Source organism: Lottia gigantea (genome assembly GCF_000327385.1).
Source record: "Lottia gigantea unplaced genomic scaffold LOTGIsca_125, whole genome shotgun sequence".
NCBI lineage: Eukaryota > Metazoa > Mollusca > Gastropoda > Lottiidae > Lottia > Lottia gigantea.
In genome coordinates, this window is record NW_008707332.1 from 513,340 (window position 1) to 585,428 (window position 72,089).

At 31.3% G+C, this 72,089-nt stretch overlaps 8 protein-coding genes across 8 annotated transcripts in view; 5 read left to right on the plus strand and 3 right to left on the minus strand.

The window, feature by feature from the left end:
• Window positions 1-4,445: 4,445 nt before the first annotated feature.
• LOTGIDRAFT_237969 (hypothetical protein) lies at window positions 4,446-12,913 on the plus strand (the record flags this gene model as incomplete). The annotated part of the gene is made up of 21 exons (XM_009048610.1): window positions 4,446-4,466; window positions 4,875-4,967; window positions 5,152-5,294; window positions 5,664-5,909; window positions 6,174-6,282; window positions 6,807-6,870; window positions 7,020-7,128; window positions 7,802-7,871; window positions 8,394-8,441; window positions 8,576-8,647; window positions 8,915-8,981; window positions 9,111-9,172; window positions 9,591-9,697; window positions 9,924-9,977; window positions 10,185-10,271; window positions 10,621-10,736; window positions 11,153-11,319; window positions 11,558-11,647; window positions 11,938-12,033; window positions 12,476-12,600; window positions 12,633-12,913. The coding sequence occupies 20 exons, from the start codon at window positions 4,446-4,448 to the stop codon at window positions 12,539-12,541; spliced, it is 1,887 nt and encodes a 628-aa protein (XP_009046858.1). The 3' UTR covers window positions 12,542-12,600; window positions 12,633-12,913.
• Window positions 12,914-16,026: 3,113 nt separating this feature from the next.
• Window positions 16,027-21,815, minus strand: LOTGIDRAFT_138363 (hypothetical protein; the record flags this gene model as incomplete). Its single annotated transcript, XM_009048611.1, has 13 exons — window positions 16,027-16,207; window positions 16,490-16,573; window positions 16,846-16,974; window positions 17,296-17,408; window positions 17,704-17,821; window positions 18,163-18,263; window positions 18,558-18,689; window positions 19,180-19,288; window positions 19,974-20,038; window positions 20,559-20,644; window positions 20,909-21,004; window positions 21,143-21,191; window positions 21,681-21,815. 13 exons carry the CDS (start codon window positions 21,813-21,815, stop codon window positions 16,027-16,029), a joined length of 1,398 nt encoding a protein of 465 aa, XP_009046859.1.
• Window positions 21,816-24,076: 2,261 nt separating this feature from the next.
• Window positions 24,077-27,568, plus strand: LOTGIDRAFT_138397 (hypothetical protein; the record flags this gene model as incomplete). The annotated part of the gene is made up of 8 exons (XM_009048612.1): window positions 24,077-24,268; window positions 24,564-24,685; window positions 25,040-25,194; window positions 25,529-25,734; window positions 26,229-26,321; window positions 26,572-26,683; window positions 26,904-26,973; window positions 27,412-27,568. The coding sequence occupies 8 exons, from the start codon at window positions 24,077-24,079 to the stop codon at window positions 27,566-27,568; spliced, it is 1,107 nt and encodes a 368-aa protein (XP_009046860.1).
• Window positions 27,569-33,196: 5,628 nt separating this feature from the next.
• LOTGIDRAFT_138416 (hypothetical protein) lies at window positions 33,197-40,410 on the minus strand (the record flags this gene model as incomplete). Its single annotated transcript, XM_009048613.1, has 16 exons — window positions 33,197-33,344; window positions 33,708-33,824; window positions 34,169-34,286; window positions 34,510-34,621; window positions 34,974-35,091; window positions 35,384-35,542; window positions 35,835-35,926; window positions 36,303-36,362; window positions 36,644-36,711; window positions 37,751-37,862; window positions 38,168-38,233; window positions 38,336-38,435; window positions 38,785-38,917; window positions 39,327-39,459; window positions 40,093-40,168; window positions 40,316-40,410. The coding sequence occupies 16 exons, from the start codon at window positions 40,408-40,410 to the stop codon at window positions 33,197-33,199; spliced, it is 1,707 nt and encodes a 568-aa protein (XP_009046861.1).
• A 1,962-nt stretch (window positions 40,411-42,372) lies between these two features.
• Window positions 42,373-43,845, plus strand: LOTGIDRAFT_224840 (hypothetical protein). The gene is made up of 4 exons (XM_009048614.1): window positions 42,373-42,508; window positions 42,684-42,783; window positions 43,161-43,258; window positions 43,533-43,845. Exons 1-4 carry the CDS (start codon window positions 42,450-42,452, stop codon window positions 43,597-43,599), a joined length of 324 nt encoding a protein of 107 aa, XP_009046862.1. The 5' UTR covers window positions 42,373-42,449; the 3' UTR covers window positions 43,600-43,845.
• A 10,584-nt stretch (window positions 43,846-54,429) lies between these two features.
• LOTGIDRAFT_237974 (hypothetical protein) lies at window positions 54,430-56,756 on the plus strand. The gene is made up of 4 exons (XM_009048615.1): window positions 54,430-54,681; window positions 54,901-55,057; window positions 55,578-55,709; window positions 56,214-56,756. The coding sequence occupies exons 1-4, from the start codon at window positions 54,475-54,477 to the stop codon at window positions 56,429-56,431; spliced, it is 714 nt and encodes a 237-aa protein (XP_009046863.1). The 5' UTR covers window positions 54,430-54,474; the 3' UTR covers window positions 56,432-56,756.
• A 6,515-nt stretch (window positions 56,757-63,271) lies between these two features.
• Window positions 63,272-69,239, plus strand: LOTGIDRAFT_138365 (hypothetical protein; the record flags this gene model as incomplete). The annotated part of the gene is made up of 8 exons (XM_009048616.1): window positions 63,272-63,372; window positions 65,492-65,583; window positions 65,959-66,111; window positions 66,400-66,549; window positions 67,118-67,377; window positions 67,707-67,857; window positions 68,535-68,663; window positions 69,043-69,239. Coding segments are annotated over 8 exons (1,233 nt in total), but the record flags the coding sequence as incomplete, so codon positions are not given.
• Window positions 69,240-71,760: 2,521 nt separating this feature from the next.
• LOTGIDRAFT_172040 (hypothetical protein) overlaps window positions 71,761-72,089 on the minus strand; it is a gene marked incomplete at both ends in the record, with an annotated part of 1,229 nt that continues 900 nt past the window's right edge. Inside the window, one exon of the mRNA XM_009048617.1 lies at window positions 71,761-72,089. This exon is cut by the window's right edge and continues 141 nt beyond it. Within this exon, the coding sequence (XP_009046865.1) occupies window positions 71,761-72,089 (329 nt within the window).

The following is a 72,089-nucleotide window of genomic DNA, read 5'->3' on the forward strand; positions in this document are numbered from 1 at the left end:
GGACATGTAAGACAAACTGGTATTTTTCCAAGTCATTAGAACACCTCTACTCTCTATTCATTTTGATTTTTATAAATGAAAATGAGGGAACCCATCTTAAAGAAACTTTGAGAGTAAAAACTTAGCCTATCTGTTCAAGACAGATTTGGTACTAAATTGGTAGACGAGTTCTATTATCGTATACCAGTGGTCCGTGATGGAGCCAAAACATTCTGTATGGTGTGTGGTAAGTCGTTGGTTTCCAGGTATACTCTGTCAGTGGCTTTCAGCGGGGTGCAGTCCACTGTATTGAATGAGGACATGCGAACTAGTGGCGACGTGGTAGCAGCGACCATCAATAGTGTTGAACTGATGGTCTCCTAGTACGTTGTTGGTTACAGCTTGGAGATGGCTACAGATGGATGATTTCGTTTGGTTTCGTTTGGTATCTTCGGATCAATCTGGTATCTAGCGGTGTCGAGGTTCCATAGCATGTCAGCCCATTTCTGGTTGATCCTAGAAGATAGTTTACGATACTGCAGAATTCCGAATAGGAATATTCTACAAAAATAACCAAAATGTTTCTGACTGCTGCTCTTATACGGACGACATAATATCCTCTGTTGGCTGTATTGGAATTAAGAAGGTCTAAGCCTGTTTGACCACACAGCTGATGTAAAGCTGTTTTTGAAGTATTGACTATTACTGTTTTCAATATTCTTGTTTGACCACCGGTCAATTCAACCTTTGAACTAGTTCGACCAATATTTGGTTAAAGTCTTATTTTCAATATCAGACCAATAAAATTCATTCAATTGAATTACTAGTACTATCATTGCATTGAGGTTGTGTCCTTGGTCTATATACAACCTTAATATTTCCATAAGTATTGTTCAGCAAAATATGATTTTCCAAAAAACTAAAATATTAATTTTGCAGAAATACCAAATCTCCTCTCAGAATCGTAATCGCATATTTCTGTTAAATGAATAATGCTTAAATGTAAGGATCACTTGACACCGGCCCTGTTCCTTGTACATGTATGGCGTTTTCCGTTTCTTTAACATTAAAATGGCACATGGCTAATTTACTCGTGAAGATCATGCGAAGATTTCAGTCAGGATGATAAAGACTACGCCTATTTAGAACCCAAGCTGTACCCTTGTTGATAGTGACAATCGCGTCTTTTAGGAAATAATGGTACAAATGTTAACTTTCATACAGCAAGGGGGCAGAATGCAACATTTTAGCTCATAAATTACTAACTAAAGAACCTTTTACTTTCAGAATTTTGGAAGGAGAAAACAATCCTAATACAAAAGAATCTCCCAAATTTCGATTTTCAAATTTAATTTTTTTTGTGACAAAATTGTTGATTTTTGTATAGTTAGGTACGAGTAATTCCGAACAAACCACGACTCTAACGTTTACATTGTGCCGCATGATTAGACAAATTATCACTAATCAGTGTCATTGGTATTGAAATTTAACTGAGAAGATAAATACTAATACTCGATTGGATAGTGAAAGTTTTAAACCAATGATAGCTCAGTGTTGATATTCCGATTCAGGTTTAGAAAAGTATTCAGCCAAGCATTCGCTGAAAAGATTGTGGTGCAGAAATGATAATGGGGAACTTACTACCGCTGTGAATTTTGAATTGAAATTTGCCTTCCACTACACAATATTCAAATTAATACTTTAACAAATTCCATTACTTTAAAATATCATAGGTCATATAGAAACATGAAATTATATTATAAAAAAGATTATATTCCATCAAAACCATTCATGGAACACTTATCAATGGAAATATCAAAAAAAATATTTTGAAAAAAATTGAAGGGTAGACAGCATTGGATTTTGACTATTCGTTCGAAGAGATAACCATTTTTGTAACAATTAGAGCGACAATAAAACCATATTGTTGAATCACTTGATGCCTTGTGCCCTTTCGTAAAAGTGTGGTCGATTTGCCATTGACAATGACACACTTTAGACTGGAAATCCATTCCAATTGCAGTAAAATATAATACGTTTAACAGTTAAAGGTAAATAACTCTGAAAAAGCATGTCAAAACGATTTTAACTGTGTTCTGTATTCTTTAATACCAGAAGAACATCAGATGAAACTATCTGAAGAATCTCACTATTGTATAATCGTAATTTTGTGGTATACTGTGTATTCTGTTGATGGGAACAATAAATTTGACACATTATTCAATGTCGAGGTCATGAAGCTACCGAAATTTGTCGGTATTGTTATCGGGATTTCCGATATTTTCCGCAAATACAAAGAACTCTAATTCAATTCAGAGGTCTATGCAGCATACACAGCCTTTCAAGGAATCCCAAATGTTGCATTCGGGACTAAATTTTTGAAATTTATAAAACCCATGATATTATTGTTATGTAAAAAATGGTTAAAATAAAAATACCCTTTACGTTTTTTAATTCTGAACAAGTTTAATGTAATTTTTTCCCGAATAAAAGACATTGGAATCGAAATATGTTCTACCTTTTGACTGACATTAATATTTTACGACAATTTAGATGTACGTTTGGGAAATATATTAAAATATGAACGCTTGTAAATGTCGACATTCCTTGAAATATCTGTATTAATACAAAGTTATCAGTGAGTGTGTGTAACTTATGTTGGTCAACTATCTTCTAAATTCTGGAAGGTATGAAAATGTTTCCATTTCCAGCTTTGACTGAAATGAGCGCACGATATATTAGAAGTTGATGCTTTATCATGTAAAACATGCTACTCCATGCACTTGACTCTCTTTTACATCAGATTGAAAACAGTGAAAACTGTCTTTGATTTAGCAAACCCGGTATACCTGTAAATCTGTAGAATTTGGCTAGAGGTATAATTGTTGTCCCCGAAAATTTAAAATGCTGACATATTTTAAGACTGCACTATCTGCCTACACCTGTTATTGATTTTTTAATACATTGCGTGTGTATGTAATCTTATATTATCATCTGATAAGGGACACTTAACCTGTAAAAACTCATTGTTTCTAGGTAACACAATCAATCAATAATAAAACGTGCTATTTGTTTCTCTTAATGTCTTTATTCTCTACATCAAGCTGAAATAATGAATTTTTGATGTGTAATCAGGAATGTATGTCGGTAAACTCAAGGAATTAAATATCCAGATTCGACGGCTTGGGTGATTGAATTTGTATCATACTTGTTCCTGTTTTTGTGATAAGCTTTTGTGGATTTATGATTCAAGGTCCGAAGATGTCGGAATCTAATTAATAAGGAACACACAGATGTAGTTTCGATCTAAAGACAAAATTCTTAATGGTAAAATTTTGTTTTTCTCTATGGGTTAACTTGTCTTTGCGTTATAATTGCTATTCGATAATGCTATAATGGAAAAGCTAGATTAAGGTCCTCTTTTAAGTTGGAAGTATTTTAACATGGAAACACGAATGCAAAATGGTGCTCTAATTATCTACCGTAGAATGGTTACCAATTGCTGATTTCTTGGAATATATCTATAAACACAGGCCTATAGTAGATTGGGTCGTTTATCGGCACGTAACAAGGGTCGTTTTGCGACGCAAAATCCTACATGCCAAACGCAAGGACCTCCTAAGGTAAACACATTTTCATATTATGTTTTAAACAAAATTTTCTTTTTTATTTATTTATATATTATTGTCAAATTCGCCATGACGCATTAGACTTAAGAAAGTTTACCCCTATTTTTAAAAAAAACAACAACCCAGCTGTCCAGATGAGGATTATGTTTCAATCAAAGCAAACAAAACAGTGTTTTATGCCCTTTTTGGGGTAATGCTATTCTTCAGACCCTATACGGATCTGCTTAACCCCCTTTTGACAGCCTTGTACGCCGTGTTCTATTACAATATATACTTACTGTGAGATAACATTTATTGTCTTATATGATAATATGATAGAGGAGTTTCGCTTGATCAGTTTATCTATGTCTGTTATAACTAGTATATTGTAATAGTTCAGTAAACTAGTCAATATAATTAATGGTATTAAGATATATTGTTAAGACATGCGATTCGTTAGCTCGAAACATACCTCGTTCAAATATTTTCATTGATGACGTTCAATAACTATCGTAAACCTTATAAAAGTTCGCTATTCCCGGACTATGGATTTAAGTAATTCAATATGATGGTCGTAATAGATATTGTAAGATTGCTATGCTATATATTATACAGTTTTTAAAATATGCTTCCCGTTAGTTGTGAGGTAAGATCAGCTTGTATGCAAACCTTGCAAAAATCAAAATATAGTAAAACAATCAAACATAGTCTATTAAGCATAGCATTTATACTGTCTTAGTCCAACAGTTATAGTTGTTCAAGTAAATGTTAGTTTCAGAAGGCGACAGTGCTTTAAGAAGTGATAATTGTATGTTATGAACGTTTATATTTTTCAGGTTAACTTAGATCTCTTGGAATATGCAGGTCCATCCAGAAGAGGTAAGTCTCTATCAAATAATATCCAACACATTTTTCAGGGGTTTTCAGCTATTATTGCACGTTTTAAAGTTAAAATGAACTTAAATTTCAATTATGGATGATTTGAATATTGCGTTTTCTCTGAAAATGACTCCACTTACAAAATTGTTACGCATCTCTAGTTCCGAGTCCTTAAATATTCAGCCAAATTTTCTCTAATAATACACAATCTCCTTAACTCTGGGTTATTCATTGTTTGGTATTGGCTTGTATTGTCCTACAATATTTAAAGGTGTTTTGATTGGATGCTATTTGATTTGAATACGATTTAAAGATGAATCTCGTCATATCATGGAAGTGCAGTAACCTGTTAAAAAATACAATCCAGATCTCCATTTCAATCAAATTGTCTTATGTGAATCTTTGCAGGCTAATTCAGACCCTTTGAGTGGTCCAAATGAAAACCGTACAGTTCGTGATGTTCTCTTCATTGTTCTTATGCTTGGCTATATGGCGGGAATGGTAAGTATCTTTTAAGTCAAGGCAAATCAAAATCTAACCCGCTACTTTCAAAATTTTTACCAATTTTTTTTTTACCCTGACTAATTTTAATTCCACGGCCTCCACCATCAATTTGCTTGCTTGGAGGTCCATATCACCTGGATTAACAGATTAAAATACTATAACAATTTACTTGCTATTACAGGGCTACGTTTCGTATATAGGAATAACAAATGGTAATCCTTACAGCCTGTTTTATGGAACGGATAGCTGGGGTAATATCTGTTCCCAACAAAATGAAGCTATCAAAGGATCCAATCTATCCGGTCTAGATATGAGAACAAAGCCGTAAGTTATTGTAACCTATTCAATCCAATAGGTGCTTACGGACAGTTCTTACCCATGCCATTATGATATCGCCTATCTGGACAATGTTGATGGCCCAGTGGAAGTGACAGCCGACTGGACTTGTCTTCCGAGATGGCTGTTTGTTGTCAAGAGATGCATCAATAATTAACTTCCATAAATCGAGATCATGGTGCAAACTTAGTTTGTAGTTGTAGTTTTGTTGTTAAGATGCATCAACTACACATCAAGAATATGATGCAGCCTTATTTTCTTAGGCTTTTCTGCATTACTTTGAACGCAAAATTAAGTCATATTTTACTTTTATCTTGTTCTGACATTGTCATCAAATTGCTTCTCTTTCTATTTCAGCTATATATTTTATTTTGATAAAGATATATTAAAAGATGTTGCTTCTGGTCATTATCTTGATTCTACATCTAAAGCGATATGTGTATCGGAATGTCCTAATGAAACTTTATCAAGTGTTGAAGAGATGCAGGAATTTGCCAATGGAACCAACAGTATGTTATGTCAATATGATGTTCCTGTTAGTCAGTATTACTCTGCAGATCCAAACTCTACAGATACCTGTCCTACTTTACCAATTGAAGAAACGTAATTTGTTTAAACATTTCCTAATTTAAAAGGAATTTCCTATTCTGACCTAAAAACTGTCATTCTGCTTTTCTGCTAGCCAGCTGGGCATATGGTTTTATTTTTATCACCAACTTGATAGCATTTATGAACACGTAGAACAAAAAGTAAAACCAAATGTGAACAAAATGTGTCCTTTGCGTCTGAAATTGACATAGGACAGATATCTTAAGCACAAAGCACATATCTAGGTTCTGTAAATATTGCTTTTCCTATCAATTTCAGCACGGAGATCTTTTTTAGATGTATACCACAAAGCTTAACATCAGTATTGGACAAGTTTGGTGACGTAGTAAACAGTGTATTTAACCTTTTTGATAACGATTTTACTGAGGTAAAACAACCATTGAGCACTTTGAGTACACTGTGGCGGGTGACATTAACAAGTCATGGGATTCATTCTCTTTCTTTCATTAGGAATATTGAATGATTCTCCTCAACCTATTAGCTTAGGGAGTTGCGGCTGTCAATAGTGAGGGATACTCATTCTTCCGAAACATAAGATGGCAATCTAAAACCAGGCTTGTCAACTTACGGACTGGACTAGTCTGATTTATAATTTATGCCTTTATAGATACTTGCTTAGGAGTTATATCCAGTTGCGGCGCCAGCCTTCCGAAACTGGGGGTACAAATAGGGGGCAGACTGACTCAATGGGGGGACAACTGCTGCGGTTGAATTTTTTTTAGAAAAATGAATTGATTTTGTGCATTCTGACACATATTTTGGAGAAAAAAGGTAGACATTTGGATTTGTTGAAAATATAGTGGGGGATGCAAACCACTTTTCTAGGGGGAAAATGTGTTAAACCACGACGCCTGTAGTCTTAAATCCAATGCATCAAAATTTGAATTTCAGAAAAGTTATGCGGATCTTCAAACTTATTGGAAGGAAATTTTATATATTTCTTCAGCTTCTCTTGGTATGTAACCTACACACATTTTTTTATGCAGATACATGTTCGTTTGATTGTATTCGACATCTTGAAGTAAAAACCAATGGAACTAACCAAAGTTTTTTTTAATTTAGCACACCCGACTTAGTTTTATAACACATGTTAATCTTTTTCAGTGATTTCATTTATTATAATTCAATTATTAACCTACACGGCTGGTATAGCAGTATGGACTGTCTATATTCTAATGATATTAGGATCAATTGGTGGTATAGCTTTCTGCTGGTGAGTTTTCTTTGGACAACGTAATCTAGTTCATCTTGAACTTAGTTTGAATTCTGTTACTCAACTACCATAGGAACTGTTTGAACCACGTCCCTTAGGGGACCCGCTTCTTAATCAGGGGTGTTTTCACCCCTACGGTTGTGGTCAACTGATGTAGGAGAAGAATTTATTTTGAAAGAGCACCTCATATCATCACATGCTGGTCATTGGTCATTGCTCCAGGGGGTGAGGACTGAAAAAGGTTGGGAACCACTGTTTTAGAGAGACCTCTCCCCAGACAAAATAGCAAAATGAGTATCTAAAGAGCAGTAACAGGCATTGAATTGAGAGAGCAGAATGCAGAAGGGTAAAAGTATATAAAGTCAACGAGCCACACTCATCTCGTTGAGCCACTGTTTGAATTCCAATGCACAAGTTTATATCTGAAATCGGTTCACACTACGTGGCTTTACGGTTATCAAATATTTAATTTTATTATTTTACTTACCTCCTATTGTGTCAAGTACGCTATAATGGTTCTCGCAGATTCACTTTTTAAATAGCCTCAAATTCAATTAATGATCTCAGGTTGGCTCATTTCAACTTTCCCAAATAAAATTTATACCAAGCTTTTAATTATATATCTCACGTATTTACTGATATTATTTTTTATTATTATTCATTATTTTTTCAGGTACACATACTTTACCCAATCCAAAACACAGACCTGGCTTATTATTTCAATCGTTGTCTCAGTTGTCGGGGTGAGTATGGATACTACATTTTATCTAGATATGTCTTACCAACAAACACCTATAACACCAGTTAAAGGGAAGAAGATTATAGGGTAGACAGGGCAGAAGAAGAAGAAGATTCTGTAGTAATGGGGATTATGATAAGTTAGGATGGAAGAAGTCTCAGTGGTCAAATAAAATTGTAGAGAATTTTCTCCCTTGATGTAAAACGTATATAAAACGTTACTGTATAAATTAATAAAATTGATTTGTATTTCATATAAATTCGGTAGCAATTAAAAATGTTCCGGTTGTTGAAATTGTCACGCGTTGCATGTACCTGCATTCATATTGGCATTACATTTTGAGCAATGGAATACGATTTTACATGAGATTTGAACAATGCATAATGAATAATTGAACCTGTAAATAAATTGTTTGCCACGATCTCGTGTCTGCATGTAATATAATTTAATTAATGGAATAGATTAGTAGAGAATTCTTGAAGGTCTAATGACTACATGCATGATATTTATTTCTCTTGTATTACAGGTATTGTTACTGTTGATTTTATTGTTTATGCGGAAACAAATAGCTTTGGTAAGTACAAAATAATTATCCTGTACTTATGGTATATTATGTAGTTGATAAATTTAGACTTTTTACGACTGGTGACTGATTTTTTTCTTTATTTATTATAAAATATTTTTCACAATACATTTCTTCATTATCAGGCTGTACAGTTATTTAAAGAATCTGGTAAAGCAATAAGGAAAATGCCTATTTTACATATTCAACCATTTATAGTAAGTATGCTTTTATACTTTTTTATTTTTTATTTTTCCCCAGAGGTTGCTTAAAAATTAGATGAAAGTAAATGGACAAGCTCGGGAAGCAACAAATTATTAATTTCTTTAAGTCCTGATAGTAACGTCAATTTGGTCAAGTGGAAATACAGAACCCAAGGTCGTCTGATGGTTATTAACAAGATGCTCTAAGTGTTAACGATTCCCTTATAAAAGCCAGAAACCTTCTTCCATAATCCATGTAATTCTACCCATTGTTTATTTCAGACATTTATAGTACGAAGTGGAACTGCTGCTGGTTTAGTTTATATTTTCTTATATCTTTTAACATCCAGTAAGTAACTTGTTATTGTTATTAGTAATGAGATAGATTATCACTATAGCCTGCATGATATATTGTGTCAAACTATATTGGTATAGATTGTTAATGATGATTTTCCAATTGATTTCTGTATAATTTCAGAAGAAACAGCTTTAAATGAAAACAACGGACACGTAACCAAAATTGAAGATCCCAAAATGAACGTACGTTGGTCCTTAACTGTAAAATGTCTTAAAGGGACGGTTAATTTGAGTCTTGATTATAATATGTAAATGCTCTTCAAAAGTACTAGAAATAAACGAAAATCGCATAAACTATAGGAAATTATGTTCCTATTTCTATACATGTCTTCCTATACTTTGGCAGTGTCTAAAATAAGACGACTCATCTTTTTTAACTTCCAAACGCGGATAATTCTGGACAAAGTGGATTTGAAGGCTCAAATTTCGACGGTGAGCTTTGAACAATATTACTTATTAGCTCAGCAAAAGAATTCTCGACTCAGGGACTAAAAAATGATTGGTCACAAAAAATGGCGTATCCTTCCGTTTAATACAAGATTCCGTTTTCGCTATGGAGTAGCAAATGAACAATTGATATCGAATGACTTTTTCTTTCCAGTATTTGTTAGCTTATTATGTATTGGGATTTCTGTGGATGATGGAATTTATATTGGGTTGTGAAAGAATGTTGATATCTGGAGCTGTCGTTCGGTGGTATTTTTTAAGGTCGGTATGATACCAATTATATTTCTATTTAATTGCTCACTAAATCGTAAAGAATTCCTGACAACTAGCATTATGGTTCTAAGTAAATCCACTTTTCTAACCATTGATTTATTTTCTGTCAATAATTCTTCAACCCTCATGTTTCTAACCCTAATGAGATATACCAAATGAATTAACTGAATGAAAAAACGGTTATATCTTAAACATGTTGAATTTTTTTTTTCAGAAATAAAGATGACGTAAAATCACCCATCCTGAAATCATATAAAACTATGATAAGGTAAATGTGTAAAAAATTCTTTTGACATAATTTATAATGTTTCACATTGTTACCTACATGACTGTAAAGAAAAATTCCAAATAGCGACAATTGAGAATCTCTATAAATCGTGGTCAATCGTGGAACAAAATGTATAAAGCTTACAAATAAAACAATACTTGATAATAATGTTGTGGACCTTGTCAAATTCTATATTCTCTATTTTAGATATCATCTGGGATCTATTGCTTTTGGGTCACTACTGATTGCTATAGTCCAGTTAATAAGAATTATTGTTGCCTTTATTGATGCAAGGTAAGATTTAGATCTAAAGTGAACTCGACTGACGAATGAAGGCAACTCATGGATCCACTGAAACACTAGCATGACGAGAAATTAACTGACTTCAACTTACAACTGCGATCAAGTGGATGGTCGCAAACTTTGACCGCTCGGGTTCAATTATTTTAAGAATGGAGAACGTAAGCATGGGCCAACTAAGATTTATCAGTTGTAAATGAGTTCAGGTCGATAAAATCCTGAGATTTATCAGATTCACGCGTACCGTAAGTTGCGAGCAGGAAGTAAGTTGCTTCCAGAATCAGTTATAAGGTCAACCGAAACATCTCGTATTTCCAAATATGTATGAATCCCTCTTTTCCAGATTGCGAGGAGCAAAAAATGTAGTTGCCCAGGTTCTTTTGAAAATTCTTGGTTGTTGTTTGTGGTTGTTTGAAAAGTTTTTAAAATTTTTGAATGCAAATGCATATATCGAAATAGGTAATTAATATGCTTTTATTTTGCTGGATCTCCACGTTTTGAATTTTCCTAACTTTTCCCCTAGCCTTTATAAGTTAATTCAAGATAAGATTCAAGATTCATAAGCCCAGTGAAGAAAGTTTTACAGTGAACAGTTTGCAGTGGGTACAGAAATCGACCAAAGAACAAGAAATTCAGGCAATTGTTCAATATACCCTCTTATTATACAATTGAATTTTAATGTTGTTTCTGGAGATCTTGAGATCTCTATCGTGCCAAATAATCAAGAACAATTCAACGCTGATTATTCAACACCATTATTTAGGTTACTGGAAGGAAATGAATTGCAGTTAGTTTTTGCACCTGAAAATAATCTAAACTCAATTTGTGAAACGGGACAATGGGCTGTGAGAATGATGAGATATTCTTGATTTCAGCGATACATGGTTATGGGTTTTGTAAAGCTGCTAAATCAGCAATGTCTGTGATAATAAGAAATGTTTTACGTGTAGCTGCTGTCAACAGCGTTGCTAGCTTTCTCTTGTTCATTGGTAAACTTGCTACAGTTGCTGTTGTAGCTGTCATTGGTTTGGAAGTATTTAAGGTATGACATCTTGCAATATCCAGAAATGAGTACATCCTTGCATGATTTGAAGTTTTGCTTGGACGGTGGAATAGATCCCCTCCTCTACGATTCCTCTTCGTCGAAGAATCTTTAACGATATTGAGTTGTAGATTATCAAATTCTTGAATCCTTGACCAACGGGTGAGTAAGGAAGTCTCAAACCATAGCTAAGTCATTTTATGATGTACCTTATTGTTTGTTTTTTTTGTCGTTTCAGAATAAGGAACTGAATTATCTATGGTTACCAATAACATTAGCATGTATTATTTCATATATAATTGCCTCCAGTTTTCTTTCTCTGTATGAAGTAAGTCTCATAACTCAATCTAATAGCAATTGGTTTATAATCTGAATTCTTCACTTCTTACTTTAGTGAATTTAGCATCCAATTTCCACCTTTCCAATTTTCAGTTAGACATTCATGGCTTTTGCCATTCTATAAATTCAACACTTTGATTAAAAATTGGGATGTTGCAAATCGATGCTATCAGTCCCAACGATACACATGAAAAGCTTAGAAAAGCCTCAACACAGTCCAGATACGGCCATACTGTGTTTGAAATAAGGTAATAAAAAGACAGTTTATGTTTGTTTCAGATGGCAATCGATGCTTTATTTATATGTTTTATAGAAGATTGTGATATGAATGATGGTTCTGCTAAGAAACCATATTTTATGAGTGCTCAATTAATGGTAAGTTCACAGTGGCCCTAGAGCTATTTATTTAGTTGTATTGGTAGGTTATCTTAAATATTTAATATTTTAAGACCTAATATTAATCATTTTCTATATTAACGAACACATGAAAATAAGACAATTAGTCAAATGCAATGAAGATAAAGAGCTAAAGCTTCAATATCACATTCGATCACTAGTAATCATTTACATAATAACAGACCGCCAATATTTACTGGGAATCCACTGGTGAAAAATTGGATATTTTTTGTCGTAAGCTGATTTATAAATCCTTAATAAGTTTAATAAACTGCGCACTATAATCGAAATTATACGGTATCAATTCCTACAAAAAATCATTATCACTTCTCGATTTCGTAATTTAAGTATTATTTATTATTTATAATCTGATTTGTTATATACAGCTGTAGGGTATTAATAAACTGTTTTATCTTTCAAGAAATATGTAGATGACTCAAAAGGAAAGAATAACGATGTACCAGCTAAAAAAGAAGTAAAAGAATAACTCAACGTTTTAAATTAGATCCATCAAGACGTTGAGTAGATTTAAAGTTATCCATAAAGATGTTCCAATATATTTGAAGTAATCCATAAAGATGTTCCAATAGATTTGAAATTATCCATAAAGACGTTCCAACAGATTTAAAGTTATCCATAAATATGTTCCAATAGATTTGAAATTATCCATAAAGATTTTCCAACAGATTTAAAGTTATCCATAAAGATGTTCCAATAGAATTAACGTTATCCATAACAATGTCCCAATATATTTGAAATAATCCATAAAGATGATCAAATAGATTTGAAGTTCTCTATAACAATGTCTCAATAGATTTGAAGTTTTTCATGAAGATGTTCCAACTGATTTAAAGATGTTCCAAAAGATTTGAAGTTATCCATAAAGATGTTGCTCCAGATTTGAAGGTATCCATAAAGATGTTGCTCCAGATTTGAAGGTATCCATAAAGATGTTCCAAAAGATTTGAAGTTATCCATAAAGATGTTGCACCAGATTTGAAGGTATCCATAAAGATGTTTCAACAGATTTAAAGTTATCCATAAAGATGTTCCAATATATTTGAAGTAATCCATAAAGACGTTCCAATAAATTTGAAGTTTTCCATAAAGATGTTCCAAAAGATTTGAAGTTATCCATAAAGATGTTGCACCAGATTTGAAGGTTTCCATAAAGATGTTTCAACAGATTTAACATTATCCATAAAGATGTTCCAATATATTTGAAGTAATCCATAAAGATGTTCCAATAAATTTGAAGTTTTCCATAAAGATGTTCCAACTGATCAGTACATTTATAAAACAAGAATGAATGTACAAATACAGAGATCTGACATGTTGGAATTTTCATGACATTCTTTCTGTAGCACCACAATTGCCAAAGTGATTAACATGTTCAATGTACATGTAGTGTTATGAGGAACACCATTAGAACACCAATATATGATATACCAATAGCTTGATGCCTGTAAAATGTGATAAAATTGTTTTGCTTTTGTCTTTCAATCAGAATTTTAACTGATTTGTTTGCAGTGTTGTGTTGACTGGTTATAAGCTGCATTTATTGAAATGTTTAGATTTCGTTTTATCAAAATTATTTTTATAAATCTATTCTATAGAATCCGTCCTATTTATGTTATATTATATATTGTTTATGCAAAATAAAAATAAACTATTTAGAATGAATTGTGATTTGTATATGTTTTTAATTTGAAATGTCAAGTCCAATAACTTTTTTTAATTATTCCAAGTCTATTTGCTTAGTGACAAATTTTCACAGGGTATCAGACAGTTCTCGTTCTCTTTGGGGATTAGTGATGTCATCAAACACATAGTTTTAGTGGAATTGCAGGAATCACAGTTGTCTGATTGAAAATCAGAATGGTGCCAATTAAGGCTATCAGTGTCCCCAATACCTATAAATTGCTGTTGTACTTGCCATTGGTAAACGGTAAAAATATTGTATACCAGAAATGAGATAAAGTTTTACATCTAGCTTTTCAGCTTCTGACTAAACTAATGAAGACTTGTTCCACCATGAAGTGTGCAATGACATAAATTTTATCAGAACAGTGACAAAATATACATGAACATACATTTGTTATATTTTTTTTTATTTCTGAAATGATTTATGATTTTTTTTACAATGATACAAAAAAAACTAAAGCTTCAACACCATTTTAACCAAATACAGATTGAACTATAGTTGGTTGATTAATATTTAGTAAAGCAACCTTTAATATTTCTTTAGGAGCATCACTTCTTTCATTTTCCTGAAAAATTACAAATGAAATGATATACTGAAATGATATGAAATATATTCAAAGTAGCAGTTTTTGTATCTGTCAATAAATACAATTCAGAATTTGTTTTTATAAATATATAGAATTCATCCCCTGTTTAGAAAAGGGATATGATGTCTAAATGTTTTTTAGACAAGGATTACAACTATCAATAGCACCCACATACAACCAATGACCTCATTCAAAAGGGAAAAACGCCCAGGCAGTTACCACATTTTAATTCGATGCTGTATGTAACTTGTAAGGGGAACCTCACTTCCGATTTTAATTCTGAAATGTTCTTTGATTAGCTACAATCTAGCTCTGACAGCTGGTAAAGCAAATATTTAAACATCCATATCCCTTTAAAGTGCCTTATACCCTCAAAATATTTGTCAGACAATATTGATTACCAAGTTATCTTTCAATCAATAAATTGCCTGCAAATGATATTGACAATCCAGGCAACGATTATCATTTTATGATTCAAAAAGTTACTTTCTGTCTTAGCCTATCTAAATTCCTTTCTAATACTTGAATAAACAAACCAACATACCTTCCATACAGTTAACATATTACTAGCAGCAGAACTTCCAGTAGATTCAAAATAAACCATGTCATCTTCTTCAAGTTTTAATTCATGACCTAATTTCTTCCAATCATTACTTATTAATTCTGCTACCTTTGTGATATGTTCTTTTGTTAAGATGTCACCTATTGGTTCTTCTTTTACTACAATTGAAGAGAAAAAAGCTATATTTATAATCTGTTTTAACTGTTTCTTTCCTTTAACACTGCATATTACTGTGGTGAGATTTCACTTTCTTAATTTTCTGCTACTGATTGCACTAATGAAAACAGTTAACTCCATTGATCATGTAATAAATTGGTCAAAGCAGCAGCATAAGCCCTTAGAAACAAACATTTTTTTACAAGCATAACAACTTAGGTCAATGAGGATCCTTTATACCAGCTGGTCCTTGGCATTGATCTTTCATTTACTATCTAATTAGCACACAGGGCCAGAGTTTATAGTCTCATAAATATGAAAATTAGATGATTTTTCCATGTCAACCCCTCCTACATGCATCGGTGACAGTTTAAATAGTGCTTACCCGACAAGGATTCCTCAGTCATCTTCTTACGTTTTGGCTGTTTTTCTTCTGGTTCTTCTTCCTCCAATTCATGCTTTTCATCTTCAACTCCATTTCCATGCATTTCATTATCATCATCATCATTATTGTTAGAAGACTGAAATTAATCAAGATATTACTTCATGATCATCATTATAATTACTGTAGGTCAAGGTGACTTAATCATTAACTAAGATAGAATGGAAATAATCATGTTTTTTTTACATTATCATCATCAATATAACTTTAAGACTGATCAATTATTAAGATACAAGTTCATTTCATTATCATTATTAATAATGAAATACTAAAATAAATCAAGTTATATCAAATTTTATATCATCATTATTACTCCATTATCTAAAGTTATCACTCCATTATCTAAAGTTATCACTCCATTATCTAAAGTTATCACTCCATTATCTAAACTTATCACTCCATTACCTAAACTTATCACTCCATTATCTAATGTTATCACTCCATTATCTTAATCATTAAAAGACTAAAATTACTCAAGTCATTACTTCATTATCATCATTATTACTAGCAATCAGTAAGACCTACTCACACAATATGGTATGATAAAAACTTACAGGCATGTCTTGTGCTATTTTATTCACCATGATCTCCAGATATTTATTCAATGGTATAAAAGGAGGATTAAGTTGAGTAAAGAAATGGGGTGATCTTCTAGCTAATAATCGTAGTGATCTCCATTGAAAATAAGGCTTGTTCAACAATCTGAAAAATAGAAAAGTTCAATTCAGATCAAAACAAATCATATCATATTGCTTGTACATAATATTTAATTACCTTATCCAATAATTGTGTTTCTATAATCCATAACTAATCTATAATCAAAACTATAACTTGTGTTTCTTACATGACATTGAAAGATTAATAATGGATCAGTAATGGCTAGGATATACAGATGAAACTAACTTAAAAAAATGCTCTTAATACACAAATCATTGACATTTATATCTTTGTATTTCTATTACACACAAATATATTTCAACTTACATGTATTCATCTTCTATCATGGCATCAGGATCTGCTTGGTCAATAGCCTCAGCAAAATATTCATTAATATTTGGTAGAAATATACTGTAGAAGATATAATTAATCATTAAATTTACTGATAAATCATAAAATCCTTGAAATTTTCAGAACTTACACTTCAGTTTCTATAGCTGATTATCTAAGAACATTACTTTACAAAGATAACTGAAACTATAGGGACTTCAATAGAAATATTTCTTTTTATATGGGAGGTCACCATGTACATGTACATTTGAGCGTGCAAATTAAAATGCCTCTAATTTAATCAGTATAACTCTGTGTATTGACAGTACAGTAACTAGCAATCTATTACTTACCGAGAGTCAGCCTTACAAGCTTCCATATTATTAGCATTAATATTCCACAGCCTGGTTAATTCTGGACTACCCATATTTATCTTACCACTACTAGCCATTAAATCATCTCCTACTCTCTTTCGTTTTGCTCTAATAATAATTTTGATAAAATTTGGTACAACAAAGAAAATTTTTAGATGTAAGAAATTACATTACATACAAAATCTAATTAAAAAATACAGAGATTCTAAATGCACTGCAAAATAATATGTTTGTCTTCTTTGATCTAAGGTAAGTTATAACAAGGTTAACACTTGCTGAGGGTATTCTTCATGGCCAAGACATCAGCAAAAATTTTGTCATATGCAAACCCATCCAAAATTTAAATCAAGATTGATCAATTTCAGACCAAGAAGAAAAAAGTTATTGTGGTCAATTCTTGATGTAAGACATTACATATAGTTATCTTACCTAACTCTAGCTTTTTCAGTAGGTTCTTTTTCTTGACTTAATTTTTCTCTGACATAACTAATACAACCTTCATTTTTCCAATTATTCCAGTTTTCTTCACGTTGAAGTATATGCTAAAATTTACAATTTTAAATATTCAAAGTCAAATATGTGCAGAAATTCCATTCTAACTTGACTTACATTCTACTTTTCAAAAAGCCAAGACATGCTTACTTACATACTAAAAGAATCAGTTTGATACAAAAAGCTCAAAAAGCTTACAACAAATAAGCGTCCACATTATAATCTATGCATATAAAAAAACACAACTTTGAAATAATTAATATGTATGTAGAGTAAGCTCTGTGCCATCTTATTTTGATGCTTATAATGAAACCAATAGTCTTGAGTTAAAAAATAGTTACTTACATCAACTGATTCAGCAAACTTGTCGCCATCTGGTGGAGTTTCTTTAATTAAACTCGTTACTTTCTCTGTAGCTGTCTTGATCCAGGCTGTTTGATCATCTGTTAATGTTTGACTGGCACTGGAATATAAAAAAATTACAGTTATTCTCTGTCATAGTCAATAACTTTGATATAAACTAGTTATACCACAGCTAAGCTCTGCCCACATGTTCATATAACGAAAAGATCAAAAGAAATAACAGTGGAACTTGATATTGCACCCCTTTTTATGTATGCTTTTTTCCCATCAGTCCTGCTGAGTGCAAGATATACTTTTTGTTTTGCATGTCCTTACTTATCTAATATAAAGTAAAAACTGTTTTATTGTTAGTCTTCATTGCATATTGATATCACTTTTGTAATAGAAAATGTGTTGAATTTTGATTTGAAAAATAAGTTCAATTGCCTTGGCGATAATTACCTTTTGAATTTAACTTGAGCATTCAGATATTGAAATACAATAAGAAACTGAACTAAAACATATCTTCTAAAATTACTGTCTGATAACTGTAGATCTAATAACTGAAATCAAATAAAAGGAAGATTTAAGAGAATTTCTAGGTGCATTAGATCTATTTTATGTTCACGCAATAATTTCAAGCCTTACTTTCAGCTTGGAGTATAAGAGACATGATTTATAGATAGCTACCACCATACATATATTTATCATCAGGCTTCAGAGATGTTGATACTCTTATTTCAAGTAAAAAATTAACTTTAGAAAGAGAGTACTGAAAAACTTGACACAACATCCTAACTTTTGATCAGGGCATTTCATATGAAATACTTAAGTAATCTACAATTGATTTCACTTACTTTCTCACTAGTGAGATACTTTGCAAAGAATGTTTGTGTATCCATTTGTTTGGAATGATCAAGTTTTTTACGTTGAGATTTCAAATCATCTAATTTACAACTATCAAATGCCTTTAATACTTCATCTGCATGCTGACAACAAAAAATTAAATTATTAACATAATGGAAATTAATTAGCAGACTAATTACACAATAATAAGTTAATAGTTTATAATATATATTCAAAAGAGAATACTTATTTCACCTGATAACCTAGCCTTTTCAAAATTAATATCAATAATAACATTCTAAGGGGAAGTAAAGGGGTTCTCTAACTTTTCTTATGTGTATTAGGGCCATTTTTTCAGCATCATTAAAATTTTCTATCAGAGGTCTGTAGTTCCTGTAATTATAGAAATGCTTCACCCTTTATGATGTCACTATAGCCAAAGTTTCTAATAAAATCAAAGGGTCTTTGCAATAACTTTGCTATCAACACTTGGTAGTGGAATGGCAAAAACCAAAGACATCTAACAATCCCTTTAACCTAAAGAATTTTACATTCCCAGACAAGAAGAGAAATCATTCTGAAAAAAGACTTCTGGTGAGAAAAAAAAAATCCTTTTTTTTTTTATATACTTACTGATACAAATGTCTTCCAAGATGATTTTTCATAACATTGTAGTGGTTTACGAAAATAATCTTGTAATGACCAAAATCTTTTGTATAGGTTGTAATCTATAGGAAATGAACTGAAAAACAAAGAGAATATGATCAAATTATATGACAAATGAAGTAAAATAGCTGAAATGAGTTAATTTTTATCTATCTTTATTGATATATGTCACGTTTAATTGTTGTGGACATAAGAGTGTAAGGACCCATTTATTTGGCATAATAATATACATGTGCTATTACAAATGGCGGCTTACATTACAAGTAATTACGTCACCAAGGAATGTGTCACGTGACTAGCTAGTGTACTGTATGGAAAGCAATCTCCTACTAAATATCATATGCATGCTCTAGTCACAGTATTAGAGTAAATACATCACAATATACAATACTAATAAAAATAGTAGAATAATAAAGATTGTTTGTTATGCAAGGAAAGATATGTCTACTAGCAGCTTTGCTTGATTTACAATATTTGGAAGAATCATCAAAACAATCAAATATTCAACTTCAATATACACATTCCTTTCAGAAACATTATCAAAAACAGTCTAGAATTTTGCCATTTTGAGCGTTTATGAGCTCTAAATTAAAGGGGTTTTGAATAACAACTCATACTTAATGTCTACAAGAAATTGTGGAAAGGACATGGGTGATGATGTGATGCACTTATAAATATAATATTTTTATGCATAGAAAACCAATTCAGTAATAAATATTTCAGCAAGTAAGATTTGACTACAAGATTATAATAATAATCACCTTGAAGGAAAATCAGCCATTTCACCTTCTTCTATTTCCATAAATTCTTGTGTACTATCATGATGCTGAAATATATAAGATGTATTAATCAACAAGGCTTTCTCATTATCAATATACTAAAAACACAACACAAATCTGAATTTGAATTTGATTGTGTTAATGAAATGATGTCTGTACCTTTTTAGGCTAATGAAGACAGACAACGCCATGCAGTGTGCAATGAAAAAAATAAGCCAAGACCACTGCATTACGTTTTTGTCAATTTTAAGTATTGCGTCTGTTGAAAGTGTGTAGCCTGTAGCTATGACTATGACTATATACATTTTTCATGAAAGCTCATTCAATCTGCACAACTGACAGGAGAGATAAGTTGAAAAATCTGAAGATATATCTTGACCTATACCAATATTGAAAACCTGATATCATAATGTATCGATACACAGGCAAACAATAGAGTATGCAACCATGAGTATCATAGCAAGTAATATCGTGCTGTATCGTTTCACTGATGTATTGTGCCAGAACAAGTGAGGTTTTAGGTTTGTATAGAGACATGGATTTGATTTTCGCTAACATAGAAAATACACTTACAGTTTTGAATTTACTTTCATCACCATGAGTATTAAATATAGTTACATTATCTAAATTAAACTGACTCATTAGATTCAAAGCTGAAATTAAAAAAAAAAAACATTAACAACATTATTAAGTATTAAAAATAGACCGATTTATAAGAATAAAGCTTGTATGGATTTATTTGACATATTTAGGAAAAATAACTTTTTCAAAATCAATAGGTTTTCCTACATAATTTTCAGAATAAAACCCACTACAACCATTTTTACAACAGAATCAAGCAAATGATGTCATAAACAGATTCTAACATTCTTACTTATTGTGCTAGTCATTCCTAAAACAAATAAACTTATGCTCACCAGATCTTTCAGATAAAGGAAATAGACGAGACAGAAATAACTGAATTCTTCCACAAAATACTGTATTCTGAGACTTAGATAATCGACGGATTAAATCTGAAAAAGAAATATGTCTTGTTAACTGACTAATATGAAAGCTGACAGCATGTCCAACCCTCTACAAATATAAGTAATAAGGCATTTCATTAAAAATCTGACATTTTAAAAACAAAGGTATAAATTTACACAACTTACCATTACACATTCTTAATAGGAAATTTTTACCAGCATCATAAAACCCAGCCTAAAAAATAAAATTTATATAATTAATCTATATATAGAAACTTTCCATTATTAATGCCCCCAAGAACATTTCTTTAAACAAACGTTTCGAACTCGTCTCGAAGTGTAGACATGAGAATAAGTTCTACTTGTTCAACTTCAGTAGGGACGCAGGCTGAATTATATAGGTCAGTTGTCTGAAGATCGCATAGCATGAAACTGAGTAACAACAACAAGTTTGTTTAGGTTTTGTTTTAATAATTTATATATATAGAAATATACAAAATTAACACCAAGCTCCGAATTATGTTACTTTTATAACCATTGGTCAGAGAATGCACTCTAGTTGATACGTGAATTAGCCTGAAATTTCAATGAACAACATATTGTAGGACTAATTGTATTCTTGGATAAATATCTACCAAAAAAAGTGAATGATCAATCTTTGTATAACACATTCCAAATACTCCATGGTACTTTCACATTTGGACCAATCAAAAAGCATACTTACCGATTTCCAAACATTAACATTTTCTTCAACAATACTAAATACTTGTTCTGATTTTTCTAGAGTAAGCATATCAAACATATCAGCTAACATTTGAAATGGTACTGTAGTTGTACAAATATCTACAAAATAGTTCATTGATAAAACTAACAAAATAAATCAAATGTCGAGATAATACATGTCAAGTATATTACATTCATATATTTTATGCTTCTTTACCTTTTACCTTTTTAATGCCAATCACTATTCAAACTGCAATTCTATATATTTCGATGGACTATGTTTATTTTAAAAAGGTGGTTACTATCCATTACCTGCCCATTTCTAATGTTTTTGATTGCTTCATGATAAAATATTGCATACTAAATATTTTTTATTGGGAGATGAGTTATTTTTGAGAAATCCTGTTCCTAAACCTTTCCAATTTCATGTGAATAAAATATTGAATATAAAAATGGACATTTCAAATCTTCCATAACCCACTTTCACTAAATTGAGTTAAAAAAAAAAAAAATTATCGTCAAGGTAATGATTATCAAATCAAAACTAAAATATTTTTACCTTTTAAAGCTCCCTCAATAGCACATGATATAACTAGCTTAAAAACCTCACCATTATTTTTCGTTTCCTGTAATAAACACTGTCTCATATGAAAGAAACAATTCTTACTATGATGAAATCAAAAAGTGCAAGATAAAATACCAAATGAATGAAATGAAATGGAATTACAATTCTTCTCTCCTTATTTATTGAAAGCACAAGGCTTTGGTTTGCAATTAAAATCTGACTCACTGATCCCCTTTGGTTCCCAATAAAATTGCAGGAAATTGAAAACATGTTTGATTAATTTACTCACAACACATCTTTTGATAACATCTCTAAGTGATTGATCCATGGCCAACTTCTTTTCTGCTTCTCTGAAATATGCATTCATCTAATATATATCTATCTCAGAAAACATTTTGATCTTCAAACATTTTGTACCAATAGCTCCAATTTGACTCATTTTAGAATTAAGCCTTGATTATTACAATCATTATAAGGAAATCAATATTCATCTCCATTTAGTTGCAAAATAAATATTTTACCCAATGTTTTCTTGTTGAATTCTGGATATGCATCCTGAAATATCATTTCCTTTAATGGACTTTTCCACTAATTCCTGAAAAGATGTTTAGAAAGACTAAAAAAAAGAACATCCCATTTTCGCTATTACACATTAATGTTCATAAAAACTTTGAAAAGCCTGGTTTGACCTTCAGGTGACTACTGTCTATGTAAATTGAAAAGTTTTTTGAATTATTTTGATATTTTTCATGAGAATTGGAATATCAGCCTCAAAAAAATACTGCTAGTCTTAGAATATCTTTGCATTGATAAAAATATAATCTTTTGTAAGTTTACATTAACAAAAACACATTTCTATTACTCTCTTAGAAATTTCAACCCCAATAAGTCACAATTTTTCTGACCAGGACTAAGTCTATGCCTATCTATCTTATGTCAAAACAAACAGGGACTAAGTCTATGTCTATCTATCCTAGTATGGCTATGCCTGGGCCATGTCATGGGCTTTGGGAAGACATTATGACAAAGCCCAAAAGAGCGTGCGGCACCTGGATAACAGTTGTATCAAAATACCTTTAAACAAAACAGTAAGGGTAAATGCAATGGATTAAATGTCATGTATTTAGTACTCATTCAGCATAATTAATACTAACCGTAAATTTTATTCTAAGAGTATCGAAATCAATTTTAAAGGAAGCTGACATCTTGGAAAATCCACACAACTTTTGATGACGTAGTTCACACCGGAAATGTGATTTGGCATAGTTCTTTCAAACCCTCTCTGGTCGAGTTGTCAAGTTTGAAAAGTTTAAATGCACGGGAAACTTTATTGATTGAACAGGTAAGCGTGGATGAAGCTTAGGTGAACCCACAATTGCTTTAAGGAACACAGAAATGTTCATCAATAACGAAACAAGTGTGTGCAAATTAGATCATTCGAAGCCTTGTAGCTGTAAGCTAACCAGTCAAACTGGCAACCCTATTTTCTGACAACCATATCGTTTTTGAATCTCATTTTGCAATTATTCTACAAATGAATTGGGCTTTCAAGTCCGTAGCAGTGTCTCGATTATCTTTAGGTTGAGGATAATTCCAGCGGATGAAAGTTAAAAGAGTTTTAATATTTTGGACTTGGTGTTCGTATTACCAATATAATTTACAAACTCACTGCAAAGGTTGTGTTTCCCATTCCTGAATTTCTTTATAGGTTACTGAGTACAGACTTTCAATATTACAGCAGGTGGAATATTCACGGATGGAAATGGAATAAAAGCCTAAAATACTCTAGGTCAACTTAGTGTGTTACAACCATAATGTCACGATTTAATACAATGAATAATAATTTAAGACAAAAAAATGGTTCCAGTATATCAATATCAGTGTTACCGTTGAATAATGATGATATTCAGAGACCGAATGTTCAGTTAATGTGTTTTGATTTGACTCATAGTTCTAGAAGTGTACAATTTATTCTTTTAACTGCTGCCACATTTTTTTTCTACTTAATTTATGGTTATATGCAGGTAACTCTTTTTTTCATCATTGATTTAAAAGTCTCAATAAAATTTGAATTATAAATAAGTAGGTTTAATACACATAGATTTGTAAAAAGAAAATTCATGTTTATTCAATACAAATTTGAATAAGCTTATGTGATTCATTGCAGTTAAGTGTATGTGAAGATTTGCCTGAAGCATAAGTTGCTACTGGTATATGTTTACTTGAATTCTGTGGTACCAGTTAGTTAAAACTAGTAGTTTCATGAATATCATTTGGTTTGGATGCAACTTATTTAAGATCATTTCTCTTTTCTTTCAGGAATTAATATTTCGCCTTGATGGTTTCCGTCCATTTGGAATGTATTTAACATTAGTACAATTTTTATATTATGTTTTATTTGGGCTTGTTGAATTACAATTGAAAGAGGACAAAACAAGAAAGTAAGCATGATTTTTATCCTTTTGAAATTCAAACCTTAACATAGAGCTCTGATACTGGAAGTAAAGATTTAGCATAATGCTTTAAACTGAATATTTGCAGTGTCTAAAACTACCCTTTCTAATCTTTCTAAACAACAAAACTAGTTTAAGTTCTTACATACAATTTAGTACACTCTATTTTCAATTAATCCATTTAAAATAAACTCAGTTTGATCAAGCAAATACATAAATATAAATAGCATATATTTTAGAAATATTTTCAGGTATAATTTACGATGTTTTGGATAATAAAACATACTTCCCCTTTGATTAAACAACCAATGAAAAATATGTTATTTTGTGTTTTTATTTCAGAATACCAATAAAAACGTATCTTTTTCTAGCTTTTTTGACTGTTAGCACCATGGGACTTTCTAATACATCTGTTGGATATTTAAACTATGCCACTCAAGTTATATTTAAATGTTGTAAATTGATACCTGTTTTAATCGGTGGAATACTTATACAAGGTACGTCAAATATAGATCATGACAAAGGCATATGGCCCTGCAGATATGGTTTATGGTTTTAATTTCTATTTTAGCATTATAACTATCCCCATATAAAGGCACTATAAAATATATAGAATAACATTACATGTAAACGGTTAAGGATTAGGATTAGATATTAATCTCTTACAACTAAGGCTAAAAAATACATGATGATTTTTGCACTTTGAGCTTAATCATAAACTTGTATGGCTTATCATTATTCAATTCATTTCATTCCAAGATATTGTTTAGATTTTGTCTGGCAAAAGTTTCTGAATATCATTTAAAATATGTATACTATCTTATATTTCAGGAAAGAAATACAACATTATAGATTTTTCAGCATGTATTTGTATGAGTTTGGGATTGATATTATTTACATTAGCTGATAGTACAGTTTATCCTGAATTCAACCTATTTGGTATAGTTTTAATATCATTAGCAGTATGTGCTGATGGAGTTATAGGAAATGTACAAGAGAAGAATATAAAACAACATGGGGCTAGCAACTGTGAAGTAGTATGTATAAATTTGTTTGTTTTTTTATCAACGTACAATAGTCTGCAGTATGTATGTACCCAGGAGTGTCAGTGTGCAGACTCAGTAGCGATATATTTTTATGTTATGCTTTCATTAGAAATTTGTAAACAGAACCTGAAACATGTTGTTAGTCAGAGTTTAATGCTGTGCAGACAACTGACCTATTCCAACCTGCATCCCTAGTTTGTCATGTTATACTTGAGACAAGTTCAGAATGTTTGTTTAAAGAAGTGTGCTTAGGGGTATTTATGATGGACAGCTTTTCAGTTAAACACAGGTTATATTCATTATGTTGATTTCAATATGAAAATTAAACATCTTCGTAGACTACAATTCAATAAACATTTACCATATTGAACATTAAAATTGACATTTAGACCTGAACAAATTTTTTTTTTCATTAGAAGATACTCAAGAAATATGTCCTTTTAAGTTTGTTCCCAAATGAATTAATTCTTATGTTTTTTCTCCAGGTTTTATATTCTTATGGTATTGGATTTTTCTATATATTAGGAGTTCTGCTGGTCTCTGGCCAACTTCTTCCAGCATTTCAGTTCTGTCAGCAGGTAATTTACATTAAGCTTGTAAACTGCTGAATATTTTATTTCAATTAAATTATTGTATTTATATTTCTGCATTTAACTATTTATAGAATAAAAAAAAATTTCTGAAGGCTGCTTCTCAACATAATCTTTTAAGTTACTTTTTGATACAGAAACACAAATTTATCTTATTCTGGCAGTATCCATTTCTATATCGCTCTATAATTGATGTTTTGAGCACTATTTTAACAGTGAAACTATTTTATTATTGTAGTATCCAATAGAGACATATGGTTATGCTGTTATATTTTCTATCACTGGCTATTTAGGAGTTAATATTGTTCTGACTTTAGTGAAAAGTTTTGGTGCACTAACAGCTGTAACAGGTATAGTCAAATTAATCTTACCATTCTAATTACCTGATTATTATTCTAAACCTTAGCCTACCTCCAACCAAGCATCTAACTCACTGATTTAAGTCAACCCCCTACCCTGAAAACTAGAGAACTATTGCCATAGACAGGGTTTGAAAATTAAATTTGTCATTGTAATACTTTATGAGCTAATGAAGCTAACTTACAGAAAAGCTATATAATTTGATTTCAGTAACAACATGTCGTAAAGCTATCACTATCATCTTATCTTTTATTTTCTTTGCCAAACCATTTACTATCAAGTAAGTACATTCACATTGTTCATATTTTAATGTTTCATGTTAGCTATAGATTAGCTATTTTGTGCATTTGTGAGCCAGGAAGTTTGAGCTTCTCGGTACATTTGTGAGAGAGTTTACCTTAACTGATTAGTGAATTGGGTAATCGTCTTGGGAGGTGGTTAAGTAATTAGATTTTAAAGATGGCGGCGGCATGTGGAAGTTCAACAATAATAAGAATAATAATCAAAAAAGATGACTTTCTTCTCTTGTCAGCTGATGCAGCCATATTGCTTAATCGCCGATATCAAATTTCTGTAGACCACTGATCAATCAAAATTGCACACAAATCGTACTAGCAAATAAAAACCAAATAAAATCGGTCGACAAAAACGCCTGTGCTTTCGTAACACTACTTAACAGCAATGTTTCAACCTTAATCCTAATCTTCTTGTATTACAGTTATATATGGTCAGGCTGTATTGTCTTATTGGGTATTTATTTAAATCTGTACAGTAAAAATCAACAGGTGTGGAATCAGTACTTCTCTCAGTTATTACGAACAATAGGAAACAAAGGTATCCGACCTAAATATGTAGGTGTTGAAAATATAGTATAATGTACTATTATTTTCATTGTGGGATATTTCTTTTTAATGGAATAACCCATGCTTTATTATGTGGTTTTTCAATATAATGTGGTTGTTTCAGCTTTATCTGTTATTTAAATAATATACTATCAAATCTTCAAAAGATCTGATTTAACATGAGTAAAAGACTAACAAAATGACACCAGATTGTGTTTATATGGTAAATAAATTCTGTGTCTGACGTATTTACAATAATGTTGAATGATAGTGGAACAGGCTTCATTTTGACCAAGAGGATCAGATTTGTGAAACATGATTTTGGTATGCTCTAGATTCCTAGAAAGAATATGAAATCCACAGTGGCTTAAATGGACATTTGGGCTTGGGGTGGGGCCCCTCCCCCCTGGAAATTTGTTTTTAACATATACTCTCCTGCATTCTGATTTGCATGGGACAATAAACCAAGGTCCCGTGTTCTACAGGCTGTGAACGTTAAAGATCCCTCAACCGTTGAAAATAGAAAAAAGTGCAAGCTAATGCCGGTGTCATGCCTACATGGTGCAGAAAAGTAGGATGTAAAACTCCATTCATTTTATTTTTCTCCTGCATTCTGAGACCCCTGTGTAAGTCAATCAGTCTGTAATTATTTCTCAGTTTGATTATAATTGTATACTTTTGTACATTTTTTTGGGGGATGAGGACCCTGTGGACATGGTTCAACAAGTCAGGTCCCTATGGTGGTTGAGCCACTGGACATCCAAATTGTGATGAAATGGTTGATTTTCTAGTGTCGTGAATCAAGTAATACATCTGATCTCTTGCTTACAGACTCATAATGACAGATTTATTATTTATTAATCATTGTTATTTATATTGTGTTGTTATTTTATATGAGGGCTTTCTTTTTTAATAAAATCTAAATAAATATTGTTTTGTTTTATGCTGACCATCAAATCATATCTAGAGTAGTCACTACCCTGTAGTGCTATCAGTGTTATTGTATTCTGACTTGCTAGCTTAAAGCTATTCATATAATGAGAGGGAATGAAGTCGTTTTTCAAAATTGATTAATTACAATTTCATTTACATGCAATAGGCATCAATTTCCAACAGAAATGTTTCAAGAAAAACGTGAGCTATTAAAGAAAGTAACAAACAATCAGTTTTTTTAGCAACTTGTTCATAAAGATCCTTTCTACCAGCTCGATCTTTTCTGAATCTATTGTTTTAAAATTGGTATGGATAATATGGAAAAGATCGATTCTAGCTGGATCAACTGGAATAATGAGGACAAATAATTAAATAGACTTGGAAAGGCCAACTGAAATAAGAATCCATGATCACCATTTGTTCAACATTACCAAGCAAATGACATCATTGCGACAATCTAACAGACTTTATCAACAGTTACTACACGCAATGGATGTAATGTATTCACCACCAAATTAGGTGGTTGGAGAAGCTGATCTTTGGTGATGACATAATACATGTTCTGACCAACAGCGAAAAAAAATCAAAAGGGTATTATAAGATCTACTCCACGGAAGATATATAAGAATCAGCATTTCAGAAGGGAAACAAAATAACCACATACAGAGAATTCAAAAACTTTATTTCATAGAATTAAAATCTAAAGAACAATTCATAATATATAGAATAAAAAAGATTGATTCATAATGACACTTGAATATATAATCTAATAAATAAATATTATTATTTACTGGGCCATGTACAAAGCTGCCAAGATGTCAATTTTATTATAAAGATTTGGACTCTATTATATAAAACACTTAAATAATGATATTTTACCCATTGGAATATTACTAGAAGTTGAAAACCTCAAGTGCAGAGTCAAAATTATGTCAGTTCTACAAATTCCAAATCATGAATGACTTAATAAAAGTAGATCCATAAAGAAAAGATGTTTATCATTCAAAACATCCAAATATGTGGAGAGAATAATCCTAGGCACCAAGCATAATCCATCAACAAGTCTAAATAACAAAAAAATATTATACATAAAGGCCTTTTTAAGCAACTATCTTATTTTTGTATTTGGGACTATTTACTGAAATGAGATCTAAATATAAGACCATAGCCAAAAAGTTTGGAATATCGATAACAATTAGTGCATAGTGCAGTGCTTTGGAAATAAATTTTGACACTACCACAAAAAATGGAATAGGAGCTTATCTATCCTTATATAAAGTGTGTTCAACAATATAACATAGTGATGTGGGCTCAAAACTAGTTCAATGACCAAACCTCTAAAAACTAAAAAAAATTTGAGCAAATGCAACAAATCAACAAGTTTGATTGACTAGCTAATTCTAATACTAATTACTGATCATAATTACATCTAGAATGTGAAAGTAATGATATAAATAGAATATTTACAAATCAACAAAATAAACAATAATTTAACAACAATAAATATCACAGAATAAAGTTATAATTAATAAATAATTAGTTATAATTAAAGATATCATTGATACAATTATTCAACATAACAATACTGCTGAATGGATATACTAAATTGCAAGTCTTTTTTGATTGCTTTTCTGTATCTAGATAAATCATAGTTGGAATCATTTGTAATATTGTGAAATATACCTTCTATTTATATCCAAAATAATATTCTGAGTAATATAGAAAACTATTTTTGAACATCAGCGAATGATTCAAAACTTAACAACAAACAAGAAATCTTCTATATCTTAAAGAGATTGTAAAGAGGTTTTCTAAACTTTTTAAGTTTATTGGGGACACTGATAGCATCAATTTGCACCATTCCAATTTTTAATCAGACATCTGTGGTTCCTGGTTCCTGCAATTCCACAAAATGGTTTGGTGATGTCACTAATTGTGAAATATGCTGCAAATTAATGATATCAGTGTCACAGACACACATGCAAAATTGAGAAAACCCCTTTTCCTTTAAGGTACAGCAAATCGCAATTGAACTATATAGGCAAGAATGATATTGTGGTTTTTTTGTTTCTACCTGAAGTTGAAATGGACTTATAATAATGTTAATGATCTGAAAACCCAGATGTTAGCAAAGATATTTATATGCCTGTAATGACAAATAGTGAAATATCAACTAACAAATAACAATCAGTTCTATATACCTATATAAATTATTGACAAAATCATATACTACAAGCATCAGACAAGTTTTCATATCAATGATCACAGTATAAATTGCATGAAACATGACAAGCCTTGAAAGTATGAAGATGTATGGAATTTTGGATTCATCATAGATTTCTTATGTCGTTGAATCTATTTTCTTGAGGTAGAAAAATACTTAAAGGTATTGTAAACAAGTTTTCTAAATTTTTATGTGTATCAGGTCCATATGCCTTATATTTGCTTCATTCTAATTTGCTGTCGGATGTCTGTGGTTCCTGCAATTATTAAAATGGTAAACCCCATATGAGATCACTATCGCAAAAGTTGTTAAAAAATTACAGACATCTGACAGAAAATTAACATGGTGCAAGTCAATCCCTTTGTAACAGAAATATCTTGCTTTTTTCTCTTGTAACAATATCAAACACTGTGGAATCTAAATGGTAGGAACCAACAAGCACAGCTCATTCAGTTTGACACACTTTCCATTTACTTACATCACCATAACTACAAGAGATCCATTATTTATTGCTTATGTGAATATCATCTATAATAAAATGTATTTAGTGGCCAGGTCTAATGACCCTATATATCTGTGATCACATTTGACAATTTCAAATTATCAATCTTCACACACAATTAACATCACAAATGATACTTTCAAAACTCAACTTGGACTAGTTTAAGAGTAGGTCTCATCCGAATTAACAAACTTAATTATAAATATTATAGTAATAGAAAGTCAAGATCAAAAAATCACACATTTAATTATAACATATACATCAAAGGCCTATTCTAACAATTTTATTCATGTGATTTTCTCAATCAATATGACAGATAATTTATTAGATTTCATGAATGTCTTTTAGAGCTATGGATAGACTCTACTTCTGAGTAATACCAGTTGCCTGTTGAAATTCTACTTTATTTTTAAATAAAAAATTTCTACAAATGTGATGTACAGAAGTAACTATTCCAGAATAGTCCAGTGCTCCGTGTATGAAGGGAATGGTGATTCCAAAATGTTTTTGCTATGACATTGTTATTGAAATATATATTCTTTCAAATTGTTGAGCAGTCATTCAATACTCCTTACTCTATTTTATGTTAAAACCGCTGTTTTGATGAATGAACACCTCCATTTTGGCCTGTGGAATGATAAGCAAATTCAAATTCCAGTAATGATTAAACTGTTTTTTGGTAACTGCTCTAAATTTAGGTTTAACAGATATTCCACCAATCTAATAATGTTTTCAACATCATGGTTTTTAGTTAATACATGACTATCTACTTGATTAGTTAACTCAATGGTTTTCAAATAGGTTTTTAAAATGTCATGTACAGATCAGTTTTTTAGCTTGACTTCAATACAAAATAATTCATGCACTGCAAAATGTTGTTTTGCATTCGTATGTTAATTAAAAATAACACTTTTCATGATAGTCAATAATACATTAAGAATGAGATCTAAAGCATTAAAAAAACAAACTAGAATACTTAATTTGATTGGAAGAGATGTTTAAATGCATAAATATATAGTTTATACTCATACACTCAAGTATCCTCTAAACACGACACATAGAAAAAGTACAAAAAAAAAGATCAGAGTGATCAAGAAAGAGTATAATTATATAACTAGTTTTGATTAAATGAGTTGGAAGAATTAAAGTTTACTAATACTAAGAAATAAATAAGAAAATTCTTGAAATATGGTGTAACTTATAATTAAAGAAATAATATATATATATCAAAACATAATTTTATATTATTACTTATTATATTTTCTAGTAAAAGTATTGGAAACACCAGCCACTATGTTTTAATATAAATGTAGTTGTTAATATTCACTTTTCCACACAATAAAGTTGATTTTAGCCATTCATGTCACTTTTCAAAATCAAAATCAGTCATTGGGTTCTATTGAAATTCAACAATGTGACTGTTGTCACTTCAAGAACCAATTCCACATGATTTTGTCAAGAATTTCAAATTTAAAAAAAAATATTGACAAGCTTGAATGTCATAAATTTTCAATGAATGTTTCATCCATTTTGAATCGTATAGCAAATAATAAAAAAAGAATTCATGCAATACTTCTCTGGCCAAAAATAGGGATCTCAACAGGTGATCAACAGGTGATCTAATCACCAATAGTAGTCTGTTGCCGGTTTACTCTGCTATGCATACTAGTATCGATATGAAGCTATGGGCATATATATTGATATGCTTGGCTTAGCAAAGTATAAACCGGCCTTCAGATATATACTGTCTAAAGACAATATTTTAAAATAATACAATATAAGAAATTGTCACCAATATACATAATATTAAAATCATTATACAATTAATGAAATAGAAAGGTAATAGATGAAACCGACCCAGCAATTTTGATCAAAACAGACCCAATATAGGCTATAACTCAAAGAAAGAACACTTTTAAATTGTAAAATGCTAAGAAAAAGAAAAAGGAAAATATATATATTGCCTGTTTTGTTCTGCACAAGAGGAAAAAGGAGATCATCTTTATGTAGAGTTATCAAAAGAAGGTAAGTTTTCTGTTGATGGAGTACATGGTTGTGAAGTGGTATCGTCTCGACTATGTATCTGTAGTTTTATAGCATGAATTCTAAAATGTAGTCTGGATTCAAGCTGATAACCTTTGTAATTTTTCCTGCAAGAAATACATTATTGATTAAAGTATACAGCTTTGATAGAATATATCTTAAAGGGATATTAAAGAGGTTTTATAATTTTATCATATGTATCGGGGAATTGCAGGAACCTTACGTCTTACGTGTCCCCAATACTGATAAAAAATTTCGAAAATCTCTTTACAATCCCTTTAAAGGAATAAACGGCTTGTCCCTCCAATATCTACTTAATTTACAATTCAACTACTAGAAAGAAAAAAAAGAACAACAAAATAGATCTACAGGTATTATTTCGGCTTTATTGATCTGTTGTTTAGCAGAATATATTTCCTAAAAGACCGACTGGTTGTAAATAAGTGAAAAAATTGAAGATTAATTCTTACTTGGTTTTCTCTAGTAATGCTTTAGTTTCTGCAATTTCATCTTGATTTAAACATATTCTAGCCATCTCAACTATTGCATAAGGTACAAGATAAAAATCATGTTTAATATTCTTTTCACTGAAAAAAATCAAAATAAAAATGAATAAATTTACCCAGAATTCAAGTGACCAATCAAGAAAGGTCAAAAAGTCTTCTTTTGTTTATCCAGAATGTACATACATGGACATTTATGATTGGTTAAAACTCTTAATTATATGCAATAAGAACATAATGATATGATTAAGAATACATGATAATTCATTTGAAACACCAATTAATCAAATAGTTTGCTTAATTTGACACTAAAAAATAAGGAAACTCATCTTTAAACCATTGAAATTATTACTTTGAAATTTTGAAACTGTACAATAATAAGACTGTTGAAAGAATGATTGATATTACTATGTTTGAAATATACTTACTATGAAATGACTTCAGTAAAACATTGATTAGCTTGGAAATATTGCTTTCTATGAAACAAACAAACCCCTTTTAACAACAAAGCTAGAGAATAATCATCATAAAAATATAAATATTTATCTGAAAAAAAAAAATTGATAATGTAAATATAATTTGTATGCCATAGGAAGTATGTTGAGCCTTTAGTTAGACAAAGATTAGCCATATTCAAAGTGTACAATGAGGCAAATTTTAATGTGCACAGCTTCAGTTTCCTGTATCAACCATACGTTGACACTTTTTCCATGTCATCCCCTCCAACATGCATCACTGACATGGGGGAATACAATAGTTCAGTTCTTACCTTTGTTGGTTTGAATTTCATTAATAGTTTGTTCTATAATTGTTAATATTGGATCTATTAAATGCATCTTTTGACCAATTATATTAAAACCATTCCATACATATATCAATTCCTACAAATTAAAATAGATAATAATATTATAAATATTCTTTAATACTATATATAAATATACTTAAAATCTTAAATTGCTGGTTAATATATATGTTGTCTCAAACAGGTTTTAGATTTGAATGTATTTTTCGAATATGACCAGGCCACGTATTCTCGTAACAATCCTAGCGCTAGGATGCCCTAGAAACAGTGTTAGATGTTAAGGCCTTAGGGCATCCTAGCACTAAGATCATTTCGAGAATAAGCGGCCTGGAGACCAGCACAAATGTCAACTTGTTTCAGGAATAAATGAAACTGTATTTTTTTGCTCTCTAAAGAATTGATGGTTTATTTATAATCAAATCAATACTTACAAAGGCAGGAAGAGTAAGATAATCATTCTGTTCAGTATATCTTAATGTTTTTCCAACAGCAAATTTCTCAAAAGGTAATGATTTTCCAGCAATTTTCTGTTTTAAATTTGGAACAGCGCTATGAAAAACAATATACAATAAATATAGTCTTGAATAGAGCTGGGTGATATACAATGGTATGATTGAACTACAAAAATATTCATCTTTCCAAATATACCTGGGTTTTGCATATCCCAGGTATCTAAATAGATTTAAAACTCTTGCGCATCTGTGGAGATTTGGACAGTCCCCATTTAACAGGGCCTGTTTTTTTCTGTATTTACACCAGTCACATCTGTCCAAATAGCTGGAATAGAGACAGATGTTTGGGTCTGCTAACATAGTCTGTGATATGAGATATATCAACCTACCCATACAGATATGTTACATGAGCTTTGGTATCTTCTGACTGGTCATCACACATGAGTAAGAAGGAAGCTTTCTGATATGTATAGGTAGCCTTACTCCATCTACTTTCATGACATAATTTCTCAGCATATTTCATAGCTAACAACCAGTCTGACTTAAAACTAAAATTACAATACACACAAATAGTCAATATGTACAAACTTGAAAAGACTTTGTAAAGCTTCTTTCCTTTTGAATTTGATTATGACAACAATAAATCTGATGCCCGGATCGGTGTTTGTGAGAGCTGGTCAGGTGTCAACTTTAAACCCCTTCCATCCATACATGCTGCAGACACTTCTGACCCTCTAAGAAATGATAACATAAGAATAGAAAATGCATTTTTTCTCATAATTCTTCCTTTCTTAGACAAGAATATTTCATATTTGTAAGAAGAAAAAAAACAATGCATACCAATGACACCACATCAATTCCCAGAAACATAAATGATGAAATTGTCTCCATTCTGACTGTGAATCAATGGACTCTTCAAATTTACTCACAGCCTACAAAATATTAAAGATATTGAGTGCATCTTCACCTGAACAAGCATCGTGTCCAAACCACACCCCATACTTCTTCATACTTCCTCACAATAAGTCACAGTATGGTAATACAAGTGAGATAAATTACGTATTCATAGCTAAATATTATCCAATCAAAACGCTGCTATCTTGCTAGTAAAATTTCAGCCAAATCGAAACAAATCACTCTTTATGACGTAAAAAGCCACAACAAATTAAATATAGGTGTAGATGGCTAAATCTCTCTATTCCCTGACAGTAATATGTCATGAGGCAATATCAACGCAATGAAAGTTGTTGTCAAAATTTCATTGTTTCAGCTGGATTGAAAAAAACAAAAACATGACAATTTTTTTACCTCATCAATATTTCCTTTGACTTCTTGTATTCGACCAGCGAAAAATAAAAATAAAGCTCCCTATAAAATAAAAAACAAACAAAGCTCATCAAAAAAACAAGACAGATTAGAGATACTGTATCACTAATCTATTTCCCCATGTGGTTGGCTAAATATTTAAGAAAAACTTTTACCTAGTTTCATGAAAAACAAAGTGATATCTTATCACAGAGCTTCATAGTGAGTTTTACGATGGACTGAATACAATGTTGCAACCTGTTTAAGCCAGTTTTCTATTTATGTAGAGTCCCAACTTTTAATGAACTAATAAGTTGGATTTATTAATGATAATCTTTATTTACCTTAGGATATTTAACAAGACAAGATTTTAATACTTCAGATGCTAATTCTATATCACCATCACCTAAACCTGCAATATAATAATATAGTGTTATATAGCAATAACCTATTTCAATCAGATGCTAATTCTATATCACCATCACCTAAACCTGCAATTTTATAATATAGTGTTATATAGCAATAACCTATTTCAATCAGATGCTAATTCTATATCACCATCACCTAAACCTGCAATATAATAATATAGTGTTATATAGCAATAACCTATTTCAATCAGATGCTAATTCTATATCACCATCACCTAAACCTGCAATATAATAATATAGTCTTATATAGCAATAACCTATTTCAATCAGATGCTAATTCTATATCACCATCATCTAAACCTGAAATATAATAATATAGTGTTATATAGCAAAAACCTATTTCAATCAGAAGCTAATTCTATATCACCATCACCTAAACCTGCAATATAATAATATAGTGTTATATAGCAATAACCTATTTCAATCAGATGCTAATTCTATATCACCATCACCTAAACCTGCAATATAATAATATAGTGTTATATAGCAAAAACCTATTTCAATCAGAAGCTAATTCTATATCACCATCACCTAAACCTGCAATATAATAATATAGTGTTATATAGCAAAAACCTATTTCAATCCAGGTTAGATGACTCGTCTATGTAGTGTGCAATGAGGAAAATCTTACCAGGTCGTGGCTTTACCCTACGGTCAACAGATTGTTAATGTGCAATGCCTATCGCAGGCAAATGAAGCTTTAAACTACTAGATGCTTTTTACATGTCAGCCCCTCTACATCACATCACTGACAGGGGGAAACTAGGTTGAAACATCCAAAGGAATTGAAGCTTGGAATTGAGCACTGAGCATGAAGGAATTACAAGCCAATATGGCATCATCAGTAATAACTGGCATTGAAAACTGGAAATTTAGACTCTTGATATATTCTCTCTATCAGCTGCTATTAGCTGGGAAAGTAAATATCTGGGCTACATCTTTTGTTCAAAAACATCATTAACTAACAATCAGAGAAAAACACACATTAAGTTGACAATGATTTAGTAAAGTTTAATGACAAACCTAAGACATATGTAACAACAGTATGGTAGGCTACTAGTACAATGGAACATAATGGTCCTCTTAAACTTGTTGTCATTTTGCTTCCATTTTCTAACTCAGCCAAACCTAGTTGCTGAAAAAAAATTAAAAAAAAAAACATTGAATTACATTCAGTTATGCAATTGAACATCTCCATTAAGAACCTTTGACATTATATACATAACACTAGAAAATTGTACACGAAACACACAAGAAGCCAAAAGTAAAATTCAACTCTTCAAATTCTCCTAGGTTGAGTTGGCAAGTATTCTAATGTTGAGTCATACAAATCTAAGCTATTATCCACAGCCATATAGGGATATACAATTTTAGCAATCCATATCTAATTCAATGTTGTTATCCAACAATCCATTTCATCATGCAATTCAATAAACATACCTTATTTCCAGAAAAACCAACAAATTCTAATAGTTTCATGACTTTACCAGGTAATAGAGAGATCATCTGAAAGTATATTATGTATATATGTAGGAAAATTCATTATAATTTGTTATTGAGAAATAATGGTCGACCCAAAAAAATATCAAAATATGAAAAATATCTTACCAAGTTAAAGGCACCAACCCCCATTTTTACACCACTTTCAAAATGTATTCTATGCTGTTCATCTGTCCATTTTCTAGATTTTAAAATTTTATTACACTCTCTACAAAAAATAATAATCTTTTAATAGAGATACAGAGTTATTATTATATCATTCTACAACTGATGCATTGAGCACTATTTTAACAGTGAAAATACTGTATTATTAGATACACAGTTATGCAGAGGTCAGAACAAGATGGAGTATATTAAGACCAATTTCATTTTATTCTTTGTAAATTCTATCTTTATGCACCTTATTGCAAACGAAATGAATGCTCTTTGGCATTAAAGAAGTCTTTGTTTGTTTATTTGAATGTGAAATTCTAATCATTTGTAAATAAACTAACAAAACTATCAACAAAAGGAGGTAAGAAACATTTTATTAAAAGAAAAAAGTATAAAATCCTTACTTGTATATTTTATAACATTCTCGAATCTTTAAACCACCCTTTACAAAACTGATCAAGTTTTCATCCTGTATGAAAGTTAGTAATGCTCTTAATAATAAACATTCTGCATAACATAATTCTGCATGGATTTCATCTAAAATAAGATATAATACAGAATCTAGTATAATATATTTTGTATTTGAAATACTTAATAACATTGAGAAGAGCATGGATGGCTCAATGAGTTGGCTTGCTTATCTAGGGTTTGGTTCCACTCACAACAGTGATGCTAAGTTGGAGGGGGTGTAATAGAAAAAGCATCCCATGGTTTGGATTGGACAATAATCTCATAAAGATATCACAAAATTTGGAAAATAACAAAAGAGTAGTTGCCTCACATTATTTCATTTAGTTTCATTTAATAAAACCTATGAAATAATCAAGCTGTTTTTTTTATACCACTTTACATAACACCTTTCATATAAAATATATTATACATTATAAGCAGATCAGGGGATTTTCTACTGTCATCCAGATTACATATTAATCATTAGTTATATTACCTTCTGTAAGATCATTATAACTGACTCTAGTCAAGGTCTTCCTGAATGAACCCATTACTGTTGTTTTTCTTCTATAGGTATTACAAACAGCAACAGACCTTTTTATGATCTTAATTGCTGATTCTATATCATTCTACAAAATAGTTAACACTAAATATAACATATACCATCAATTTGAAAATGTGTCAAGAAGCTAAAATCAAGGAAAGTGAAGAGCTATTCAGATCACTCTTATGAAATGGCAAATTGATTCTTTTGATCACAAGTATATGAAGTTTCAATAATGTGATATAACGAAACTATGCAAAAAACAATGTTGTGAGGTAGTGGTTCGCGTTGAGCTACTAACTTACTATATCAGCATTTTGTAGTAATATTATTGAAACTTCAGATAGCCGTGTTTTGATCAAATCGAAGAATTCCCCTTAATAAGTTTTGTGACTTAAATAATCAATGGAACACCAATGGTTTTTTCTTGTCATCTTTATTAATAAATTGACTTGACTGTGAATTTTAGTAGGATAGTAGGATAGTAGGGCAGTGGCCAAGACCTTTTATTTTGAACAAATAATTACAACTTGTCTTTGAAAAACTTCCATTTCAGGCACTGACAATGCATCTTCTTTTCAAAAGAAACATTATAACTGAACTAGGTCTGAACAAATATTATTAATGACAGACATTTTATAACGAACATGCTATCCAGTTTGGCATCTTCATACATACACTGTTGAAACATATCTATATATTTTAATTGACAACTTACCATATCGAATGTCATAACAGCTTGAAGGTACAATATCGTACTATAACCCAATGCTGGATACATACTTTTCAATGAACTACAGAAAAAAAATAAGGCATAAATTATATTTTGCTTTTATAAACAGGACTTATGAACAGGATTGTCTCCAAATATGCCCAAAGAGTATATAATTGGTATATGATTGCAGACAGTTAGTAAAATAAAAAAAAAATTGTCAACTTACTGTGGTTCCATTCTCTCTTTTGCATCCGAAAATTTATTATTTAGAAACAATTTGAGTGCTATACCAGTTTCATCAATGGAGGTTTGTAGATCCATATCACTAGAACTGTAAATAAACAACCTTAAAATTCATTAAGCTTATACATCATATTCTTCATCTCGCTTTATCAAAAGTGGTATGAGTCTTTACAATCTAGCCCTTGATAAGGTTATAAATAATGGCTTTGAAAGGCTATGATTTAAGATTAGTACTCTGGATACTGTATGACTCCTTATTTTTTCCTACTAACAATTTTTAACACAACCCTTCAACTGCAGAATCTTCAAACATCCGTAAAAAAAAAATTCATATTACTTACATATGAATCTTATCAAAGGCATCTTCAAACTCCTAAAAAAAACAAACAGATATTAATTAGGCATTAATCACAGGTACCATATCTGAATTTTCATAAATACAAGGTATCTGAATTTTCATATTTATAATTTAACTACAATACGTATCTGAATTTCATAAGTTATATAATTTAACTACAAAGGGTATCTGAATTTTCATAAATGTAATATAGCTACAAAAGGTATCTGAATTTTCATATAATAATAATATAACTACAAAATGTATATTTGATTATATAGTACCATAACTACTCATCAGTAACACTAGTTTTTTTATTAGTGTTACTGCAGAGCATCTAATCCAGGTAGACTAATCATTTCTTCGCTATATTCACAATAAAAGATAGGGAAGTAGGTGCCAGCTTTACGATAACAATAATAGTGTTAACATTCTCTTCTCGGTGTGTGAAAGGTGTTGAACATGACATATTCGCATTTCAGCAATTAATTTTGTATGGGAGGAGATAATAACTTCAAAATAGAACTGTGAGTCTCAGATTTTAAGATGATGGAAATGCCAACAAATGAAAAAATCTGTAATAGGAATGTGTAATCTTACAGAGAGCGTCTCTCTAAGAAACAATTTTAAGTCAAAAATATGGATCATTTGAATTTCTAATGTAAAATCTCCAAACCTTATATTTCTGTTTACCCCGAAAGACAAAATGGCATACAGTTGAAAGTTACATTTTGATTATTACTAGGCCTAATTAATTAGACTGAGGAAAATGAATGGGAGGAAAAATTCCATTCACTGTAGACAGAGTAGTTGTGTGATGAATCAGACGTTATAAACATTACCGGTACCTCATCTTCGTCATCTTTTCCTAACTCGTCTATAAAATCTTGAGTATCCATGACAAGGAAAGTAATGAGTAGATCATCAAATAATTTGACTGTAATATTACAAGGCCATTTTATTTTTAATAAAGCAGACGAAACCGGAAATGAAGGGGGAGTTATCTGTGCAGGATCTGTTCGATTTGTTATTCTAGACCGTTGAACAGCTTCAACTTAGTCCGAAAGATAGTTAAATTGATTGTAAATTTGAATAATTTGTCGATTTTCTCTTTCGAAGACTCAATAGAAACAAGTCCGAGGAACGTTCTCTGACATTTACATTTCTTTCTAAAAATCAAACATATTGGATCAATTTGTTGGAAGTTCAATCGATGATTTGTTATCTTTCTTATCGTTTCGAGAGAAGCCTCTGTGTACGTGCATTACATTGGGTTTGCCCAACATACGCGATGAATTAATCTTGCATATGTTATTTTATTAAGCAGAGGAGTCATTATTGAGACTTAATCATTGCGATTGGATTCAATGCAGAGTATTGTACTAGCCGTGCTATCCTTGTAAAATGTTCACTAATTTTAAGTTCATTTCATGCCGGTAAAAAGTTATAATATAAAACATATTAAAAGATAGTCTTTCTCAAACTGAAACCTTATCTCTCTAAAGATGAGGTCGCCAGATTATATCATAAAGCTTATTTCTATAAGTCAAAAATACAGACTGAACTAAATTAAACGGCACTTTGAAATATAAAGTTGTAACTCTACACTGGATTATGTCAGAAAATTTCGGACAACATCATACCATAGGAGTAAGCAATCGAACGCTGAACAGGTGCGTTACTTCCGGTCATTCGGTTCCTGTGTCGTGTCGACTTGATTTTCTGTACGTCTTGAAAGAAATAAAGTTAGAAAGCAGTAAAGGCTTTGTTTGTTGTCAATATGTCTGCAGAGGTGAAGAATAATGTTAACGATCCACGAAGATCTAATAAAATAACAAGGTAATTTTTGTTATTTAATTTGATAAACAGCCTGTCTTGTCACACCCGAACGGTGGCCGATAGAGAGACTCTCTCTCCTATATCACGCACATTGATCCCAGAAATCAGAATTGAGATCTTTTGTACTCAGTATTGGAATATAAGCCTTGAATTTTACTTTTGTTTATCATCTTAGGTATAAGGCTCCAGCACAAGGAGCTCCAGCAGATGATCCAACACCAGATTATATGAATTTGTTAGGAATGATATTTAGTATGTGTGGATTAATGATGAAGGTAATGAAGGAATTCTTTAAGTTATCTTAACTAGCTTAAGTACCCGGTATTTATATAATCAAAATTGGCTGTCTAAATCTGTTTTCTGAATATGGTAAGCGATAATCGCTTCTAAACCACCTTTAAAAGATGACAGATCTATATTAAATCATAGCAATAAAATTGTCTAGTTGGTTTTGATTGTTCTGTTTATAATGAAGTCCTTGTTGTTATAGCATGGTGCTTGGATGGAATTTTGACGCAGTCTGCAGAAAATAAAAAAAAATTGATAAAAGTTTAATTTGGGTTAAACTGGTTTGGATAGTTTTTAAAAACTAAAGTTCACAATTTGTTGCTGACAAATCACATTTTCATTATATTGTTGCAAATCTTTTCAGTTAAAGTGGTGTGCATGGGTGGCAGTGTACTGTTCATTCATTAGTTTTGCAAATTCAAGAACCTCTGAAGATACCAAACAAATGCTAAGTAGTTTTATGTAAGTGTTTTACATGTTGTGTACCATATCTACACTATTGATATTCATTACACGAAAGTTTTGATCCAGATAACAGAAGGAACTCCTCTCTGAAGTCTTAATATTATTTTACTCATAATTCATCATCAATGCATTGCTTGGTGGTCATAATGGAAGTCAGAGGGTAACAAGATGGCACCTAGTCTGATGTTGTTGGCCAGGGCTCTGATTGAGACAACATACACCTACATTACATTTGAAAGTAAAATTAATATGTAATTAATTTCATTTGTAGGCTATCTATATCGGCAGTTGTTATGTCCTATTTACAAAACCCACAACCAATGCAGCCACCATGGTAATCATCAATACCTATACACCATTAAATTATCATAAATCAAATGTGTTGTAAATATTTTATTCTTCCATTTTTACCAGTAAAACTGTATGGGTTGGACAATTTTAGTGAATGACTGAATGGATGTTGTGATGAAGAATCTTTGTGAAATATAATGTCCTTGTGTGGAATGAATGAATTATTATGAATTGTATATTCTCTTGTAAAATATTTTTAAACTATAGATAATAAACTGTTTTAATGTCAATTATCACATTGTTTTCACATAAATATTATGGGCTATCTCCTGGATATAGTACGGTATCCAACTTATCAATAAGAACTTGCCTGTAAGGTGAGTTTCCGCCTGGAGAATCTTTTCTTCATATTTTTTCTTTTCTTCTGCTTTCTTTGGTGGCATTATTTAAATGTTATGCCAACATTGTTTCAAATTCATACTTTCAAGGCATAGTAACAATACAATAAACAACATATGACGTCATGATATTGTCTACGGGAGATGTGCGGATTTACATTAGTCAATCATAGCGCGATACACGGTTCACGATACGATACATATCGCGATATAGGGTAATGGGATTAAAATTTTATCTTCAAAATTTCTATATATATTAATTCATAACTTTATAACTGTGATATTTCGTAATATAGTTGATAGAAGTGGTTAGCGTCCACTGTCTTATAAAAAGTTTCCAACAATTTCATACGATACGCGTAACGTGTCAGCACTATTTTACACTAATCGAATGAAGAAAATTAACAAAACGTATCAATCTAATAGATAATAAAGAATCAAACTAAATTAAGGTGTCAGTTTTTAGTGAAATGTTTCTTCTTTAATTACTCCCATCAATAGGCTAAGCCGTTTTGGCTAGACATTTTGTAGAAAGGAAAGACCATAAAGTTGGGGGTTAAGATATTCCCCCCTGCACAGACTTCAATTTAATCAATCAAGATGATCATTCTTGTTTTGGGAGTTCTCCGTAAATGGTCATTCCTTTTCGCAAATTCTTTGTACAACTGTTGTAGTCTACAAATTCTATATGTTGCCAGTTTATTCCTTCTATGTTATACTCTTGCTGTTCACAACAGGTGATAATAGCATGTGACAAACTTGCAAGCACAATTTGAGCTTGCACATAAAATATTTGGCCCGTTGAGAATTAAAAAGATGACCCTTTCAACTAGATATTCACATAAACCACAGAGTTTGCTATAACAGATAAGTACCTGGCAGTTTTTCTCTTGGGTTATAAACTTCTGGTTAATATTTTTGTAGGAATATCGTAGTGATAAACAATGACATTTGATAAATCAGGGTTTTTCGGGTTAAACGTAGGAACAAAGACTAATGAATTGCCCTCCTTCACTTTTGATTTAGCTTTTAGTTAAAAAAAAACTTTCAGAAATAACTTCGCCAATTATAACCCGAGAGTTGTAATTTTTGTTGCAAACTAAAGTTTAACATTTCCCCTATATATTTCAATGAAAAAAAGAAATTTGGATTTTTTTCAAACTTTCGAGAAATTCGACTTTGAAGTTTCACCCGAAATTTCAAGAGGAAAATCGCATATTTTTTGGTTTGGGGAAAAAGTTTGAGACCAAAAGTGCTGTAACTGGCAGAGTTTTCAAGATTGGATGCTGAAATTTGGAACACGAGAACTTCAGATGGGTGTGTACCTTCAGTGCAAATTTCAACTTTACATCTAGACTCTATAGGGAGACTGCCGACCCCCACCCCTTCACTAAAATGGCCATAACTTCGCCAACTTTGACCCGCTTATTTTAAGGTTTGTGGAAGAAATCAGAAACTAAAAGTGCTGTAACAGGCATAGTTTTCTATAGGGAGACTGCCGACCCCCACCTTTACTAAAATGGCCATAACTTCGTCAATTTTGACCCGAGATGTATAAAATATTTTTGCAAACGACAGTTTAACATGTCCTCTATCTATATCCGTCAAAAACATAAATTTGAAATATTTTACTTTTGAGAAAGTTTTGGTAAACAATCTGAAACTAAAAGTGCTGTAACTGGTCGAGTTTTGAAATTGAAATTTCGAACACAACAATTTCAGATGGGTGTGTACCTTCGGTGTAAATTTCAGCTTTCTATCTATGATAGTTTTCGAACGGCAGCCTGTCAAAGTTTTGGTTTTCACCCAACCAGTGCAACTAGACTCTATAGGTTGTGTGTGAGCCCATTTTGAAGCTTGAGTCCAATTGGCGAATGAAAATGTGGACAATCTCAATGCACCTCTATGATTGGACCCTATAATTATGCAAAATTTTCGCCTTTCCTAAAAGCCTACAAACCTTCTCACTAGATCACGACAGCTTTGCAAAAGTGGGAAAATTGTAATGCTTGTATTGGAAATTGTGGAGATACATTTACGTCGTTTTTTTGTCAAAAAGTGCATTTGTGAAGGTTTATAGAACGTTTACCGGTGGACCGTAACCTTTCTCAGTTAATACGTAAGGTGATGCCTCTGCAATGGTTAGCGGATGATCGCCAAATAATTAAGAACATTCTGCGAACCTTTGTCAAACATCGCCAATACAACAGTCAATATTTTCTGATAGGATCGGATCGGCATTAGTCGCACAAACAATCTTGGCCTTGGTCAGCAGATCCATCAATGATTATCAGCGAACATTACAGAACAGTCACCTGATATTGAATGGACTTTTGCAGAATCATCTCCTTCGCCATTTTAATGAAACTGCTCCACTCTTTCTACAATTTTGTCACTATCTTACACAATGCATCGTAAAACTATTTACATTACCCCATCGCGAACATCGCAGATTCCTAAATTATTTATGAGACTGAGGCTTGTATTGTAAAGAGGGATTGTAAGAGGTTTTCTACAAGAAATTATGTGTACTAAGGACACTTATAGCATCAATTTGCACCATTCTTAACTTCAGTAGTTCTTGCAATTCGACTAAAACTAGGTGTTTGATGACGGGACTAATCGTGAAGGGCCTTATTATGTGATCTGCTTAAAGAATATTTTGCGATTAGTGACGTCATCATACAATTATTTCTAGTGGAATTGCAGGAACCACAGACGACTGATTGAAAATGAAATGGTGTAAATGATTCTATCGGTGTCCCTAATACCCATAAGAAATTTAGATAACCTGTTTTACTATCCCACAGCTAACAGAATGGGCACTTGTTTTAAGTTTAATCAAATAATTGTGTTATCAAAAAAGCTTGATATTATGAAATAGAACTTTCATCGAGGCACTATTTAAAAACTGCTCTGAACAAAAGTTTATTAGAAGTCGCAATAAAGCGTTATTTTCCCTGAGATTATTTTCGCTGAGCCATTAAACCACCAATCCGAACGGAGTCACTGAAGTGGAAAATCTCGCTTATTGGCTGTGACAATACGAGAATTGATGAAAGTTAAGAGAACTTCCTGATCTGATTGGCAATGTTAAGAAAAGTGTTTTTTACACCTTAATTTTTTCCATTTTAGTGAAATTAAAGGTAATTTTACATGTTCATTCAAATATATATATGTCGAAATGTTTAAATGTGCTAATTTTCGGTTTGAAATAACTTTTATTCAATTAATCAACTGTGAAAAAGTAAATCACAAACTTCACGAAATTACAAAATACATAACAAGTTCGTGGACAAGCCTAGTAGACCTTAGTAAGTTAGTAGACCAGACCACAGGCCATTACACCTGCAGTACTGCACAAAAATATGCATTATGTTTGTTATGTCTGTGGTGTTTTGCTCATGCAAGTTGTCTATTTTCCAAAACAAGACAAATGTGGTTATTGTCAAGTACTAATTGATTAATTTCTAATAAAAAGGACAGCAGAGTCATAAGTAAGCAGTCCTTCGTTCAAATGCACCAAAAAAGTAAAACTGAAGTCTTTCACGAACAAATAAACACCTTTGTTTACATTTGTGCCTGTTTTGCCATTGGAAGCCTTCTAGTAAAACTGTACTGTAGTCATTTCATATATACCGGTAAAAGGAAAACAGAACACTATCTACTAGAATACCTCGGAATTGGTTTCTGGAGTAGAAAATTAAGAACTTGAACTTGTCAGGTCTTTAACATCCATAGGCATTTAAAGTTATAACAAAAGAGATTTTTTGGTTATTTCTTAGGTACCTGCACAATTTTTATTTATTAATTAATTAAACTTTCAGCTTAATTATCGTAGCCACAGACTGTGGTTGATCCTAGACATTTTTGTAATAAATCATACAAGTAGATTTAGGCTGGGGTATCGATAACCAAATTGAGATCAATAAACAATGAAAGGCCCTACCAATCAATAATCGATTAATAATTGAAATATTTTAATTGAAAAACCTTGTAAATACTAAATAAAAGACATGCCAAACTTCCATTGGTTATTTTTGTGTCATAGAATTTCATTATTGCTTTGATCGGTTATAATTTTAGATTAGTGTGGGATTTTGATTCAATCGTACACCTTATGAGCTTTGTGAAATCTGCCAATGAGTCAGCTTCTTGTCTTCATAATCAGCAGGTGCAGTTAGTATTGAGCTGTAACAATTTCCTAAGTGTATTCAATATTTCAGTCAACAATAAAAGGATTTATTGCGATAATAAATCAGATTAATTTTATTAGAAAAGGAAGTAATAATGAATAGAAATCTTCAACATTTATAACTATTCATGAAATAAGGTATATCTCACTTGAGATATAAAATATGTAAATTTTGGTTTTGTTCTATGGTGAGATAACCTGCCTTTTTGTGACTGATGTTGACTGATAAACAAATATGAAAATAACTACATACTTGATTGCCTTTTGAAGGGGAATTCCGCTTTCATTTTAAAACGTGGTGAATTATACCTGAAAATATTTCCAAAGTATGCTATTTATATCTCTGTATCTACTTGATCAAACTGAATTTGTTTTAAAAGTGTTAATTAAAAACTGAGATTACTAATTGTTTATTAAGCAGTTTGACCTACTTTCGATGATTGGCTTAATATAGGCTCATTATATTTAATTGAAATCTTTAGAAAACATAGAAATATTTCTCTACAATTAGTTTATTTTACTCTAATCCGTACAGTAGTTTTCTAACAGCTTACAAAAAGCATACTGGTAACAAAATTCAAAAGTTTTTACGTAAAGTTTGGGTGTTAAAAAATTGACTGCTTGATTTCTTTTAATTATGGGATACATTTCTATAGATTTTGGTTTATAGTTTTCACAAATTTGAGCAAAAAAATTTTACAACCTACAAAAAAAGCAGAATGTAAAAGATGCAGTAATGTGGTAATTCTGCCTTAGTGTTGGTATGACTTATTGGTGAGTCGATACATCCTGATACAACATATCACAATATGTATACCGCATTGGTGTGGTCAGGTGCTATAGGCAAACTTGATAGTACCGGTTTACACATGCATCCAAATGCATGAAATGTTCAAATTGCGTACCGTACATAAATGTACTTAAATTGACTTTCAAAGCATGCAAATGATTTACTCTAAAACTTTTGATTCCTGACAACAATGATGACTCTTGTTTTAGCTTTCATTTCAACATTGTAGTAAAAACATGGCTAATTTTCTTATAGTAGCATTTGTATTTAGTATTACATTTTAATTTAACAAACTATATTTTAGATTCTATTTATTTAGTAAACTTATAATTAGTTTATTACTAGTAGAGCTGCTTCTTAATCCACTGTTCTATTAACATTTCTATTTCTTGCTCTTGATTTATTATTTAGCTGATGTGTTTGTCTTAAAGAATAGAAATGGGAGCTGTATGCTGTAAAAAGGTTCCATCTAAATCTAAAACTAAGCTCAGTTCCCTTCCCTCTGTTGTACAGCTTAATGGCAACATTATCCAATCACCAACATTTAATGGAAACCATGCAATGCGTCCTCAACCACCGCCATTACCAGTACCGGTAAAGATAGGTATGTGGTAATTTTTCTCACCCGTCTTACCCTTTTTTTCAGCTTGTGATGGGAAACGAGTGCTGTAAGGCTGGTCCTGGACCACGAAAACCAAACCCTCCATCAGCTGGAGCTTTAAATGGTGTTGGTTCCCCATCTTCATCAATAGCTTCTCCTCGTGAAGTTAATATAGCTTTATCACCTATTCGACCTTTACCCCCTCCTCCTCCACCAGCAGGTTTGTATTTTTATTTTTTATCATCTTTTTTTTTCTCATTTTTCTCTCCTTTTTTTGCATTCTATATAACTGAAAGAAAATTAATTGAATCTTATGTTGCAGGCAATGCATTTTGTGTAAAACTTGATTAAGTTATATCACTGGCTTAAGCTACCATGTTTATTGTTGGAATAATAGTGTGACCAAAAGCTTAATACAGATATGACTTGATACTTCCTTATGTAATTAATCTCTTAGCCTATTTCTATGAATACTAACATTTTAATACCCTTGAAATTATCTTGTATTGTCTTTCATCACCCATATCAATCATCATTTCTTTTAAGCATATCTGATACTCCAGTTTGCTGTCTTGGTTTAATGAAATTTGTGTCATCATTTAGATTGATGATTTCGAATTTGCTGATTTTGCAAAGAAAGGGTTTTGAGTTATTAGGAAAAAAAATGCAACATAAAATTAAAAAACTACAGTTTTCTATAAATTTTGGTGAAACATTTTAAGAAAAAAGTTTTGATCTGATTCAACTTAGTAAGCTTACTTTTGATATCAAAATTTGGCACAAATTCAGTTATTAGGTACAATTTCGATGGGCTTGTAGCTGTGATTGAGACCAAAGTATTGATCTGGTTTTGATGATCTTTGGTGGTGCATGCACTGCTCAACTAGTTACATATTTGTTGAACAGTTTTTGAACGAATACAACAATGAAATAGATATGAATTAAATTTGACGCTATTACTAAATTATTATTTAGAAGACTGGTAAATGTATGTTATATCGCCTGGAAATCTATAAATGTGGATGGGGCAAGCCATCTTTTAAGTCTCCTTACAATGTATTTTGCAGATGTACTCAGATTCAGGGCTATGTATGACTTTGAGGGAATGAATGAAGATGATTTACCATTTAAGAAAGGCGATCGATTAGAAGTTGAAGAATCCAGGTAATTTACTATGATACAGTATGAAAATTTGAGTGAGTTTTTCGAATTCCGGCCACCCCAACGACCCAAACTGGAGACACAAAATTGGGCCTGTTGAATTTGAAGAGCTTGGATTTTACTAGAACCAAACCTTTCAGATGTGGAATTTTTGCTGACGTTAATATTATGCAATCTATATTTTTTTTTAAAATGCAACTTATTTTTTATTGTGTTTCGTGAGGTCGGGATTTGAAACTCATCTGTGAAAATTTTTATGTCAAATATTTTGCCCATTTTCTGCTTCAAACTGTTTGATATTTTTTCTAATTTTAGTCAAACTGGTGATTGGTGGGTAGCTACACATTTAAAAACTAAACAAAAAGGCTACATACCTAGTAACTATGTTTGTCAAGATGATGATTCTCCTCAAAGTCAAGAGTAAGTGTTTATATCATAATTAAAATATATCCAGTAGTCAAGACAGTTACATCACAATATCATATCATTGGTTGACATCTTATAGTAAAGTGGTGATGTAGTCTTGACCATCTTTTGTTGATTGGTCCAAAATTCGTGAATGTGGTCTAGAACTGATCTAGTCTAGGGTCAGGAAGATTCTGCATAACAAATAGGTGGTGACACTTGACAGCAGCCTCATGGCACCTGGTGCATAAGAACAGGATCAAGTGGTCCATGCACACACTTCCTGTATTTTGTTAGCAATGTGATCTAGAGCTGGGCTGATACTGGACCTGACCAGACCAAGCAGTTAATTTTGCATCGCTAGTCGAGAGAAATCTGATTTATAAACATAATTTTATGAGAGCAAGTATTTTGTAACAAAAATAATTATATTTGTCTTGAAATTAAAGTGTCATGGTATTAGTACTATCATCTATTATCTAGTTGGTGGTATGATTTTGACAGAAGAGAATCAGATAAAATGTTATTATTAGCTGGTAATCCATCAGGCACATTTCTTGTGAGAGAAGCTACAGGTTTGTATATTTATCAATTTGTCAGACTAAAGTTAAGGCAGCTTAACTATCTTCTTAATCCGTTCTTCGAGCCCGTTTATTTTTAACGCGACCAGTTAAACATAAGCTTCCTTATCCTGCACTTTTTTTGGAGTTGTCTTAAAACCAGGCTTGAATAGTTAAGCCAGCTTAGTTTGGACGTCTGAACGCACTGGCTAACACTAAGCCAGACATATAATGTCTGCGTCTTAAACAAATTCCTGCCATTATTATTGTTGCTATTATGAGCATACGTAATGATATTGTGACCTCTGACCTTCTCAATAAATTTCAAGACAATGTCAAAGCTGGCTTAACTTTTATGTGTGTCTAAACGCTCGCCAAAAAAAGTAAACCTGGTTCAAAGAAAGGTTGATAGTTAAGCTGCCTTAACTTTTGTCTTCTGAACACTACATCAGATACGCAGCCTGATAGGTGGATCATATTAAGTAAAATTTTAAAGGTTAAGAATTGGGGAAAATGAGTAGACCACTGTTTAGATGTAACCACAATTTTGTTTTACTTACGATATTAATTTATCTTACTGGGTATTGTTTTAAAGTTATTTTATTCCCAGAATTTTAATGAAAATGATATGTACTCCCTTCTCACAGGTGAATTGCAAGTCATTTATTCACATTTCATCTACAGCTCTGATATAAATTTTCATTTGGTTAAATATTTCAGATAAATCAACATTTGTGTTGTCAGTGAGAGACACTGAAAAGAATACCCGTGATCCTTGTGTAAAACACTATAGAATACGCAAAATGGATAATGGAGGATTTTTCATTAGTCCTAAACGCACCTTTAAATCAATGATTGATTTAATTGAAAATTATAAAGGTATTTACATCATCCTTCTGAAACTAAATTGGTCCAGGGTTCAATCCCAGCTTAGGTTGAGATAATACTCTCGGATTTTTCAACTCGTCAGTGATGCAGGTAAGAAGGACTGGCATGGAAAAAGCATCTAGTCGTTCGGATGTGACAATAAACGGAGGCCCTGTGTGCTACAGGCTGTGCACGTTAAAGATCCCTTGACAGTTGGAAGTCAAAAAAGAGCAGGCTAACGCCGCTGTCCTGGCAAAATTGCCCTCATTATACCCTGCATGGCGATCCATGTCTTCATTAGCCCACATGGTGCAGAAAAGTAGGACGTAAAACTCCATTCATTTCATTTCATTTTTGATCCAATCCAAAGAAAACCATTCAATGTAGAAGATGTTGACATATAAAGGCTATATCAACAAGAAATAATTGCTCAGTACATAAATTGCACAGTTATCTGAATGATAACATATGGCATGCTTTCTTGTTCTAGTCTTCAGACAGTGTGGTATATTGCTGCATATAAATGCAAATCTGAAAAATGTTGACAGAACTTATCAGCTGCTTCTTCATGATGATTGTAATATGGAGATAATATATTTTAGATAATCATGATGGTTTATGTTGTCAACTGACTGAAGCCTGTCCTAGAATAAGACCAACAGTTCAGTTTAGAGAATTAGAAGTGAATCGAGATGCTGTGAAAATCTTAGATAAATTAGGAGCTGGTTGTTTTGGGGAAGTTTTTAAAGGTAGGTGCTTCTTCTAATTGGTGAAGCCCAGGTGGCTAAGTAAGTTAGACACTTGCTCTCTAACCTGAAGATCCAGTTTTCAAAACTGGGTAGGTTGAGATAATACCTGCGGCTTTTTCAAGTCAGTTATGCAAATCAGAGGGAGTGACATGAAAAAACATCTAGTCATTGGGTTGGAACAATAAATAAAGGCCCTTGTGTTACAAAAACTCCATTCATTTCATTTCATTTTCTGATTGGTATTCGTAATGCCATTGACACAGAAACACATCTTGAAAAAAGCAAGAATATACAAATAGAACATAAGATTCCTGAAATAGAACAAAAGATTCCTGAAATAGAACATAAGATTCCTGAAATAGAACAAAAGATTCCTGAAATAGAACAAAAGATTCCTGAAATAGAACAAAAGATTCCTGAAATAGAACAAAAGATTCCTGAAATAGAACATAAGATTCCTGAAATAGAACAAAAGATTCCTGAAATAGAACAAAAGATTCCTGAAATAGAACATAAGATTCCTGAAATAGAACATAAGATTCCTGAAATAGAACATAAGATTCCTGAAATAGAACATAAGATTCCTGAAATAGAACAAAAGATTCCTGAAATTGAACATAAGATTCCTGAAATAGAACAAAAGATCCTGAAATTCCTGAAATAGAACATAAAGATTCCTGAAATAGAACATAAGATTCCTGAAATAGAACATAAGATTCCTGAAATAGAACAAAAGATTCCTGAAATTCCTGAAATAGAACATAAGATTCCTGAAATAGAACATAAGATTCCTGAAATAGAACAAAAGATTCCTGAAATACATAGAATTGGAAATGATAGCTCAAATTATAAATTATATCATTTTAAGATCATTTCTATTTACTATCTAAAATTTTGTTATAAAACTTTTATGTAAAGTATTTTTGGAATAAATATTTTTGGTTTCTACAAATAAGCTTACGCATAATTTTAATTCAATTATAATAATTAATACCCAATAACTTTTGTTGATAATACAATAATCAAAGAGTTATTGTTTTTCTTATTGGCACATGGCTCAAAGTGTATGTATTTAGATGCTGTCTTTTTTGTCTTTTTCTGGTATTTAGAACAAAAACAGAATAATTCTGATAATTTTTATAGGAAAGTTACGCAACGTTGTTGATGTTGCCGTTAAGACATTAAAAAAAGGTACAATGTCAGCTGAAGCTTTTCTTACGGAGGCAAAATTGATGCATCATCTACGACACCGTAAATTAGTGGCATTAATGGCTGTTTGTACCACAACAGAACCAATGTGGATTATAACAGAATTTATGGCTCATGGTTCATTATTGGACTATTTACGTAACGATCAAGGGAAAAGTGTTCGATTTCCCATCTTGATTGAAATGGCTTCACAGGTAAGATCTTATATATTCAGAATGTTTTATTTGTTCTAAGCTGCCCGATGTGCTGAGTTATTTCTTAACTGTAGTTTGATCAGTTGACTTTATTTTTAAGAATTTTAAGATGTAATTAGACGTCTAGTTTAATTTCAATTAATTCTTATAAAATGTTATAAAAAGATGACTGTTTATGTATTTACTTAAAATGAAAATTATGTTAAATAATTATTTCAGATTGCTGAAGGCATGGCTTATTTAGAAACAGAAAACTTTGTCCATCGTGATTTAAGGGCAGCCAATATTTTAGTAGGGGAACACTATGAAGTTAAAGTGGCTGATTTTGGGTTAGCAAGAATTTTACATGAAGAAGATATATATGAAGCAACAGAAAGTAAGCTTGAATATTTCATGTAAATGCATTGTTTTTAATATGTTTACTATTAGCAAGAACTGTACAATACAGGGATGTGATACTGGGTCCACTTTACCAAAATCTAATTAAAATCAGATGACAATTTAGTATTTTTTCGATTTCTGATATTTCTCTCCACATCTTTCTACTAGTACTAAAGGTAGTATTTTTAACCCATCAAAGCAAGTCATGTAAAACCTGTTTCATGATTAAATAAGCAATTGTGGGTTATGGAAACCTTAAATTGAGCAACATGACAGCCTCTTTGGTATAAGCTTTTTCATGATTCCTTAAAAATCTTCAATATTTCTATCCAATTTTAACTAGATTGCCGTTATCACTGGATGATATTTCTTATAAATTCCTTACTGGGACCACTGGCAATGATCATGGCTAAAATGATATCCAAACATTCCAGGGTTATAACAGATGAGTTGAATCAATTATTTTGAGTAAAGTGCTTAAAGCAATTGGTAATCTATTATCTATTTGTTTTAAGATACAAAATTCCCAATAAAATGGACAGCCCCAGAAGCAGCTCTTGATAGAAAGTTTAGTATTAAATCTGATGTCTGGTCGTTTGGTATATTATTATATGAGTTGAATACATTTGGTCGTGTTCCATACCCAGGTAAGTGATCACAGGTTGTTTTTTTAATTCTATTATGATAAAATAGAGTTATCTTCCCTTCCTATATGTGTCAAATTTCTATTTTTGGTTGAGTGTTAAGCCTCTGTATAAAATTTGCTCAGGAATCCAATAAATCCATAAAACTAAATAATTATCCATAAAACTAAAAAATTATCCATAAAACTAAATAATTATCCATAAAACTAAATAATTATCCGTAAAACTAAATAATTATCCATAAAACTAAATAATTATCTATAAAACGATTTTGAGCTTTTTTAACAATAACTTAGTTTTATGGATTTAGCAGATTATAGAGATTCTGTTGTTTAGTTATGACACAAGGCAAGTCCCAGGATGAAATTAAACTCTTCTCAGCAAAGGTTAAGAATTTAAGTTGCATGTTCATTCTAAGAGGTAGAATTCCTGGCAAATAGTGTCTTTCTAGCTTATTCTGGAGGTATTAGAACAGGTTTTGAATTTTAATTTAATTCTGATTTTTAGGTATGTCCGGTGCTGAAGTATTAAGTAGATTAGGTAAAGGATACAGAATGCCTAAACCCCATGGTCCAGTTGGTTGTACTGATGCTTATTATGATATTATGGTAAAATGTTGGAATAAAAGACCAGAAGAAAGACCAACATTTGAATCACTACACAATTTATTTGATGATTATTTTATTGCTACAGAACCAGATTATAAAGAATCAGATGCAATTTAAATTTCTTAAAGCTTCCAAAGCATTTCAAGTGATAAAAGTGCCTCTAATTTTTGCATTGAGTTGATCAAAACCTAAAATATCATGCTCAAATTTCATTAATAAATTAAAAGCCACCCTTACTCCAAATACTGGTATATCTTAATAGGCATAGTTAACTATTTTCAGAGGTCAATCAGTCCAATTTGGAAATGGGAATTGTATAGCTAAGCTAATTAGTAATAATGTTCACATCTGACTATCAATATTTACCTATAATTATCTGTATTTGAAAATAACATTATTATTTCCTGTAAAAGACCTTATTAACAATAAATATGTGATTATCATCCAGTTCTAGTTCAAATCCTAGACCAAATGAACCTCCATAAATGGTGAACTATCTGTAAAAATTTAAGTTAAAAATTTGAGGAGATATATATTTGAGATGGCTTTTTCTGATAGAACTTTATCAAAGTATTGTGCTTGATTGATTACGACTTTACCTTTTCTTCTAAACTATCACTTGTATTATAATTCTTAAGTGACATTTAGGGTAGAGATCACATTAAGTAACACAACACAATTTTTATTGTATATTACTCCTGAGTTTTATTGTACACAACAATTTATACATCAAAAATTGTGTTGGAATTTAATATCACTTACATTGGTATAAAATTAATTGTGATTTCATGACACCAATATCAAGTTCAATATAGATATATATGTTATGTGTTCTTTATAGACTCTGTTTCTGTATATTTTTATATATTTATCATTTTATAGCTCAAAAGTTTTGATGATATATTTTATACTTAATTTCTTTATCTACTTAATTTGATATCCCATTATACTCCCATCATTTCGTAATGGTTTGGTAAAAAAAATCCCTATTTATCCCAGCTCTCGACCAATCTTAGCGATATTACAATGGGGCCTCGCGATTGGTGAATTCTAATGTTCAGGAATCAAACGGACATTCAATAAAACAAGTTAGAACTGAGTTCAGAACGCATTCCATTTGTAGATGCAGACAGAATTCAAAATGGTGGAGAAAGGAATAGAATGGAAAATTTTGAATGTGACATAATCTGATTCTGATTTCAATTGAGGTCTAAATTATTACAGATGGAACCTGTTCAGAACTCATCAATCAAGCGTCACCATTGATAATAATAATAATTGAAAAAACAGATTTTTATATTTTCTGAATTTTGCTGTTTAATTTTTTTTTTTGTTTTTTTTGCTGAACCTCTGTTGAAATCTGAGTCCAAAGTTGTTCAAGACAGTTATTTGGATATTGTGTCATAGATTTAGAAGTTGGAATGTAAAATATATAGATGTTATCTTATCACATAGATAGATATAGAATTAAATATATTCTATACAGTACTTGAAAAAAATCTTAATGGTATTTGATATTTACTTTAATTTATTGATGAGATATGGTGGTCTAAATATTGGTTTTATTATTATATTTTATTATGAGTTTACACTATTTTCTGCTATTGTTGTTATACTAATGGGCAGTTATCAAGTTTGTATTGATTTGCTTGAGAACCAAATATAGGACTACATTGTTACTGATAGCTAAAAGTAAGTTCTATGTGTACATAATGTATTATTATTCAACAAAACATTCCTCTGATTTATTGCTTTAAAAGCTCAGAGAACATATCTTTATGAAAATATATCTATAAATTTTTATTAAATTATCTGTATCCCTTATAAACATTTGAGTTACAAGTTAAGGTAATCACAAATTTTCAGATTCTTGCTTTTTTCGCTGACTTCATCCTGTGATACAACTATGTTTTCATAAATGTGCCTGTATAAATGTAAATAATGCTTATACATAATACTATTATTGATATATCTAAGACAAGGTTATACAACAGTCCATGCTATGATTATTTTAATAATACAATGCCTTGTCTAAAAATTTTACTCAGATTTTTCTATGTAACATTCTTGCAAATTTTTAACTGTTCATGATACAAAATCCTGTATATCCATTTTTTTGTAAACTCATTGGCAATATTATATGCTATGCCTCCTTGGTTTAAACATCTCTAATTTTTTACTTATTTTTACGCAATTTAAATTATTTTGGTATTATTAGGAAATTTTACAGATTTTTGTTACATATAAGTCTTCATTATCCTCTTAAAGGGATTGTAAAGAGATTTTATAAATTCTCTATGTGTATCCGTGATACTGATAGTATTAATTTGTACCACTCTAATTTTCAATCAGACTTCTGTGGTTCCTAAGTGTTTGATGACGTCACTAATTGAAAAATATGCCTTATCATAGACCCTACTGATCTAATTTTATTATAACCTTTTCAATACGCAAAATAACATATCAATATTAGTTTTGATCATGTTCTAGGGTAATATTGTACAATATTTATTGACAGTCTCTCCAACTTTATATTTTAATCGTGCAACTAAATCATTACATAATCATAAAATCAAATCAAACTTCCTTTAAAAGGATTTTTATTTTTTTAAACATTTTTTATGTCAACCCATACTGTTACTTAAAGAGATTGTAAAGAAGTTTTCTAAAATAAATTGTGTATCGGGAACACTGATAACATCAATTTACAACATTCCAATTTTCAATCAGACGTCTGGTTCCTGCAATTCCACTAAAACCTAGTGTTTGATGACGTGATAAAGCATATTTACAACATCAAACACTTATTAATTGTGGAATTGCAAGAACCACTGATGTCTGATTGAAAATTGATGGTGCTCTCAGTGTCTCCAGTACACATAATTTTGTAAAAAACCTCTTTACAATCCCTTTAAAATATTATTGTAAATGAATTGATACAATTCCAATAGGGATGATTTATTTGTCCAGGTTATTAATCACTCCTAGTAGATAAACTAATCAAATTCTCTTCTTTCATAGATTCTTTAAATATCATTTGCTACAAAATTGTTCTGTTCTGTTAATTGATCAAAGGAAGAATTCTTCTCAGCACAAATATTTCTTATAAGGAAAATTGAATTATCTCAGACCTTCATAGTGTTTAATATATACACATTATAAGGTCAATGAAATTAGAAGCAGGCTTCTAAGCTTTTTATTGTAGTAAGATTCCACGTGTAAATTAATGATATTGCAGGTCAATGCATTCAGGTCAATGAGATAAAGACAGTTTGATTCTTAACATTAGAATCCATGATCTATTTTTACATGTTTTTGAGGGTGTCGTCAGTACCTTAATTACTTTAAAACTTCCAACAAAAGTAAATATATGCATATACCATTCCCTGTTTTTTGCTTATTTATTTTATAAGATTGTTATTTTTTGGATGAATAATTTTAGTATCATTCCATTTATAGAAATATATATTATTATGTAAATAAAGTATTTTTATTGCTATAGTTCATTAATATCTTCCTACAGGTTCACTGTTTACAGTAGTTTTATTCTACTCTCTCGTGACAATTTATTTCAAAACAGAGATTGAAATATACAAAAAGATGTCTGTATGATAAAAGGAAGAGATTACCAACGTATCTACTTCTGGCAAATTATTTCACAGCTAATTATGGGGGTGCACGAACATTCATCACTGACGCAATTCTTGAGTAAAATCTTAAGTGTGCTTGTGCTTCCACAACAAGATTTGGGTTGCCAACAGGATTTATAATTTCAAACCAGTTTGATATTTGTTGCCAATTGTTTTATCGTCTGCTTGACAGTGTCATCATCCAATCAAATTCATTTTCCTTTCAATTGCATGAGCCACACATGATTATCAACATAGTAGCTTTCCTTTAGTGAGCAAATCCAAAGCCAAATTTTAATAAAAATAGAAAGTTTTAAGAGGAATGTTTATTTTCGCCTACATGTCACGTGGGTAAAACAAGCAACGTATCTTCTTCTAGTATAATCTGTTATTTATCATATTATATTCTCCATCAGTCCATCAACAAACTTGATGCATATAAATAATATCCCAGATGGATTACATTAAAGATGGGTTTCCTTGTCCTTTATTGTCAAATTAATCAAACTGTTTAATTAATTGGTGTTTCTAATGAATTATTATGTAATTTTAATCATATCATTATGTTCTTATTGCATATAATTAAGAGTTTAACCAATCTTCAATGTCCATGTATGTACAGTCTGGATAAACAAAAAAAGACTTTTTGACCTTTCTTGATGGGTCACTCATTGGAATTTTGCTGGTAATTCTCTTCTAATTTAGCTATTGTGAATTAATTATGGACACGTGAGACAAACTGGTGTTTTAAAAAAGTCATTAGAACACATCTTATTCATTCACATATAGTTTAAGTATTTCCATTTTCTTAAATGAAAATAAGGGAGCCCACCTTTTAAAAAGAGAGATTGCCCTTAATTTGATCACAATTCATCTTGTGTTGAGCAAACAACTCGGAATTTACTTGGCTGTTTCTAGTCCAGGTTGCTCTGTGGAACCTTCCTATAAGCTGCATGTCAAAGTTAACCAACCCCTCCCAAGTGGGTCAGTGATAAAAAAAAACCTGACTCAAGATTTATAAATAAATCAAGAAATTTCCAGGTTGTATTTTGTGACCTGCTTTTTTTTCTATGGTTATTTACAAATTATATTTCATTAACTTTTCAATGACTTCGGTTTTTCCAAAGACGTCATGTTTGTTATATTCTGGCAATAACATTTTTTAATTCAGTTTGATCAAGAAGATACATGGATATAAATAGCATACTGTAGAAATATTTTCAGGTATTATTTACGATGTTTTTGATAAGGAAAATTTCTTCCAATAAAACTTATTTAAAAATTTCTCCATAAATTCACCTGTAGAACTGAAAAAAAAAAATTAAATAAAAAAACCAAAAACTAAAACATGCTAGAAAGGTGCTGTTTCAAACTTTCAACTAACGAACAAAGATGTCAAGACACTTCAGTGAGAATCTTATTCTTGGTTTTCTTGAACAAGGACCTTGACATTACCCTCACTTCTAAATTTCACCCCTAAGAATTTTGAATCCATTCCTAGGGATGCATAATATGTACCCAGATTGAAAAGCACTTGGCTAGCTGAAGTGTGTGCATGGCAATAAATGACCTTTAATTATTAAGTGCGAGTCAGTGATATAAATACTTAAAATAAATTTCCAGGTTGTAAATTTGTATCCTGGTGTTTTCTCTATAATTCTTTACAAATTTCATTTACATTTACATTTCAATGTCTTTGGTTTTTCCGAAGACGTCATGATTGTTATATTCTGGCAATAACATTACATTGTATTTGACATGACTTTCAAACCTAATTGTATTATGTTGATTACAGTAAACAGAATATCAATGAATTTAATTTCCCCAATACTTATTTATTCAATAATGTTTACTTATTCAATATTAAAAAATGTTCCTTTGTGAAAGTATAGAGCTTAACAGAAATATGAGGTGTTATAGTAACAAATATTGAACAGTTCCACCACAGATGTCCATTACTACGGGAGATTTAAAATTCAATGATATACAGTTGTAACTAATTTATTGATTAAATTTATGGTAAGTATTTAATTTATATCAGTTTTTGATATTTTGCTACAATTAAAATATACGAAACACAAAAAAAACGTCATATCTTGCAAATGGTACTTACATCTTCAGTTGTCAAAAGACTCATTAAAGGGACATTCTGCTTTTTTTTTGTAAGTCGAAAATTTTTGTGCTCAAATTTGTGAAAAATATACAACTGAATCTACAGAAATACCCTTAAGGGCATCTGAAAGTTTTTGCCGTTAATTTTTTAACGCCAAATTTCGTTATGAATTTTGAAGATGTTAGAAAAGTAAAATAAACGCCTATATGTCTCCCACGTATTCTAAAGGTTTCAGCTAATAATATCGAGCCATTATAAAGCTAAACACCAACACTATATCAAAACTGCTTAATTACCAATTAGTTATGGGGCAAAAACATAGTGGTTCACCACCAAAAAGATGTTTGCCTAAAATACCAACAGATAATGATACAGGTACAGTCCTAATTTTGATTATAATTGTCTAAGGAATAAATATATTCAACATTTTTATCAATTTTCCAGCTGCCCATATGAGAATGAATATAATCAACTTAAAGGGACACGTGCAATTTTGGGGGGTTGATTTTAGTCTTGAATATATATGTAAATAGTCTTTAGAAGTACTAGAATGTACGAAAACCATATAATTCCATCAAAAATACTTCAAAAATTCATAAATTTTACTCACTATTTCTAAATATGTCTTTTCTATGGAGTCTTCATTTTAAAATCCAAAGGCAGATAATTCTGGATACACTTGGACTTGAAGGCTCAAGTTTTGACAGTGAACACTATTACTGATTAGCTCAGCTGCACAAATTCCAGTTTCTGAGACTAAAGTATGACTGGTGAAAAAAATGGTCAACCTGTCCCTTTAAAGTTCATCCAGAAGTGAACAAAAAAAAAAGAAAAATCTAATTTGTTAAACATTTATACTTTTATTCATTCAATTCATTTAATATTTGTAAGACTAAAAGGATACTGAGATTGTATTTCTTTCTATATAGATACTACTCCAATATATCCAAATAGAATTATTTGTAAAGCTCTGCTTGATTTTAAAGCAATAAAGATAAATGATCTATCTTTTAAAGAAGATAATTTGTTAGCTGTTACTGAAAGGAGGTAAGTATTTAAATTTCTCCATCATGATACTAAATTGTGACAGGAAACATCATACACTGTCAACTGAATGACAATTTGTTTGGAAATCGGCTTTAATACAGTACAATGTCTATTTTCTGGTTTGTTATTTCTTTTAATTATTAATTACTGTATTAATGAAACAGATACAATGAAAGAAGGAATTGGATAGAAGCTGTTCTTATACAAGATAAAAAAGTTGGTTATGTACCAAAAAATTATATTACAAAAGACACTGGTACAATACAATTGTAAGTTTCAAAATCATGTACATATATAACTTTTTTTTTTATTCAGATTCAATTTCTTTTACTGTGCTCCAAGTTAACTTTAAGGAATACTACCTCAGACAGATTCATGGGCATAAGATTGAATACTCAAACTTGTCAATAAAGTATATATTCAGTATGTTTTCATCAATGGACTAACCTGCTGTAACATCTATACCATTGAATCCCTTTGTAATATATTAAAAGATGAAGTTATAATCCATAAAACTAAGTAGTCATTGAAAACTGCTTCACAATTTTTTTCTTTAAGGGAAATTCAAGAAAATATTTTTCATAATTCCATAAATGGTCGATCAGTTGACGATCCATTTCCACAAACCAACTTTGATGACACAGTGCCAAAGGTTATCAAACAAACTGGTAAACTATGACTTGTATTGCTTTCTTTTTTGTGTTTAGTTGAAATGTAGGAAATATCAAATGGAGACTAACCTAGTTATCAAAGCTTTTTTTCTGTTAAGAGAGCTTGTTTACTTTCCATCAAGTGAAAAAGTTAACCTCCATTTTCGTACCAGCAACCAGATGAGGATTTGATATCTGAAACATGCTCTTAGACACATAAGTATTAAATATTGTTTCTGAGTGTTATGTATAATCCTGATCTGAAGTCAGAATTCCAGAGGAAAATAACTAATTGTGACCCTAGAAAAGTAATAACAGATTGATTGAAACTTGTAAATTGTAAATTCAAATATTTTACTATTTCTTGATGATAAATGTTGAGTTTTCACCGTTATTATATTTGCTTACAGCACAGTTAAAAAAACATGGTAAAGTATTACATGATTTTGATGGTACTTGTGAAGGAGATATAAACTTTAAAAAAGGAGATATAATTAAAGTAGAATATCAGTAAGGGTTTGTTTTTTTTTGTTACTGTACCATTGTTTTTCATATTCAAATAGTTATATTATATGTTTAGATATTGTTTTTCATATTCAAATAGTTATATTATATGTTTAGATATTGTTTTTCATATTCAAATAGTTATATTATATGCTTAGATATTGTTTTTGTTTAGTTTACTATATCATGTGCACAAGTGATTGCCAATGATCCTGAAAGTCATAATCTGTTGTGAAACCCATTGATCTGGCAGGTCTGAACCAAAAAGGGGTTTTTCACTGCATTAAGGAAAGCTTCAATTGATCAACCAAATTGAAAACTTTTGAGCGAAACTTGCTACAGCTTATCACTGTGTCAACCTAAACTAAAATTTGTTCTGTTCATCACTATTCGTCAAAAAGTGCAGAGTAAAGTTAATGAATTAATTAATGAATAAATTTTCAATTTTCAGAGAGTGTGGACAGACCACTGATTTGTTGGTTGCCAGCAATACAAAGTCAAAAGAGATTGGTTATATACCAAGTAATTATGTTCAAGATCATCATTTACAAGATAGTGATGTACCAGATGATAGAGAGTAAGTTATAGACAAGATGTTGTAATGAAATTAGGTACTGCATTATAATCAGGGACTGGTTAAATAGTAATAACAGTATTGAAATCAGGGGCTGGTTTACTACTACAGTATTGTAATCAGGGTATGGTTTACTACTACAGTATTGTAATCAGGGGATGGTTTACTACTACAGTATTGTAATCAGGGTATGGTTTACTACTACAGTATTGTAATCAGGGGATGGTTTACTACTACAGTATTGTAATCAGGGTATGGTTTAGTACTACAGTATTGTAATCAGGGGATGGTTTACTACTACAGTATTGTAATTAGGGACTGGTTTACCACTACAGTATTGTAATCAGGGTATGGTTTACTACTACAGTATTGTAATCAGGGCATGGTTTACTACTACAGTATTGTAATCAGGGTATGGTTTAGTACTACAGTATTGTAATCAGGGGATGGTTTACTACTACAGTATTGTAATTAGGGACTGGTTTACCACTACAGTATTGTAATCAGGGGAGGGTTTACTACTACAGTACTGTAATCAGGAGGGGGGGGGGGTTATTACTACAGTATTGTAATCTGGGAATGGTTTACTACTACAGTATTGTAATCAGGGGATGGTTTACTACTACAGTATTGTAATCATACTATATTTTCGTGTTTTAGATGGTTTTTTGATGTTACCAGATCAGAATCACAAAAATTATTGTTGTTACCAATAAATTGTATAGGATCATATCTTATTAGACCTTCTTCAGGTAAAATATCAGTGTTTATTGAAGTCACACTTAAAGTTATTGAATATTGAAGAACATTCTACATCTTCAGAGCACAAATAAAAATAATTGCTTCTGCAGCCTGTAGTGACAAGTTTCAGATCAACTGCTCAATAGAAAGGGGGAGAGTGAGAAAGTGCAAATGTGTTCAATTATTCTATGGAGGCTGCTATTTTTAATCACTATTCTTCACTCCAAATGTTAATGTCACTGATTTGACTTAATTTATAGTCATGCATGCCAAGAATATCGTGTTGTGAAAGCAATGGTTAGATAAATTATAGACTGACCTTGATGGGAGCTCCGATGATAATTCAATCATTTGAATTGAATTTTACGTTGGTATTTGTTTTCTAGATGGTAGGAATTATGCTTTGTCATTACTCACTGTAAATGAAAAAAAAGAAAAATGTATTAAGCACTATTTGATCGAAAACCATTTGAATGGATGTGTGTTTATCTCCACTAAAAAGTTTCAAAATATTCCACAGCTAATACAGCATTTTACAGGTAAGCTTACATCTCACAGACAAACTCTGATTACCTCTGTTTTTCAATTCAATTCTTTTATGAGGCCTTCCCTACCCTACAATTGAGTTATTTGAATTGTTATCCTTGTAAAAGATGTTTCTTTCTTTCTTTTTTGTTGTACTTTAACTGGAATGTTCATTTTAAAATTTTAGCAGTTTAGGATAATTTGCTTCAAGAATAGGGTGTAGTTTGATAAAAAATTGTTTTATTACAAAATACATGCAGAAATGTATTCATTTGAGTCTGATTCATAATCTTTTATTTCAGCTAATGATTTGGATGGTCGAGGCGCCAAATTGGTTGTGGTTTGTCCCAGATTAAAGGTGACACACAGATGTGGTCCTGTAGTAATAAGCAAGGATGAAATAACAGATCTAGAGAAAATTGCCTCTGGTCATTATGGTCATGTTTTTAAAGGTCAGTCACACAGATTGATGAATGTTTGATATTTGATTCATAAAAAACCAAATCCGTGAAGCTTCGGGTGTTGATTTGGGCCTTTATTGTGGAAACAAATGGATAAATAAGCTCAAATGGTAATCTGTGAGCACTATTTCTGACTGGCTTATCTTAATCGCTTTTTCTTAGACTGAGGTGAAAATGATCGAGAAGGTGGACATACCTCTTGAAGATAAAAACTGTTTGTTTCCTAAGAGGGATGGCTGAAGAGTTAAAAGATTAAGTGATATATCTCATTCTAATCGAAACAAACTTTTGTTACCAACAAGTACACTCATTTAATTAATCTTAGACGTTAGATCTGCAACTGTAGTGTTATAATTGTCTTTATAGGGAATGACCATTATTAGATTGGCCTAAGAAAATATTTTTTTGATCGGTATTCAGGCCTTGCAGAACCGGTGATAAAGTCTGTAAACCTGGAAGGTGATTAGGTTGAGAAACCCTCAACCTGGTTAGATTTTTTAAAAATTAGGCTAATGACTTTTCAGTCATCCTTGGTACTATGTGCGTGTATATCTTTCAGGCAAGTTGAACAAGTGTTTAGATGTAGCTGTAAAAATAGTACGATCAAATAGAATCTCACCAGAGGATTTTGTAAAAGAGGCTGATATGTTAAATAAATTAAACCATAGACGTATTGTTACCCTGTATAATATATGTATAAATGAAAAATCTGTATGGATTGTAACAGAATTTATGAAGAATGGTTCCTTGCGTAATTTACTGCGCAGCCCAAAAGGCCAAGAACTGAAAATGCAAGAATTGTTGAACATTGGTTCACAGGTAAATTAAATCTGCTTTTCTGCTTAGACTTTGTTTACATCTAATCTTAGAATGGTTATAAATGTCAATCCATTAAACCTTAATCACACAGAGTTTTCTCTTGCTGCGGTAAATTTGATGGTGTAAAAGATCTATCTCTTTGTTTCCAAGTTTTCCAAGTAGTACTCTCATGCTAGCGAGGAACATCATTAAGTCTTCATCACAAAGGATTGTGCAATGATATAGCAAGAACTGTCAATGAGGAACCTGTAGAGGAACTCTCTTAGTCACCATAACCAAATGTTTTATTTGGTATGTTGATTACTCATGAGTTCTATGATTTACTTTAGATAGCAGAAGGTATGGTTCATTTGGAATCTTTAAACATTATTCATCGAGATTTGAGAGCTGATAATGTATTGGTTGGAGATAACTATGAGGTGAAAATTGCTGACTTTGGATTAGCAAAAGAAGGATCTTATGAAACAGTGAATTTTAGAAGTACATATTTATATAACTTTTATTTTGTTGAGATAGACTAATTAGATGGTATTGACATTAGGCTCGTTTACACAAGTTGGACTTAGACTCGTGGATTTACTGACCCGGGTTGACTATGGAGTCAACTCTGTTTGTGTTTACACGAGGACAGTCTGCTTGGTCGCAATTTCAGTGAAGCCTGGGCAACCAATGGCGTGGTTGTAGCATGTAGTAGTAAACTGCTGAACCCGGGTAGAACATAGTGAAGACTGGAGTCTGCAACTCCAGTGCTGACTCGGAGTCGACTCTCGGAGTTTTCGACGTGTGAACAACTGCCCCCTTGCCGACCCTTGGTGGACCCGGGAATTTTACCCTTGTGTAAACTGCCCTTAAAGGGATGAGTTTGCAATCCTTTTGACCTAATTAGTACTAGTGTTCACAAATCCACATGTGTCCAGAATTATCCAGTTTGAAAGTTAGCAAGACCAGTCGTCTTTTCTAGAGATTCTGCCATGTATAGAAAATACATCTATAGAAATAGGAAAAGAAATGTCTAGTTTGAGATATATTAGAAGGAATTGTTCGATTTTCGTATATCTGTAGTGCCCCTGAAGGCTACGAATATTGAAGACTCCAATCAACCTCCGTAAATGGCGCATCTGTCCCTTAAAGTTTAACAGTTTTTTTTCAAATTTCAGCCAAAATTCCAGTAAGATGGACAGCACCAGAAGCACTGCTTCATGGAAAGTTCAGTTTTAAATCTGATGTGTGGTCATTTGGTATAGTATGTTATGAGCTTGTTACATATGGACAAGTTCCTTATCCAGGTTAGATAATATTTTCAAGCAATTTTAAAAATAGTAGGCCTATATTACTATTAAGGAGATAATTGATACACTTTTTGGGTATTAACAACATTCCATGACAACATCAACAGTTGACTAAGCTGGACTGACTGTCCACATTACGTTGGATACACTCTTATACAGGCTTCTATTCTTGACATAATATTTTCAATTGGATGAGTATGTTTGTATCATATATAGTGTTAAGGAAGATCCCTGTAAAAATTTGAGATGATTTGAAATTTTATGTTTTGGATACTATCATGTTCTGTTTTTTTTGGTGTTAGCTGTCTTGTGGACAGAGGAAGATGTCTCAAATTCATGTAAAAATTCAATTTTAATACATTATGTTATTTTTTAGGTGTAAAAAACCCGTCTCTAATACAATTATTTAAAGATGGTGGTAAAATGGAGAAACCAAGTCAATGTGAACAACAATTTTATGATCAGATCATAAGTCCTTGTTGGTCCTATACTCCAGATGACAGACCAACATTTGAAAATCTATTTTTTAAATTAGACACTTATTTTTTATCTACAGAGAATCCGTATCAATAAACTTATATCATTTTTGAAATAATATGTTGACTTAAGGTTTTCCTGCAATTGAATAAAACTTATGTTTGTTGTCATAATTGATTATCTTTATTTTGTATGGAAATTGTGGTTACTTCCACTAGTTAAAGCTGTTCTGGATAATTTAATCGTAGAAGAACTTGATGTGTGATTTTATATTTTGAAAAGCGATAAGAATAGCTGTTAAGTTGAAATAAAACATTGATAATAGATTTTGACCAAGTTCATCAAGAAACGTACATTTATATAAATTTTCTTTTTAACAAAAATATCATTAAAAGTTTAATCAATTTTTTTATCATGAAATCCCTTTGAAAAAGAAAATACATTGACTCAATGGAGAGATCTAAATATTTTTTAGACATTATAAATTGTAGTTTTGCGATAAGCTGTGATATTTGTCAAATATGTACATTATTAAAATATATTTATTATTGTATTTATTATTGTATTTATTATGATGTAAAATAAACATGTTATTAACTCAAGTATTCTTTAAAGCAGGATTTTTCAAGTAAATAAGCTGAAGTGGCACTTTCATTGTTAAAGCATCATGGACCTTAAGAGAAGCCCCCGCTTGCTTCAAAATAAAAATGTTTTGATATACCCCAAAAATATCAAGCTGACCTCTGCCATAATTTGTCTCTTTATTCTTGATTTCTGTATAATCTTGGGAGTGGTCCTACGTATTGCCATGGCCATGGTTCTTGGCTATGGGCTGCAGTCTTCATGGTAAATTGCCATTATCATTACCCATGTCTGTCTGTTTTGTATTTCCTCTCAAATGTTCTTTAAAATACAATTTTAGACCTTTTTGATTAAACAGTGCATAACATGTATAATCATTCAAAAAAGAGACCGGGTTGGATTTTTAGCACTGTCTGATGATTACATACAGAGTTCTGGTCCTTGACCCCAAATATTGAAAATACTGTTGCTCCCTTGATTTTCAAGAATTGAATGTTTATAATTTAGAAGTGAGCATAGGTTGATGTAGTCCACCTTCTACATGTTTGCATGAATATGAAATTCTATTATTTATCATAGATAGAAGTATATATCAATAAAACAATGTTGTTGTTAATAGTGCAGTGATTTTTCTAAATATCTTAAAAGGATTACATTCGACATCTATATGGAACTGTATATATATAATGTGTTGATAACAGATGTGATTATGGATCTGAATATATATTGTGTTGATAACAGATATGATTATGGAACTGTATATATTGTGTTGATAACAGATGTGATTATATATCTTTATATATATTGTGTTGATAACAGATGTGATTATGGATCTGTATATATATTGTGTTGATAACAGATGTGATTATATATCTTTATATATATTGTGTTGATAACAGATGTGATTATGGATCTGTATATATATATTGTGTTGATAACAGATATGATTATGGAACTGTATATATTGTGTTGATAACAGATGTGATTATATATCTTTATATATATTGTGTTGATAACAGATGTGATTATGGATCTGTATATATATTGTGTTGATAACAGATGTGATTATATATCTTTATATATATTGTGTTGATAACAGATGTGATTATGGATCTGTATATATATTGTGCTGATAACAGGTGTGATTATAGATCTGTATATATATTGTGTTGATAACAGATGTGATTATGAATCTGTTTATATATTGTGTTGATAACAGAAGTGATTATGGATCAGTTTATATATTGTATTGATAACAGATGTGGTTATGGATATGTATATATATTGTGTTGATAACAGATGTGATTATGAATCTGTTTATATATTGTGTTGATAACAGAAGTGATTATGGATCAGTTTATATATTGTATTGATAACAGATGTGGTTATGGATATGTATATATATTGTGTTGATTGTAATTTCATTGGCAGAGGACAATTCCAACATCCCAACATCCCAACATTCTGATATGGACTTGATACTAGATCCAATGATAGTCGTCAGTTCTCTGCCACGTATTGTCACGTATTGTACACGATGGTTCTTTGAAAAGTGGTACTCAAATAATGCAATGGTATCAGCTTTATTGAAAGTGTCGCCTAAATTGTTGCTTGCTATGGGGTATAGGATAGGCCTGTGTAAATTTTTGCAAGCAAATCAATCATTAACATCACTATTAGGTGCATTATACCTTTTTTGTGTTATCCCAGCTTGTTATAGGGTAGGTTCTGACTTAATCTACAACCTTTTAAGATATAGGCCTTTTCTAAGTCGAATAAGGGATTAAGTCAGTTATTACAGATAAACTTATAGCGCTACATCGCTCGATGACTCCTGTGTTAACCTTTACTCAGAAATGAAAGCTACAAGTATATATGCCAATATGAAAATAATTTATTGTAAATCCAATACGCAGTCACATACATCAAAAAATGATATCAGTGAATATTGCACAGTGTTATATAAATAAAAGCCAAAATGATCGAAAAATCGCAAAATCTGAATATATTGCAATGTGACAGAAATGCATTTATTTTAAAATCTGTGATTTCTTCTCTGAAAATTATCAGGTACACACAGCTTGGACTGTCTGTTGTTGTTATACACATCCCGTTCCTCTCTTAACGTAGGTAATTGTCTAGCAAACATTTTCTTTCCAAACTGTCGTCTTGAACTGTTGTATTGGTTCAATTTATACGTCCAGTAGGGGCTGTTATATCCATGACGAACTGGAAAGTCGATGCCGGGTAGCAGGGCCCATCTTGGCACATCTAGAGGTGACTGAAAATAAGGTTCGTCACTCCAATTAGCTACTTCTATACCAGATGATAAAAATGCAGCATCATCTTCATCATTGACTGGGG

What these genes read in the sequence shown, in the direction of transcription:
- LOTGIDRAFT_224840 (XM_009048614.1), top strand. Translation starts at nt 42,450, where the DNA reads ATGTCTGCAGAGGTGAAGAATAATGTTAACGATCCACGAAGATCTAAT. An exon ending in AGATCTAATAAAATAACAAG is followed by an intron (nt 42,509 to 42,683) that starts GTAATTTTTGTT and finishes TTATCATCTTAG; the next exon opens with GTATAAGGCTCCAGCACAAG. An exon ending in CAAATGCTAAGTAGTTTTAT is followed by an intron (nt 43,259 to 43,532) that starts GTAAGTGTTTTA and finishes TTTCATTTGTAG; the next exon opens with GCTATCTATATCGGCAGTTG.
- LOTGIDRAFT_237974 (XM_009048615.1), top strand. Translation starts at nt 54,475, where the DNA reads ATGTCAGCTGAAGCTTTTCTTACGGAGGCAAAATTGATGCATCATCTA. An exon ending in TGATTGAAATGGCTTCACAG is followed by an intron (nt 54,682 to 54,900) that starts GTAAGATCTTAT and finishes TAATTATTTCAG; the next exon opens with ATTGCTGAAGGCATGGCTTA. An exon ending in TGGTCGTGTTCCATACCCAG is followed by an intron (nt 55,710 to 56,213) that starts GTAAGTGATCAC and finishes TCTGATTTTTAG; the next exon opens with GTATGTCCGGTGCTGAAGTA.